General features: G+C 37.2%; 1 protein-coding gene across 3 annotated transcripts; it reads left to right on the top strand.

Annotated features, from left to right (window-relative positions):
- The first annotated feature begins 18,164 nt into the window (after nucleotides 1–18,164).
- Nucleotides 18,165–49,664, top strand: LYPLAL1 (lysophospholipase like 1). Of its 3 annotated transcripts, none has more exons than XM_081495205.1 (5): nucleotides 18,165–18,296; nucleotides 24,767–24,866; nucleotides 37,771–37,892; nucleotides 46,672–46,787; nucleotides 47,579–49,664. In XM_081495205.1, the coding sequence occupies exons 1-5, from the start codon at nucleotides 18,203–18,205 to the stop codon at nucleotides 47,795–47,797; spliced, it is 651 nt and encodes a 216-aa protein (XP_081351331.1). In that variant the 5' UTR covers nucleotides 18,165–18,202; the 3' UTR covers nucleotides 47,798–49,664. The 3 variants fall into 3 exon arrangements, with proteins under 3 accessions (XP_081351331.1, XP_081351330.1, XP_081351332.1); XM_081495204.1 differs by having other exon boundaries at nucleotides 37,723–37,892; XM_081495206.1 differs by lacking the exon at nucleotides 37,771–37,892 and having other exon boundaries at nucleotides 46,652–46,787.
- The last annotated feature ends 22,425 nt before the right edge of the window (nucleotides 49,665–72,089 follow it).

Below are 72,089 nucleotides of genomic sequence, written 5' to 3'. Positions count from 1 at the left end.
GGAAAACTCTCCTATGTACACACGCCCCCCTCTCTGCATCTCCATGCCACCCTCCTTTCCAGTTTCCTGATATCCCTCCACTGTTGGGTTATTTTCTGGTGTCCTGGCCCAGGAACTTGAGGCCCACTTGAACTCTTTCTTCCATATGTTCCCTGCCTCTAGTTCAGTTCAGTTCAATCGCTCAGTCGTGTCCAACTCTTTGTGACCCCATGAATCGCAGCACGCCAGGCCTCCCTGTCCATCACCAACTCCCAGAGTCCACCTAAACCCATGTCCATCGAGTCAGTGATGCCATCCATCCATCTCATCCTCTGTTGTCCCCTTCTCCTCCTGCTCCCAATCCTTCCCAGCATCAGGGTCTTTTCCAATGAGTCAACTCTTCGCATCAAGTGGCCAAAGTACTGGAGCTTCAGCTTCAACATCAGTCCAATGAACACCCAGGGCTGATCTCCTTTAGCATGGACTAGTTGGATCTCCTTGCAGTCCAAGGGACTCTCAAGAGTCTTGTCACCAAATCCTTTCACTTCTTGACTGAAGCCACCTCCTTTCATGTCATGGTTCCAGCTTCTGTTACCTGAGCCTGCTCAAGGACTCCCCTCTGAGATCCCTTCCACAGTCTCCATCCAGGCAAATGTGCCTAAAACATTACTCACTTCACGGCATTTCTTTGCTTAATATTTTGTTATGGTTCCCAATTGTCCACTAGATCAAAGTGCTAATCCCATAATGGGTTTTTCAAACTCTTCTATAATGTAATTCAATGTATCTCACAATCTGGCTTGTTCTTGTAAACTCCAGGACAGCAGTGTTCCCATCACTGCCTTTCTAGCTAGGGGAAGCATGATGACCCTTTCAGCCTGCCCCCAGTTCTTCTTGGATTTTGAGCATAGAATGTCCTCCCTCTTCCCCACCATTGTGTCAAAAAAACAAAAAACAAAACAAAAAACTCTACTCATTCTTAAAGATCCTGCTCAGTCTTACTTACTCAGGGAGTCTTCTCACACTACTTTACTCCACAAAATAATACTCCACCTCTGGAATAATTAACTCTCAAAGTCCTTAATTATATGTAACTGCCTGTCCTTCCATCTTTCTCGGTCCCTCATTCTCATGAAATTGGCTCAGAGACTTTGTTGGAATCTGTGGGCTTTATCTTCTCGTTATCTTCCCAGTCTACCTGTCCTTTTTCAGCTTGATGCTGTCCCTACTTACCTTAGACAGTATGACAGTCTCATCAGTTCAATCGATAGTTCCATCTCCCCTTGACCCTCTGCCTTGCCAACCCCAACACAAGATTAATAAATTGTTCCATTTCTTTGGTTTCTTTTCAGTAGCTATGGGTACAAATTTGATGACAACGTATATCAGCTCCTTTAAATTTTCTATATGCATTTACGACTACTTAGTAATTCTTCCAGAGAAGGCAATGGCACCCCCACTCCAGTACTCTTGCCTGGAGAATCCCGTGGACAGAGGAGCCTGGCAGGTTTCAGTCCATGGGGTCGCTAAGAGTCGGACACGACTGAGCGACTTCACTTTCACTTTTCCCTTTCATGCACTGGAGAAGGAAATGGCAACCCACTCCAGTATTCTTGCCTGGAGAATCCCAGGAACGGTGGAGCCTGGTGGGCTGCTGTCTACGGGGTCGCACAGAGTCGGACACGACTGAAGCGACTTAGCAGCAGCAGCAGGAGCAGTAATTCTTCCCCATTCTTATGCAGCTGCCTTTTCCTTTCCTTTACAGATTCTTTTCATTCTTAGCAAATGGCCATTGTAAGGTACAGTCGCTCGGTTTCACGATCCCCACACTCCAATGTGCCTATGCTCCTTTCCAGTCTTACAGGGAAGAGCATTCCTACTCTGTGAGGCTCTTGTTCCCTTCCTCTTCCATCTTCTTTGAGTTCTTGTCCAAGCCATTGTTCCAGTTCTCCCTCTCCTGGCTTCTCTTGTCAACTTGTATAATATGCTCAAACCACCCCCATAGTTTCAAATACCCCTTTTTAAAGCTTTGTCTCCTTCTGGATTTGACAAGTAAACTTTTTAAAGACCACACTGGCTGTGCTCACTTTTCCAGTCCAGATTCCCAACCTGAGCAACCTGATGCCTGGCCTCACTGCTTCATGGAAAATGCTCTCCAAAATGTATAAGTGTGCATCGGAATATTATTCAACCACTAAAAGGAAGGAGAGCCTGCCATTTGTGACAACATGGATGGACCTTCAAGACGTGATACTAAGTGAAATAAGTCAGACAGAGAAGGACAGATAGTGTATTATCTCACTTATGTGTGGAATCTGAAAACAAACAAGCTCACAGACACAGAGATTAAACTTGTGGTTACCAGAGTTATGAGCAGTGAGGGAACTGAGTGAAGGTAGTCAAAAAGGTACCAACTTTGAGTTATAAATAAGCACTGGGGATGTACCATACAACAGGATGACTATAGTTAACGCTGCTGTGGAGTATATTGAAAAGTTGCTAAGAGAGTAAATCCTAAAAGTTCTTACCATAAGGGAGAAACATTGTGTATCTATATGAGATGATGTATGTTAACTAAACTTATTGTGATCATTATTTTACAATACATGTAAGTCAGGTCATTATGCTGTATACCCTAAACTTATATGGTGCTATATGTCAACTATATCTCAATAAAACTGAAAAAAAAAATGTTTCTGGTCACCTCCCTCCTACCTACTAAATCCAATGGCCTCATTTTCATTCTATAGCACTCACAGGTGTTTACCTAAATAACTGTCTCAAAATAATTGCCTTCTTTGCTTTCATGACATTCCTCTATATTTCCTTCTACCTTTATGACTCCTCCTGAGAATTTTTCACTGATTTCTCTTCCCTGGCCTAGTCTTTTAATATGGGCCTTTAAAAATGTTTTTTTCTAGTTTCTCTTCTCTCCTACTACCAATTTTCTCTAACAGTAATTTCTTCAGTTCCCATGGTTTTATCTGATTCCCCAATATTGATGACTCCCAAAGTTTACTTCCACCCTCAGTCTAAACTTTAGACACGTATTTCCAACAGTCACCAACTTCTGTTGACACTTCAAATAACCTGAGCAAAGGTGGACTCATTATCTTTACTCTCGCTCCTTCTTCTATATTCTTTGTGCTTGTTATTGCTGTGTTTAATTGATCAGTTGTGTCCAACTCTCTACAGCCCCGTGGACTGTATGTAGCCCACCAGGCTCCTCTGTCCATGGAATTTTCTAGGCAAGAGTACTGGAACAGGTTGCCATTTCCTTCTCCAGGGGATCTTCCCAACCCAGAGATCAAACCTGCGTTTCTTGTGTCTCCTGCATGGGCAGGTGGATTCTTTATCACTAGCGCCACCTGGGAATAACTTGACCAGAACACTGGCAGGCAGTCATTTTTAGATTATTTCCTATACCTCATCTCCAGTTTCAGTGGGTAACCCAGTCCTAACCCATTACGATTTCCCAATCTGCCTTCACCTCCATCGTGAAAATCACTACCTAAATTCAGGTAATCTTTGTCTCTCCCTAGTCCATTAAAAAGGACCTAATGAGTCTCTCCCTGTTGCCTCTTTCAATCTACCCAATTAGTGTCCTTTAAGTTATTTCTATGTTGCCAGAGCTAGTTTGTTACATACATGACCGTGTCACTCCTCTATTTAAAAAGAAGAATCAACTCTGATCTGAGATGTTCCTAAAAGCTAGCTTGTCCTTTGTGTCTTTCCAAGTTAAAATATGGTCTATGTATAAAGGCTGGTTGGGATGACCAATGTATAACTTTTGGCCATGTGGTTTTTACTTGAGAAATTGTTCTTATTTTCTTCTGTTGTTCAAAGTTCCAAGTGACATATGTAAAACCATTTCTTCTTCTTTCCAGATGCAGTTCCCTCTGCTCCAAAACAGGTTTCTCCATATAACTGGTTGCATCCTAGACCAATTTGCCTGCTGTTGCAGTTTCCTTGTACCTCAAGGAAGCCTTGTTAAATGATGGAATTTGGGTTTCAGTGAGTTCTCTTAAAGATGTCTCATTTATTTCTATAGAATAATCTTTTTACTTTGCATAAAAGTCAATGCCATTTTTATAAATGCTTGCTGAAACTGAAATGTCCAAGTGTGCTGGCTTTCCACCTGGAATAAAATTAGGATTAGGATTAAAAGTGCTCACTACATTGAAGAAGGCCCTGGATTTTTGAAATTATTTTAGAAGATTTCCTATTGTTATTTTATGCTAGACATGTGCAAACTAAGCTATGAAGCCAGTTAAAGTTCCTTCTGGTTTACTCTGACTGCACATAAACATTCTTATTTACTATCAGTGCCAGCTTGAGCATTATCCAAGTCTTAATGCATGGATCTCCCCACTCCAGCCACCACCAATCACAGCTGGGAGAATTTGATCACATTTCTCAAGCCTTGTATAGGATTTGTAAAGGCTCTTCTACTCTACCTCTCAGTGTAAAGTATTATTTCATAGAAGACTGAAAGCTTGATTTTGTGTGGATTTCTAAGCCTTTCACACAACATAAATATAAAAAGCTTTATCTGAGTTTACTTGTACTGTCTCACTCAAGATGGATCTTAAAAATGCTTTAAGAATCTCTCCCTTGTTTGTCACGTGTTAGGGTGTGTGTGAGAGCAGGAAAGAAAAAGCCAAGGATTAAGTTTGTTTATCTTAAAATTTTTAGCTTGTCGTCAATCATTTCATTTTAATGTGCTACATCATGCTACAGTAATTGTTTTAACTCATTTTCTGCTGACCATACCAAACCTTCTGTGAAATCAATTAAAAGTTGTTCCTTTTGAAATTTCTCTCCAAAAAACAAGGAAAATATAGATTTGAAGTGATTATAGGAATAATTACAGTAAAATCCAACTATTTAAGTAGAGTTTGAACTTATATTTTTCTCTACTGGCTCACAATTTCTAGCATATTCATCATGCAACGCTATATATATATTTTGCAGGATATAAAAATACCCAGATTAAATGGGTCAAATCAGTTCATTAACTAGTTAACTAACTTCCTGCTTCACTTTTTCTCTATTTACATAGCTGTTTATATTTGTTTACGGGAGCCAAACACGATATCCTGATAATCATTCTCATAAGCTATTTACTCCACATAATAGAAGTTTTGTGATACAAAATCACACAATTATAATGTTCTTTTAAAAAAAACACACACAACCCTTCCCCCATCTAAAAGAAAAGTTATAAATTTAGGCCAATATAAACTTGTCAGAGTGCTCCCTCTCAATTTCACACCAGGGCGTGGTGCTGCACAGCTGGGGAGCTGAGCTAATAAGTGTTGAAAAATGAAAAATGCTGCTTTATGGCATCACATAAACTGGCAAAAAGAATACTTTTACCTCCACCCCATTTTTGACAAACAAATGGCAAAATGTAGATGCTGTAAGAATGAAATTTTATGGTATTAGACCCCTGGGACAAACGGAACGGTCTTGTGGGATTTTCTTTTTATTGAATACTATAAGTAATAAGAAGTGGCATAACATTTATAAAATCTAATCACTTTTGTTCCTTTTTTGAACCCCAAAGGGGTCATTTCTAGGAAAGCTGTTGGAAACACTGAATAATGATCTATTTATCCAGTAGTGAAACAGGATTATCCCTTTTACAAGGAGATTGAGTTTTCCCTAACAATGTAAATGCTATAATACGAATGCACACACTGAGGTTTTTGAGGAACACCATGCACAACAAACACTTATCAAACACCTATAACGGCATTCAGAAAGGAAGGCTGAGTCCTCTTAGGTAATTTACATTCAATACTGAAACCAGGACACAACTGATCTTCTTGGGTTGGTTTGTTTCCTCTCTGATGACCATTCACTCATTCTCACTCAGCACTCAATCTGCAAACATCTAGTGCAGGCTTACCATGTCCAAGTGCATAAATGTACTAGAATGTCTTAAGTCACAAGAATGACACCATTAAAGCAAGATGACCCACATTTATCATGAGGAGAAATCCCTTTATGCAGGGGCTAGGAACCCACCTGACAGAGCTAGAACAAGGTAAGCAAGGAAAGAGCCAAGAGCATACACAGTCAGGGTACATCCCATCCCCAGAGAGAAACACTGGACTTCACCGAAGGGAGGTGACAGAGCAACTCAGGACCCTCTTCCAAGGCTTCTAGATATTGCTGGAGTCCAGTAGCTGGGAATTCCCAATTACATTTAAATAACTATGATTATCTATTTTATATATACCTTCCCTGATTTTCCATAGCTAGAAATATAATGTCTCTCCTCTAAACTTGTTAAAATTGTGTCTGAAACCTTCTTAAAGAAGTTACTAGTATTTACCTTGCATTATAGATATATACACCTCTTGTCTCCCTACAAAATGTGAACTCCTAAGGGTAGGACTAAAGTTTGATATATCCTTTACTCACCCTCGGTATTTAGCACAGTGCATTCTGAATATTCTATCATTTGGCTGAATAAGTATCTTCAGTGGAGTCAAGCATACATAATCTAATACAGCGTCAGATAATACTACAGTAGTAAATAAAGACAAAAATATAAATACTAATTGAGAAAACTAAAAAGCATGACTACTATTGGGAGAAGTACCATTCAGGCAGTCTAAATCATGTGCTAACTGATTAGTAGTCGGACAAATGAGGGAACTCTGACTACAGTTTTTAAAATGTGGAATTACATGAATAAGTCACTGAAAAGTGACTTTCCCCAAATTCCCCAAAGATTTTGAATATACTTTATAGGACACAAGCAAAGACTACAGTTACATGTGCAGTCATATTATCATTTTTATGTTTCATAATTTAATAAAATGCATCACTGGAGTATTTCCTCATAAACAAATGCAGATGATTTCCAGGAACGAACCCATTTCCCCATCACTGTTACTAATCTCAGTGTTACTTACTACAAGTTATTACTCAGTCTACAATTACATATACCGAAACGGTAAAAACAAGAAGGATTTTGGTTAATTGTAGTAGTTTCTAACTATTAAGTAGGTGGCATTGAAATATATTTTTTTCTCATCACCCTGCTTTATACTCCAAGCTATAGAGAGGAAACATAAGTTCTTTAAGCATATAGACTTGTTAATTATCTTTGTTTTAGTGCTCAGAATATAGCTGGCAACCTACCAGTGCTATTGACATTTTGTCTTCCCTGGTGGCTCAGCCGTAAAGAATCTGCCTGCAGTCCAGGAGATGCTAGTTCGATCCCTGGGTTGGGAAGATTCCCTGGAGAAGGAAGTGGTAACCCACCCAAGTATTCTTGCCTGGGAAATCTCATGGACAATGGAGCCTGGCAGGCTACAGTCCGTGGGGTCACAAGAGTAAGACAAAACTTAGCGACTAAACCACTACCACCTAACTTGGCTAAACTTTGGAAGAGAAGATTATATATACATACATACACACACACACATATATATATGAAGAGAGAGATGTGTGTGTGTATATATATATATATTTAAAAGACTGTGACTTCATTTTGAGAAGTGGTGAATACTAGATAATTTTAAATTAATGAGACACATGGATATGTGAGTAATCCCTGATTTTGTATCACTTAGTATGAGATTTTTTTTCTCTACTTGAGTTCAAATAACGGCCATCACAATACAACTTCACTGGACTAGGCACAAAATAACTAAAAGGCTTAAGTGAGCTTAAGTGAATCAAGAGCAAAACAGCCAGGCCTGACAAAAACCCTCTTAGGGATAAAATAAAGCACTTTTTTCAAACAATGTAGGAGGTAATCAAGACAGCTGAGCAGAGTAGCCTGGGCTGTAGCCATGTGGCATGTGGTGACATCTTTTGAGGACTGGATTTAGTCAACCACAGGTTAAGAAAGAAAATAATTATAAACAATGACAGCCTTGGAGAACAACAGCCATAGCCACAAATTAAAGTTCTCTCTTCAAAGGACTTCATTTAAGGTTCAGATCCCCAAATTATTGGCATGATTAGCATAACCCTTGAATATAAAGAGAAACCTTTTTTCTAACTTGTGACATGGACCACTACAGAAAAGGGGGAAAAAAAAACAACACTTGTTTCTTTACAGTACTTGTGTGCCTTTTCTTTCTTTCTTCTTTAGATCATGTGAATCTTTGAAATGAAATCCCCAGAGAGGCTTCTTGAATTGATCCTATTGAAAATGCCTTGGAGATCAGTGGGACGCAGTAAAGAAATGGCTGCCATTAGGCACAAAGAGTCTGGCTGAAGTTTTAATACCACACTCCCTGGTTTTCTTCTTTTCCTGACTCAGAAATGAACAAGCCTCTGAATGATGTGATGAGGGAAACTTGGTGCTTTGCACAATGCACAGCTTATAAGAAAAACTGCATGTACCTTGTGTTTATGACCAGGGCCATGGGTCGAAATGAAAAATCATGACTTGTGTGGACTGAAATAATCAAGGCATTTCATTTGCAGTATGTTTTTATGTTTTCTGGAAGTTTGTTTTAAGACAAGGAATATATTTATTGATAGTTCAATCTTTTCTCTGGTCTAACGAATGGCTTAAAGACAATGAAGAGATTTGAGTCTGTGTGTGTGTGTGTTGAAGGGAACATGGAATTTACTTTCTCTAGCCCCATTCTACCAAGTTTTCCCTGAATAAGAAACAAATTGGTGGTAGCTATTACCCCAAGTGGTTTCCAGATGTTAACCATGTGACTGAGCAGAAATGCTCTCTGACTAGAGAGGTAAGTGATGGGACTTGTTAGTATATGTGATGATTTTCATAACCATGAAGCACACTTTTTTGTCTATCAACTCCACCTGCACAATGTAAAAAACCTACATAAATTGGATACTTTTCGTGGAGAAGAGGAAGGTTTAAATCTATATAGCATATGTGAATCTCTCTTTTTTTAAAACAGGAAATAAACTAACAATTAAAGCTGGTTATTCCTTATCTTTTAAACTTTTTTAGATTTAAAATTTTATGTTTGTGCTCTATAGAAAGGGATAAACATTCTTACAGTCTATGTTATGATAAGCCTTTTTGATGTCTTACATAGTCTAGTTAAAATTTGCTGCTAAATTGTTTTCAGCTAATGTTGAACACTGATGTGCTTTATATTTTTTTGTTAAGAAAAATAAATAATTCACACTTTTGCAAGTGGAAGGTATGTACTTTTTCTGGCTTTCATGAAATTATATTATTATTAGAAGCAAGTGCCAGCTAACTTTATGGGTGGCATTTCTCACAGAGAAGGAAGACATGAATCAGTATTTTTATTAGAGTCAACCCACTTGTGTTCATAAACAAAATATTATTAATGTTTTTCCATTTAGGCTTCCACGCTAGTAAGAAGAATATACAAATTGTTAGAAGAAAGAAATAAACTACCTGGATAAACAGTTTTTCAAAGACCATCACTGTTGCAAATTGAAGCAAGAAGTTGTATTTTTTGCCAGTGAAAGTTCCAAAAGCTAGTGTTCAGTGTTTTTAAAAATGGAAATTATTAAGTAGATTGCTTATTTCTCTCTTGTGCTTTTCCTAGTGACACAGCTATAGTAAATGATATTTGTGAACGTCCTGTCTATTACACATTCTATAATAATTGCATAAATATAAACTAATGGGGAGAATGGGAGAAAAACTTAAACAACAGTTCTATCTCCACATGTGCGGATGCGTGTGCACATGCCCACACACACACACACACAAATACACAACTGAAGCCTGCCTTCAAATGAGAGAATTATTGCAAAGGTTTTAGCACAGTGGCAACATTAAATGGGAGCTCTTTATTTTTTTTACTTAAAAATTACAGCCGTTTACTAAGTCAGAAGTCTAGGCACAGCATGGCTCAGCTGGCTTTTTGCTCTATGATTCAAAAATCAAGGTTTTCTCAAGGTTCTGAGGATAAACCTGCTTTGAAGCTCATTCAGGCTGTGGGGCAGAGTTCAGTTCCATGTGGTTGTACGACTGATTTTCCCAGTTTCTTGTCAGCTATTTTCACACTCTGGAGGCTGCCTGCATTCTTTGGCTTATAGTCCCCTGCCTCTAGCTTGAAAGCCAGAAATGAGGAGTCAAGTCATTCTCAAGGTTTGCAGCACTCTTTCTGTATCATCCCTCCACCAGGTCTTTTGCCTTCCTCGTCTGCTTTCGAAGGCTCCTGTGATCACAGAGCAATCAGGCTAGACAAGATCTTTATTTTTATTGACATTTTATGGCCATTGTGGGGGAGTGGGAAGTGGGAGACAGGAAAGTAAATGGTCAAAGGTGCAAATGCAGGGTTTGTGGTGGCCGTGGGTACAAGAGGAGCAGGTAGGTGGGGCATTTGGGCTCCATAAGGATCAGACAAAGAAAGAGAAGATAGATTTGAGATTTGAAGAATGAATGAGCAAGTAAAGGAAGGGAGGGATATCCCTGGCTGAGAGATTAGAAGGGGAAAAGGGAAAGGGGCCCAGAGTGGGCACAGCACATCGGGAGAACTCTTGCTGTTCAACACGATGAAAAGAGTAGGACAGACTGCTTGTCTCCAGGATTATATAGGAAAATAAACAGAGGGTGTTTCTGAAGAGTGTTTTGAAAACTGCTTTTGTAAAAGCAAACTTTATATTAGATGTAAAAGCACCTTTAAAAGAAAGAACTATGAGGAATCTTTTTACTATCAAGGCACTGGGAATAGAAAGATGGAAGAAACCCAATGTGTCTTCCAAAAGGTCAAAGAAATAGACACTCATTGAAATACAAATTATACCATATTTAATTTGTCTGGTATATATATATACTTGGAGATGTATATTATGCTTTCTTAAAATGAAGCATTCCCATAAAAATGACCTCATTTCCTTGTTCTTGCCATGCTCAGATATGCAAGTATCATCTTCAAGAAAAGAGTTTTCTAAACAGGGTAACTTGATCTCTAGAGTTTACAGGATAGTCCTTTGGATTGCAGAAAGAAGATATTAAAACTTGTTTATATCTTATTTTTATCCCAAGCTTTCAGATTTCTACTTTTATTTATGTTGCATATACATATAATCAATTACTAAATAATACATTATAGAACATAAATAAATATAAGAGATATGCTAAAAACTTTTTAGTGATAGAGTATATATAATGAAAAAATTCTGGAGTCAACCTGTATAGAAGTTAATCATGTTTCTCCTACCAACTAAGCTGGATGATATGGTAGCTAGCGGCCAGGTGGACAGTGCTAAGGTTTAGCTGAGAATTTAAGCAGAGGCTTCTCATAAGCCCTGCTTGTTGGGAACAGGAAGGATATTAATCTCATTATTAAACACAGAAGAGCAGGGAGCACCTGAGGTCCACACTTTTCTAGGGAGTCATTTGGTGGATTCAGAAAGCCCTCAAAGTGCACTGTGGTGTGTGTGTCTCCCTTTCACTTGAGCTGGCCCATAACTTTAAGCTGAATCACAATCTCTCTTAAAGGAGACCATGACCATCCCCTACCCAATATCATCATCAATTTAATAGCCTTGTCACAGGACAACATCCTATCTTCACAGGCTGGCTGACCTGTTGGTTCCAATCACATATGCCACATTTTAAGCAACCACCCTTCCTGGATTATGGCTCATTCTTTTCCTTGTCCTTACGACCTAGTTCTTCTTTTCACTCAGGGTCATATCCTAGTTTTGTTTTATTCCCACTACACAATTTCTTGACAATGCATTTTGTGATTTTCAAAAAGTTCTGCTTTCCAAGTGAAGCTGGAAACTGGTCTTAATATTGTGATCCTGACTTTGGCCTTGTCTGGTTGTTTCCATGTCTTGGCCTGTCCACATTTCTGGCTCTTCCTGGCTACTGCCAACATGACCAATGTCAGGTATATTTCTACTGGGTTGTAGAGTTTCACTCTTCTTTCATACTTTTTCTTCAAAATACAACTCAATTAAAAGTATAATTCAATTCCAACAAGTAATATTTAGGATTCCATTCTAGGCATCTCAGGAGGATGAGTAAAATAGGTCTTGCAAGTAAAATAGGTCTTGCACCTAAGGAAATTACAGTTTAGTAGGTAATAGGGCTGACAGGAAAAGTATTTAAATTTCGGTTTTGTACCTCAAAGCAAAGGCACCTTCCACCACACAACACTGACAATTCGGTCTAAATTAGTTTGAAATTGTCTGTGGGTTTGTAGATTTTCAACACTGTTTAATAAAAATGTATCTTTTCACATATATTCTTATATTCTCTTAAGCTCTGTGAAGGTAAATGAAACAAAATGCATACAAATGAAAATATGTAATGAGTGCCAAATTAACTTTCTGAATAATCACTGCCTTAAACTCCTGTTTTGTCCCTTGCATCTATTTACCTAAATAATGACAGTAGCACATAACATAAAATTTACCATCTTAACATTTTTAAGTGTATAGTTCAGAAGTGCTAACTATAGTCACACTGCTGTGAAATAAATCTCCAGAGCTTTCTCATCTTTTAAATGTGAAACTCTATACACATTAAGGGTTCCCAGGTGGCGCTAGTTGTAAAGAACCTGCCCGCCAATGCAGGAGAGAGAAGAACTACAGGTTCCATCCCTGGGCTGGGAAGATCCCCTGGAGAAGGAAATGGCACCCCATTCCAGGAATCTTGCCTGGAGAATCCCATGGTGAGAGGAGCCTGGCTGGCTACTGTCCATGGGGTCGCAGAGTCGGACACTACTGAGGCAACTTAGCACAGCACATACACATTAAACAGCAATGTTTCTTTTCTCACTTGCCCTGGCCCCTGGTAACCATCACTCTAATTTCTATTTCTATGATTTGATCACTCTAGGTCCCTCATATGTGAAATCATAGACTATGTGTCCCCTTGTAACTGGCTTATTTCACTCACCATAATGTCCTCAAGGTTCTCTTATGTTATAGCATGTAACAGGATTTCTTTCCTTTTTAAGGCTGAATATTCCATTGTATTATATACCTTACTTTGTCTTCACTCATCTCTTGATGGACATTTGGGCTGCTTCCATCTCTTGACCATTTCGAATAGTACTACTATAAACACAGGAGTGCAAATATCTCTTCAAGACCCTGCTTTCAATTATTTTTAATATATTTACTTGTATCCATTTTTAATCTATACAAAGAAAATTTTTCCTTTAAAGACTTACATTTTGCCAGCATTTTATTAAAAAATTCTCTGAAACTATAATTAGACAAAGGAATGGTATTTGCCTTTAGAATATGAAATGGGAATTCAATGAAAAGAGGATTTTACAGTTTCTGTATATTCTAATAAAATATAGATATGACAATAGAAAATTCATTGTCATACCTTTACGTAAAATATTTTCCATTGATCAATGACAGAGATAAAGAGATAGATAAGTAGAAAGTAGTCCATTTCAGAATAAATTGCACTTACTTTATAAATTGCAAAGATGGATTCATAGGATCTGATTGTTTTTTTAAAAGATCCTTTAAACTCTCTTTTTCCTGTTTTTTAGAAACCATCAGGAAGAAAGTAGAGACTAAAGGTACTAAAATCAGCCATAAAAGGAAGAAGGAAAATTCTATTTGCTGATAATTCTGATACTATTAAACAAAAGTTTGTGCAGTATAATAAAGAGTTTTGAGCCATAATATTAAAAACATAATTAAATATATTTATAAAAGTGGCATGTATCATAAATTTAAATTCTTTCATGATCGTAGAATCATAGAACTTGAGAGCTTACCAAGCCCTACTCCTTGATTTCACAGTTGGAAAAACTGGTCCAAAGAGACTAACTGGCCTGTATAATGTTACATAGCTTGTTACTCCTGAAGTTGGAATATCACTTCAATATTCTGCTCATTGCATGCTACTATGATTACATCTATATTTCATCTGTTCTTAAATGAATGTGGCAGGACATAAACATTCAGACTGTATTAATAGGGAAACTGCTGTTTTTACTTTCCTTTTTTTTTTTAAATATACATGTATGGCACGCATCATGTTCCCCCCAGCCCATGGGACAGTCTGAAGACTGAGCCTTCCCTGCCCTCGAGGGAGTAGGATCTGGTTAGGCGTTGCTAATAACTCTTGCTCTTGAAATTGAAGAGCCATCAAGATCTGTCATGCAAGAGTAAAGAATGGATGGGAGAGTCCACAGACATTATGAAGATCAACAGAGGGATTCCCAAGACGAGAATAAGGACTTAGAGGAAGTTGACTAGGAGGTGTCTCCAGAAAGTAGCTTAGGAATATGGAAACTCGTCATGAAAAGTGCTCAAAAGGGAGATGATCCCTTTCCTAAAGAAGAGTCATATGACAATGCAGAGAACATTGTTCCAGTGTCCAGTCACATATACTGACCACCCAGCCTAGGTCTGAGGCAGAAACTTCCACTGTCCTCACCCAAGGCCTGTACACTGCTTTGATGTGAATCACTCTGACTGTTAATAATACAGCAGGAGTGCTAAGTGCCCATGCTCCAGGACTGTATTTAGCCCACATTTGAGTAAATCATGTATCATCCCCACCATGCTGCCTCAGCCTAGCAGACAATGCCCCAGGTGACCTCCTGGTCTGCAAAGACCCCATGTATGTATGTCATGCATATCTAGTAGGAATAGTGGAGTAAAGTAGGAGGACTCCTCACATCTGTATCCGGAAGCACTGAATTGAAAAAATTTAAGGTCCCTAGAATTGAGAAAATGACTATACTAAAGTTTATAATCTCATTTAGCCATTCATTTCTAAAAAGTTCAGTTTTATTGTTTAATAAGAATTCAGGACCTTTAAGTGTTTTCTAGTTTTTCTTTCATAAAACATGAGGAGAAAGTATAAAGGAATTTACTTTGCTAACTTACAAAATTTACAAAGTTACCTAATGCTGAGACATTCTGTCCACTATGTATCATTTATGTGTGTGTGTGTGTGTGTGTGTGTGTGTGTTTCTCTGTCCCTTGGAATAATGCAACAGATAAAAACCAACAAATGGAGAGGGTAAGATTTGATGCTCTAGAATGACGAAAGCAAATATAAAAACTGTCTTGTCTTCATGACTAAAGTGATTCCATTTAACTATGATCATCTGAAAGTACCAAATATACCACTCTAAATGGCTAATCTTTCAATCTTTTTTTTAAAAACTAATAAATGTGTCCTTAAGGATTTCTAAATATATAGCAGCAAACTAAATTCCAACACTACCATTTATATCTTTAGATCCAAATGGGGCTTAAAACACTGCAAAAAGGGAGGGTTGGTTATCGGTATTTTGTTTTTGCTTTTATTTACCTGTTCTTCTGAGTTTAAACAATGAAGTTACCAAAAAGGTATCAGTAAAAGGCATATAGATTAGCTGAGAGGAAATGAGTAACAACAACAACAAAAAGAAGAGATACACAAAGAGTAAAAGAGCGTATGAACACAAATCTCCCAAGGATAACTCTTCCCCCAAGTTCAAAAGGGCAAAAGATCCACCATAAAAAGAAGCAAACAACCATCCTGAAACTTAATCACATTTCAAAGTAATGGATGAAAAGACCATGAAAGTTACAAAACAAAGTTACATGAAAGGAACAAAACATTTTTTTTCAATAGTTGCCTACCAGATGGCATTTCTAAATACAGTAATCTAAAACCTTCTGTTTGTTCTATAAATAAAGATGAAAGGAATAGCAACAATAGCTAAGCGTTGCAATCACTGGAAACAAAGGGGTATTTTGATTAGGTTTGGAAAAATATGGCTTATTCCAATAATGATCCTAAATCTGGGAAGGCTCAAGTTTTAGGTGAAACTCAGAATCCCAGCATTCAGGTACCTGCTTAAACTAATGCTCCTTCAAGGTGAACTGGTGCTTATTCAAGGTGTAGGAGCAAATCAGGAATTAAAACCAGGAGACTTGGGGATATCTGAAGAAACACAGGAACTCCTAATTGATAAGACTCTGAAGAGCTACAGTTTAAACCCCAGAAGCACTTTTTTTTTCTAAAATAAAACAGTTGGAACATACACTAATTTCTGTGAACTTGTGTATAAAACGTATGTAACAGTTAAGGTCCTGAACTTTGGAGTCAGATAGAACGAATATATGAATCCAGGCTCTACAAATGACTAGCAGTATGACCTAGAGCCAAGTTCTTTAACCCTCTGAGCCTCAGTGGCCAAAACAGATAGTAATAGTATGCAGCTTTGTTACTGATCAGGTTTTATGGCCTCCTTAATCAATAGGAATTGATAAGAGGCTGGACAAAAAATTCAGACAAGGCTTTATTGGAGTCCCTGCTGCAGCAGAGGGGAGCAAGAACAAGCAACAGGCTTCCTTGCTCCCTTGCTCACCTGGGGTGGGGTGGGGGGTCGGTGGTGGTGAACTAGCTCTTTATATATGGAGAGGGTAGGGGTGTGTCCAGGGGTTGGGCTGGAGGGGTGGCTCAACTTGTTTGCCTACTGCTTTGATGGTGCTATGTGTAGTGGGCATGTGCAATCCCCTGCTTTAGCTCCTGGCTCTTTGTAAGTGGCAGTTGGTCTTTTTGTATCTTGTTGTCCATAATTTTCCCCAACTGCACAGGCACACAGTTATTTTTAGTCCCTTATAGTTTCTTTGTATTAATATTTTGCTGCTGGAGGAGACATCTGTCCAGGTGCAAACACTGCAGCAAAGGATCCCAGGCCCCAGGTTCCAGCTTGTCTCCGTTTTACAGGAATTTACTTATGACAGTGCTTCACACTTAGTAAGTCCCAATGAATTTCAGGAGTTTATTACTATTATTAGCAACAATAATCATCATAATTATGCTTCTGATTTTTCTTGTCATTTCAAAAGCATGGGGGTAGGGCACAGCAAAGTTTTTCAGGCAGTAAATGGAGTTCTAAGAGTAGAACTCAAAGCCTTACCTGGCATATGTCCAGTGGTCTCTCCTATAGCACCACCCTCTTCTCACCTGGCTCTTCAAAGTTATTCAGAATTCAAGTGGGGAAGGCAGTTCTAGAGACAGAAGCAATTTCTGAGAATTGGCTATCAGAGCTCTGTCCATCCCAGCCTGTCCTCCTTAATTACTTTGTTCTCAGTATTCTCTGCTGAAGATCTAGAGACTTGAGAAATGACTCAGCTTCTTTTTGATCTGCTTAACTAATGGCATTTAGGGCCATTCCCATGGACAGCATTGGTATAACACTGTGATAGCATAGAGCTTATCTTGGCATCTGATCCATGAAGATAAGCAGTTTAGTCAACTGGGAGTAGCAAAATTACCTTGAGCAAATAAAAGTGGAAACTGCTTAAATATGGTGCAGTCTACAATGAATGGAAGGCTAGTGTTTAAGGGCACTTAAAAGTTTTGCAGTTTCTTGTTGAATTTCACAGGAGGCAGGAGCCACCTGCTGGGGCTGCATAGGAGCCTGCTCAGTCATGTGTGACTGTGTGGGTCCTGGACTGTAGCCCGCCAGGATCCTCTGTCCGTGGGATTTCCCAGGCAAGAATACTGGAGTGGGTTGCCATTCCCTACTTCAGGGGATCTTCCCAACCCAAGGATTGAACCCACGTCTCTTGAGTCTCCTGCATCGCAGGCAGATTCCTTACCCCTGGCACCTCCTGGGAAGCCCCTTCTGGGGCTGTAGCCATCAGTATTAAAAGATCTCTACTGTTAGGCGTTGATATAGAAAGCTTTTAAGGTTTTTTTCTTTTCTTTTTTTTTTTGGTATTTTTAAAACTGTGATAAAATCTACACAGCAAAATATTTACCATTTTTAAGTTATAAGTTTCAGTGGTATGAAATACATTCACCATGTAGTATAACCATCACCACTATTTCTAGAAAATTTTCATCATTCCAAACAAAAACTCTGTACCCATTAAACAATATCTTCTCATTCACTGCTCCCCTGAGCCCTTGGAAACCACTCCTCTACTCTGTCTTGATGAATCTGCCTATTTTAGATACTCATACAGGGCTTCCCATGTGGCTCAGTGGTAAACCATAACACCTATATGTCTCCAAATGAAAAAGCAATCTTGAGTTTGGGGACCACAGTTGAAAATCCTACAGCAAATAAGTATATCCATTAGCCTTACCAAAGGGGCCACCTGTATGACACCAGTCTTAGCTAATCCAAACCCTCAGTGAAGCCTAACCTGCCTCAGACTTCACCCAGAGGCCGGGCTGCGCAACCCCGCTGCGCAAGCTCGTCTCCAGGCGCGCCCCCTGCGCGCCTACGTGCGCGGGCTCGCAGGACGGCGTAGGGGCGGGGCCCGCGCAGCTCGGGTCCAGGCCGCATTCATGGCTGCCACGTCGGGCTCAGCACGCCTGCGACGCTGCGTGGTTTCGCCGGCTGGGAGGCACAGCGCCTCGCTGATCTTCCTGCATGGCTCAGGTGGATTACAGTTTTCCGTCCAGGTTACTGCAGCATGGGAAACGCCCCCCTCTTCGGTTCCCCCAGTGTTGCCCTCGTGGAGGCACGGGTGACTTTGCCTCCTTGCTAACCCCCGCGGATGTGGACACAGGAGCTGGTAACCTGTCCACAGCCGTATCCCCTTGTCTTCCTTTTTCTTGTCTTGCGGCCACTGCCCCGCGGTGCTGGCTTCTGGCCTTTGTGCCCCGTTACTTGGCCAGCCCTCTGTTCACTCCATTGCAACCTTTGGCCACACATGTCCCTCCCTGCCACCCCCCCCCCCCCCGCCCCATCCCTTTCCCCAAGTTTAAACAGAGCAAGTTAGATACATTTTCTTCTAGAGACATACATTATCTAGTACTTTTCAGAGTTAGCTATTACTGATTTGAGATTTAGCCGCAGTGGATTATGACTCCTTTCTGTGAGGCACTATGCCAGGGTTGAAGTGCCTTCCCTCCCCTCCATTTCTCCTTCCCCTTCCTTCCTTCTCCTCTTAACCCCCCTTGTCATTCAGCCCCCCAAATAAAGCGGAGCCCCAGGGGCAGGTTCTTCCACTGCCTGCCTTTCATAAAGGTACTCAATTCTGTATAGCGTTTCTTACACTCACCTGTAGTTACTCCTGTCTTCCTCGCTTCCCTTCTTTCTCTTTCTCAAGAGATTCAAACTCTTCTTTGAATTTTTGCATCCCTAGTGCGGCCTGGGGTAAGTTCTTGGGAAATGTTTTTTAAAGAAATGAAACGCAACCTGTGTCCTCAGGGGGCCCACCAAAAGGTAAAAACAATTCATTTATTAGACTCAGCAGTGAAGAGCCCAAGATGGCATGATTTACTGCCAAATGAATTTTAAGGGGAAAAAAAATTGGTTAGGCGTTATCAAAGCTTTTGGAAGAGGAAGAGCTTGTTAGGTTTGACAGAGGAAGTGGTCTTTGAGCCAAGACTTGTGTATACTTAAAGAGGTCAGTGATTGGATGGTGGAGGGGATTGCAAAGGTACAGGGTGGAAACCTGGAAATATACTCTCATTTTAAAAATGAGTCTTGGTAGATTGAATAGTTTGTCCAAGTGTACTTGGCTATTACTATCAGTGGTAGTAGAATTGGAATTTGAACACAGATCTCTGACTCCAAAATCAGTGCTCTGGAGAGGTAAAGGGAAAAAATTGTAATCTAGTGTATATCATTTTGGAAATAGAGAAGAAAAGGGCCAAAGATATTTAAAGGGAAATACTTGGCTGATGAAATATACTTAGAAGTTGAGAGGCCTAAGATGACAGCAATGCTTATAACTCAGAGACTAATACTATTTGGGGCTGCAATGGTGTTTATAAACACCCAGAAATTCCTCAATGCTACAGTCCTTTTAATAAATAAATTATTCCACAATATCTTTAGGAAATACTCAGACTTTTCTTCATTTTCACCTGGACCACTGTGCTTAAAGTTAACTATCCTTACTCCTTTCAGTTTCACATTACTGACATTTTTAAATTTGTGACTGTATGTATCTGAAACCCAGACTTGTACCTGCAATTTTCTTTTTTCCCTTTGTACTTTCAGCAAAGAGTTTATCCAAAGAATCCTGCCACTTAGACAAGTGTAATGCAATTCCTGTGTATTTTGTGCTCCAACGTACTGGCAATATGATTTTACATTAGACAATGATATGTGTGGTTGTGTTATAGTATATGCTTGACTTCTGATTGATACAAATGTGGCAAACCAGTTTTGACAATTTCTGTACTCTTATAATCAGGTGCTGGCTTTTTAAGGATTGGCCTTTGTGAATGGATGGATCCATGCTCTTTTGTAGCATTTAGTTTTGCTTTTCAAGGTAGAAAAATGTTTAGAGGCAGATTTTGTTTTTTCTTAAATCTTGAAAACCTAAGGTTCTCTTATAGGATAGGACAACCATAGAACATCACGTGTGAATGTGTTATATATAGCCAACTTAATTTGAGCATTTCTAGTTACTACAATACCAATACCTTCTTTCAAGATGATGAAAGCATGATAGCTTCATTAGCTTTATTCACTTCTCAGATTAATTCATGCTGTTATATGCTTTATCTAATTTAATGTCTGTATTTCGCACTGAGCTCTAAGATTCACACAGGCCCAAACCCTGTATGACTTGCTTTCTCCCTGTATAGTAAATCTTAGTGAATTGACTGAGTTGGCTCTTACTGAAGTCACCAGTAACCTCTGTGTTGCTAAATATAATGGGCATTTTTCAAGTCATCCTTTTATTTGAACTGTCAGCAGCATTCAGCTTTCTTCTTGAAACCCTCCTGGTTCTTTCTGCTGCTGTTTGTGGCTTATTTTGCACATTCATTCTCCTCTCCCTGGCCATTGATGTTGACTTCCTCAAAATTCAGTCCTAGCTCCTCTTCTGTTATTCCCTCTGCATTTTTCTCCCCAGGCTAAATTCCATGCAAGCCCACAGATTCTATTTTTATCTCCATTCATGTGAAACAAATATGCGTCTTCATTTTAGATCTCCTTTGAGCGCTAGACCTGTTTATCCAATTGCCTAATAGTCATGCATGCATGAATTCATTCACTGAAGAAATACCTATTATGTGGTCACTGTGCAAAGCACTGTTCCTGACTCTAGGCATACAACAATGAACAAAACGACAGAAACCCTTGCTCTCAAGGGCCTTTCATTCTACTGGAGGAAGTATTAATAGTAAACAATAGTACGTTCTTGGGAAAGAAAGAAACCAAGATTAGGAGAATGAGATGTATGAAGGGATTACAGTTTTAAATAAGGTGATCAGAGTAGATTTCACTGTATAGATGATATTTTAGCTGCTAGACTTGAGTGAATCATGTGAATATTGGGTTAGACTGTACAGACAAGGGTAAGACCAGGAACATTCAAGGAATGGCAGTAAGCCTAGGATGCCTAGAGTGATAGGAGCAAGAAAAGTCACCTGAGGAGGATTCTGACAGCAGGTAGAGTGGGGCAGTGGTCAGCAGACTTATGTAAAGAGTCAGGTAGTAGCCATTCTAGGTTTTGTGGGTTGCATAAATTCTCCTTTACATGTTTTTCTCTTCTGTTTTCTCCTTTTCCTTTCTTTCTTTCTTTTTTTTTTTTAAATTCTTTAAAAAGCCTTTCTTAGCTCTCAGCCCTCAGGGACCTGGATTTTGTCCCCCAGCTGGCTGTAGTTTGCTCAGCCCTTGGTACCTCATACTCGGCGTCTACAGACCTGCTTCCTGTGTTTCCTCTCTGGCCAAACACTTGTGCTGTCCCCCTTGAAACCTGTCACGATTGACCCCTCGTAACCAATCTGTTTCCAGTTTCTGTTAATTTCATCGACTTCCCTGGTGGCTCAGTGGTAAAATCCACCTGCCAATGGAGGAGATGTTAATTTCATCTCCTCATTACGTCTAGTATCTATTTCTGTTTACTCCATAGTCTAAGCAACTGTCATCTGAACAGCAGCCATGTGACTGATCCTTCAGGTCTGTCTTCACACAGCATCCAGAATAAGGATTCCAGAACAATCGTTAGAAGTGTGCCCCCTTTCTGCAAAAAATTACCTTCTTGGCTTCTCCATGTTCTCACTGCTCTTCCTTTCATTTTCTGCCTTTCAGTTCCTCGATGCCATACTGCTCCTTCCTGTACAGGGTTTCAGCATCTGCCTTTTGCTGTCTGAGCTGCTTTTCCTTCTGCACTTGACTTTTCACCATCCCATAGATCTCAGTTCAAACCATTCCACAACTATCTACTGGATGCCTCAGTGTGTGTCAGTCCTGTTCTAGGCATCAGATGAACAAGTAACTCACTGGTTAAACACAAAATTAACCTTTCCTTGTGGAGCTTATATTCTAGTGAAGTTATCTCTGAATCTTGTTGGGGGTAATTTTGAATATAAGAAATCCTTGAAGCACCAAGTGTCTTTCTTTTGCAGTGGTTACATTTGCAACCACTTTCTTTCACATTTACGTATGTGGTTATTTGACTGATGTCTGTTTCTCACAATAAACTATACACTCCGTGAGTGCAGGAATTCTTTCTCACCATCATCTTTCTGTCACTGCCTCTCTAGGAGTAAGCACAGTGTCTCACATATTAATAGGTATTCAGTAGATACTTTTTAAATTGCTATCTTAATGAATTAATTCATTACAAACTAAGAGTTGTTAACTTGAAATTTTTCTCTTTAAACTACGTGAAGTGAACCTATAGTTTAATTTTTTAATGGAAATACATGTATATTAGTTCTTGCATGAGGCTTGGTTATTTTTCAGCCATGGGATGTGTGATCATTATTTTAGATTATGTAAACATATTGTCAAAATTAAATTTTCATTTTTTCAAGTTCAAAAATAAAAGTATGCTAAATATATCTTTTGAAGAAATTTATTGTTTTAACCAAGAAAATTGTTTTAGATTGTTCCAATTGCAAAAGTTGATAAGCACTTTAGGAATTTACTATTTTTAAGAATAAAACAAGAAATGACAGTGTTTGAAATCAGATATGGAATTTTTTTAGAAAAATCAATTATTTATTTATTCCTATTCTGTAAACAGATTGGGAAACTTAAAAAATCAAGGTTAAAGAGGGCTTTAAAGTGATCAGTGGGTGGAGTCAGAAGTAAAGTAATCAGAATTATTTCTAACTCGGTTCAGTTCAGTCGCTCAGTCATGTCTGACTCTTTGCGATCCCATGAATCTCAGCACACCAGGCCTCCCTGTCCATCAACAACTCCCGGAGTTTACCCAAACTCATATCCATCAAGTCGGTGATGTCATCCAGCCATTTCATCCTCTGTCGTCCCCTTCTCCTCCTGCCCCCAATCCTTCTCAGCATCAGGGTCTTTTCAAATGAGTCAGCTCTTCACATCAGGTGGCCAAAGTATTGGAGTTTCAGCTTCAACATCAGTCCTTCCAATGAACACCCACAACTGATCTCCTTCAGGATGCACTGGTTGGATCTCCTTGCAGTCCAAGGGACTCTCAAGAGTCTTCTCCAACACCACAGTTCAAAAGCATCAATTCTTCAGCACTCAGCTTTCTTCACCGTCCAACTCCATATGACTACTGGAAAAACCATAACCTTGACTAGATGGACCTTTGTTGACAAAGTAATCTCTCTGCTTTTTAATATGCTATCTAGGTTGGTCATAACTTTCTTTCAAGGAGTAAGTGTCTTTTAATTTCATGGCTGCAGTCACCATCTTCAGTGATTTTGGAGCCCCAAAAAATAAAGTCTGACACTGTTTCCCCATCTATTTCCCATGAAGTGATGGGACCAGATGCCATGATCTTAGTTTTCTGAATATTGAGCTTTAAGCCAACTTCTTCACTCTCCTCTCTCACTTTCATCAAGAGGCTTTTTAGTTCTTCTTCGCTTTCTGCCATAAGGGTGGTGTCATCTGCATATTTGAGGTTATTGATATTTTTCCCGGCAATCTTGATTCCAGCTTGTGATTCCTCCAGCCCAGCGTTTCTCATGATATACTCTGCATAGAAGTTAAATAAGCAGGGTGACAATATACAGCCTTGACGTACACCTTTTCCTATTTGGAACCAGTTTGTTGTTCCATGTCCAGTTCTAACTGTTGCTTCCTTACCTGCATACAGGTTTCTCAAGAGACAGGTCAGATGGCCTGTTATTCCCATCTCTTTCAGAATTTTCCACAGTTTATTGTGATCCACACAGTCAAAGGCTTTGGTGTAGTCAATAAAGCAGAAATAGATGTTTTTCTGGAACTCTCTTGCTTTTTCGATGATCCAATGGATGTTGGCAATTTAACATCTGGTTCCTCTGCCTTTTCTAAAACCAGCTTGAACATCTGGAAGTTCACTGTTCATGTATTGCTGAAGCCTGGCTTGGAGAATTTTGAGCATTACTTTACTAGTGTGTGAGATGAGTGCAATTGTGCAGTAGTTTGAGCCTTCTTTGGCATTGCCTTTCTTTGGGATTGGGATGAAAACTGACCTTTTCCAGTCTTGTGGCCACTGCTGAGTTTTCCAAATTTGCTGGCATATTGAGTGCAGCACTTTCACAGCATCATCTTTTAGGATTTGAAATAGCTCAACTGGAATTCCATCACCTCCATTAGCTTTGTTTGTAGTGATGCCTTCTAAGGCCCACTTGACTTCACATTCCAGGATGTCTGGCTTTAGGTAAGTGATCACACCATCGTGATTATCTGGGTCGTGAAGATCTTTTTTGTTCTTCTGTGTATTCTTGCCACCTCTTCTTAATATCTTCTGCTTCTGTTAGGTCCATACCATTTCTGTCCTTTATTGACTGTTGATGTTTAATCAGTTAGTCCACATTGATAATTGGTTTCTGTACAGTTTATTTATGAAGAGTTTTTTATTTTTTGTTCCAGCCTATGTGACCTGAAAGTTATAGACTACTTTTAAATACACTGTTCTGTCAAAACACTGTGGTGCCAAAATGTTTTAACTTAATCTAGATTTTGTGATTCATCAGGTGATTCTGGACAAGGATTGAGAACGTGGATCAAGCAAGTTTTAAACCAAGATTTAACATTCCAGCATATAAAAATTATCTATCCAACAGCTCCTCCCAGGTATGCAGTGATTTAAATCATTACTCAGTATAACTCTGTGGCATAAAAAAAATATATATATATTTATATATATATATATATGTATACACACACAGCAGCTGGATGGTTTTTCAGCTTAATTCTGTATTTAAGATATTTTAAATTGAGGTCCTTTTTTTCCAGAACAATTTTTGAATTCATTGTTTATCTGAAATTAAAATGTAACTGGTGTCCTATATTTTATCTACAATTCCACCTACTTGTTACCCCCAGAGTTTGACTCAGTTAGTTTGGGATGTGGCCACAACAGAAAGATTTTTTTATATTTTAAAAGCTTCATTTTAGTACGAGTTCTAGCACACAGCCAAAAGTGAGATCTGATAGTCTAGCCATCATGAAAGCCTGATCCAGAACATTTGTGAAAATGTAATACATCCAGTCAATTCAGTGTAGATATATAGAGCAGGTACTGGGAGAAACTGAAAATTGGGGGGGATGGGAAGGCAGTGATATTGAGATAGGAAACCTAAAAGAAGATTGTACATTCAGTGATTTGATTATGCAGTGTTTTATATGAGGCATTTTTAATTTAGCACACTGGCAGGATGTTCATGAGGTAGCATCAGTTAGAAGGACTTTACAGAATTTGATATAATTAAGGATAGTGTACTAGGAATGTTTAGCTATGGATATTTATATCAATACTGATATTTTCACTATGTAATGACCTAACTGCTGACATGAGTTTTTTAAAAGTACATTTTGTTGCAGTAAATGACATAAGAACTGTAGTTCCTAGAGTTTGCAGTTAGTCATTCTAGGACCTGACCAGTAATAGGATTAATCTAGAGTGAGCATGAAGTCAGTGACTTGCTTTCTATAAAGCATCTTGGACCACTTTTCACCAGCAAGTCCCAAATTGAGGAAGCCTGCAGTGCCACTAAAGTTTGTAGTTTTTAGTTTGGATTCCAAAACTTAGAAGCCTGTTTGACTGCATGTTATTAGAAGAATCTGATGTTTATAGTGTACTCTGCTGTTTCAAGGTCTCTGACTGATACTCCAAACATCTACTCTGTTTAGGCAAGGAGTTTGGGCACAGATTTGTTGACCTTGCTTTTGTAGCATAATATGGCTTCATTTGGTAGCACAAAGTAGCTGCTGCTTTACATCTATTGTAGCACTTTTCTTGTGCTGCCCATAGACAGTCTTGTGTCATCTCTTTTGTTTACTATCTTTTAAATAGCATCAGGAGGCAGTGGTAGATACATAACTTTCTTAACTCTCTTTTTTAATGTAATTTGTACTTGATAAAAGTTAATTTTAACAAACTTTAAAACTGCAGCAAGTTTTCATGCTTTGACATTTTCCTTCACACTTTCTGACATTGTCCAAGTCTTATAGTATTTATTCTCTCTCCTGTTTTTCCTTCCATCACCTGCAAACCGGTAAGTTTTCTCTACTGTAGTATTTTGTTGACTAGGTTATTCCTACCCGAGTATTCTGAAAATATGATCTGGCTTTTTAAATCTTTCCCTTGATGTCATGTAATTGGTATGCAGGGTTAAATGACCTGTTCACCACAGTTTTGTCCTAGAATGGATCTAGTCTCCCATCTTTGAAATGATGCTTCCTGTTATGTAACTTCACCCAAGCTAGATATTTATGGAAATGAGTAAGAATGAAATGTTGAAGCAGGGTTAGCTGTGTTGGCTCTGGTTTGGAATGCCAAACATATTTCCACAGAGGTTAGAGCAGTTTACACTGTTACCAGCAATGCTTGACAGTTCCATTCATTTCACATCCACATAAACAATTTCCACTGTCAGTCTTTTTAACTTTAGCCAATCTAGTAGCTGTGTAGTAGTATCTTCTGCTTTTCATTTGTAGTTCCCTAATGCTAGTGATACTGAGTATTATTTCTTATATTTATTGAGCATTTGTATATGCTCAAAAGAAACATCCACTCATATTGTTTGCCCATGTTTTTATTTGTCTTTAACTTATTGATTTATTAAAGCTTTATTTTTTTAAAACACAGATTCAAACATCTTGTCCCTATCTGGTTATCTGGTTTGCATTTTCACTCTCTTAATGATATCTTATGACCAGAAGTCCTAGTATGTTTTTTTACAAGTAAAATTCACAGTGAAATGCAAATGCCTTAAGCATATAGGTCAATCAGTTTTTATGAATATATACTCTTGTTTAATTGTTTCAATTACGAGAACGTTTCCATCGCCCCAGAAAGTTTTCTTGTGCCTCTTTCCAATCCATTCCTACCACACATAGGTTACCATTGTTCTGATTTCTATCACTGTAGCATAGTTTTGCCAGTTGTTGAATTTCAACTAAATGGGATAATTTAACCTTCTGTGTCTGTCTTCTTTCACTCAACATAGTGTTTATGTGCCTATCAGTAGTTCATTTAAAAATTTTTGAGTAGATGTTATGTGTGAATATACCACACATTTATTTATGCATTATACTGTTGATAGACATTTGGATTATTTCCAGTTTTTAAAAACAGTGATTATCATTGCTAAAGCTCTTTCGTGTAAGTCTTTTTGTGAACATATTTTAATCAATTCTTATCTAGACTGTTCTGTTTCATTGGTCTGTTTATCTAGTTTTATGCCAATACAAAACTGTTTTGATTAATACAGCTTTATAGCAAATGTTGAAATCAAGTGGTATAAGTTCATTTTCAGCATTCTTTCATTCTAGGTTCTTTGCATTTGTATGTAAATTTTAGAATCTGCTTACCAGTTTTACAGAATACCTGTTTGGATTTTGATTATGATTGCATGCAACCCATAGCAGGTTTATTTACAGGAAATTTACATGGTATGTCACCATTTTAGATCTTTGTTCATTTCTTTCATATAGAATTTTCAGTAGAGAAGTCTTTTGCTAAATTTAGTCACAAATATTTCATGTTTTTTCATTGTATTATAAATGGAATTTTTAAAAAGTTTAGATTTCTAATTTGATTGTTACAAGTACATAGAAACACCTTTTAAATTTTCTTTTATTAAAGTATAGTTGATTTACAGTGCTGTAACAGTCTCTGCTGTACAGCGTGGTGACTCAGTTATATACATAAATACATTCTTTTTTTTATAATTTTCCATTATGGTTTATCACATGATATTGAATATATTTCCCTGTACTCTACATAAGAAACACATTTTTGGATCTTACTCTTATATCTTGCTGTCTTCCTAAATTCACCTTTTTCTAGTAGTTATTTAGTAGATTCTTTATACTTTTTGTGTAAATGATCATATTGTCTGTAAATAAATGTAGTGTTCCTTTTTTCTTCCCAATCTTCCTTTTACTTTATTGTCTTGCCTTATTGTGCTTATTTAAACTTCTGATAAAGTGTTTAATAGAATCAAAGAATGCCTTCTTGTATAATCTTAGAGGGGAAGAATTCAGTATTTCACCACTAAGTATTATGTTGTTACAGGTTTTTTTCTGTGCACCTTTTTAAGAAAATTTATTTCTTTGCCTAATTAGCTGAGTTTTTTTTTTTATGAATTGGTTAAATCGTTTTTCTGTATTTTTTGAGATAATCATGGGTTTTTATCTTTCATTTTGTTACATTAGTGGACATTCAAATGTTAAACCACCCTTCCTCATTGCTGACTTAAACCCCACTTGGTCATAATGTGTTATTTGTTTTATGTGTAGCTGAATTTGATTTGCTAGGATTTTGTTGAGAAATTTTAATCTGCATTCATGAGAGATATTGATCTGTAGTTTTCTCTTATAAAGTTTTGTTATGTAGATTATACTGTCACTTATTTTATTTTATTTATTTTTTGGCCACGCCATTGCACTTGTGGGATCTTAGTTTCCCAACCAGAGATTGAACCCAGACCCTCCACAGTGAAAGCACTGAGTCCTCACCACTGGACACCCAGGGAATTCCCTAAGTCTCTTTAATGTGTTAGAAAATGTTACCTTCCTGTTTAGAGTTTGTATTATTTTTTCCTTCAGTGTTCAGTAAAATTCACTAGTGAAATTATTTGGACCTGAAGTTTTCTTCTGTGAAGGTTTTGATAATAAATTCAATTTCTTTCATATAATGGGAATATTCAGATTTTCTGTTTCTTTTTGTATCAGTTTTGATCATTTGTGTTTCTCATAGAATTTATATCTTTTATCTAATTTACCAAATTTATTGATATAAAGTTGTTCATGATATTCTTTTTTAATGCCTTTAGAATTTGTGCTGATATCTTTTCATTAGCAATATTAATAATTTATATCTTTTTTCTTTATCTTGTCGAAGCGTTAATTTTCTTAATCTTTTCATAGAAACAGTTTTGGCTTTGTTATTTTGTGCTCTTTTTCTGTTATTTATGTTTGCTTTTACATTTGTTATTTCCTTCCTTCTATTTATATTAAAGGTCTGAATTTCCCACTAATTTTATCTTTTGTATTTTTAATATATTGAAATCTTTTCTAAGCTCTCATGAAAATGAAAGTGTTAGTTGCTCAATGGTGTCTGACTCTTTGCAACCCCATGGTCTGTAGCCCGTCAGGTTCCTCTGTTCATGGAACTCTCTAGGCAAGACTACTAGAGTGGGGTGCTGTTTCCTTCTTTGAAAGAATACTGGACTCAGTTGCCATGCCCACCTCCAGGGGATCTTAAAGCACCCCAAACAACAGTTTTAGTGTGGTCATCCATCCGTGGGTTAGAGATTCAGAAAGGGCACAGTGCTAATGTCTTAATTCTGTTCTGTGATAACTGGGGCCTCTGCTGGGAAAACTTGAAGTCTGAGCATGAGTAGAATCATCTGAAGATCTGCTCGTATCTGCCACTTACTACTAGATATTAGCTGGGATCTTCCTTTGGTCTTTTGGTCTTGTTACCATGACAACTGCATGAGTTTTTACTGTCTGATGTCTTGGACATCCTGGCAGCATGGAAGCTGATGTCCAAGAGCAGATACACTAAGGAGAACCAGAAGGAAGCTGTATTGCCTTTTAAGACCTAGTCTTAGAAGAAGTTACATAGTGCTATTTCCTCTGTAGTCAGAGGACCACTCAGAGTCAAGGAGAGAGACATTGACTCTACCTCTTGATGGGAGTATCTGAGTCACATTGTTAAGAAGAGCACGTGGGATGAAAGATACTTTTCTGGCCAGATATGGAAAACAAGAGTTCTGCAGGCTTCTTTAACTCATAAATTATTTAGAAATATCTTGTTAATGTCCAATATTTGGGGTCTTTCTAGATGTTTTACTGTTGATTCCTGATTTTGTTTCTGTTGCTGCTGGTATTCTGTGCAGTTTCATTCTTTTGATACTCGCTGGCGCTTGTATTATGGTTGTGCATGTGGTCTCTCTTGGTGACTCTTATTGTGTATAGAGTTCTATAGATGTCAGTAGTTCAAGGTGATTATACTAAATTATACTAAATTTTGTACTTTTATTTTAAATTTTTGTTTTCTTGTGATTCCAAGTCATTTATTAGTTACTGCAGAATGGGTGTTGTTATCTCCAACTGTGATTTTAGATTGTTCTGTTTCTCCCTTTAGTTCTGCCATTTTTTCTCTCATGGTTTTTAAGCTATATGAGGTGCATTCCCAGGCAGGTTTACTGTCTTCCTCATTAAAAGCTACTTTTATCTTACAAAATGCTCATTTTTCAATCTCTGATAATTCCTTGAACTGTACTTTGTTTAATAATCATATAGGATTTATCAGCTTTTTTATGTTTACTGTTTGCATAGCATATCTTATTTTTATCTTTTTAATTTTAGCATCTATACCATTATTTTTAAGATGTATTTCTTATATATAACATAATTTGGGCTTTGTTTTTTCCTTAACCAGTCTAGCCATTTCTGTCTTTTAAGTGATTTATGTAGACAATTTGCATTTATTGTAACTTTTGCTATGTTTGAGTTTAAATTTATTGCTTTTTATTTCTCTTTTTCCCTTTTCCATCTTTTTTTGGATTTAAGAAAATTAATACTTTATTATCGCTTTTTTTTTTCTGGTATAGGATATATATCACACCTTTTACGTACTTAGAGTTGGTTTTTTACTACTTTACACAAAATGTAGAAGCTGTATAACCATATAGATTCCTTTATCTTCACCTCCTTAATGTTATACATGTTGCTTGTGTTTTATCAACATACATTGAAAACTCTATCAAACAAGGTTATAATTTTTGCTTCTAACAGTCATACATACTTTAAAGAACTTAAGAGAACAGTAGTGTATTTTGCTTATACAAGTTGTGGCCTATTACAGCAAATCAGTATGTTTTGATTAAACTGTGAATTGCCACTTTGGCTATAAGGTATTCCTTTTCTCAACCCTATTTAATAGATGTTTTTAATCAGCTGAGTTGGGGCATATTCAGTAAAAGTCAGCATTTAGCTGCTGTGTTGATTTAAATGGAAAATGTTGCTTCATTGTTTTATTATGTTAATTTAGACTATATTTAATTGAAGTACTCAATAAAGATTTTTATTTCTGTGACATATTTTAGCTGTGTTTGTAATTAGAGGCTCTGCTGGTTTGAGTTTACTAGTAGAATTTCCATTTTAAAAATAAAAATTTTTAATAAGCCATTAATAATTTATATGATGATATAGTTTCTTAGTGTTTTGAAACATTCTAAAGGTAGTAAGATTCAGTCAGTAGTGCCTCTGCTGTTTTTCCGTATGAAGTGCATGTTTATATTTTTCATTAAACATATATTCTGAAGCAGGGTTAGGCACTTTTGATTTTGGTTTAGTAGTAATGGGTTCCTCTTTACTGCATCACTTAGGATTCATACCTGAAGCATGATATTAGGAGGTCTGTCTCCTGATAACAGTGGATCTGTACTGCAAGTACATTTCACTGGCAAGGAACAGTCCTAAAAGAATGCTATTTTGAAGAAGTAGTTTACTTCTTTGTAAGTTTTTTAAGTATTAAGTATCTGTTAGTATGTTATTAAGCTTCCCTCATAGCTCAGTTGGTAAAGAATCTGCCTGCAATGTAGGAGACCTGGGTTTGATTCCTAGGTTGGGAAGATCCCCTGGAGAAGGAAATGGCAACCCACTCCAGTATTCTTGCCTGGAGAATCCCATGGACAGAGGAGCCTGGCAGGCTACAGTCCATGGGATTATAAGAGTTAGACAAGTGTTCTGAGTATGTTATTCCTTAGGAATATGTGCTTTTAAAAAATCAGCAAAAGAAAAATTTGACCTTTTTCTAGAAATCACAGAATGGATTTTTACAGGTATTAAAGTCAAAAGCTATTCAGAGCAAAGCTAAATAATTTTAGGCATCCTTATTATTTCTAGCTGACAGAAATTATTCCCAAATCACAAATGATTACTGACATGCATCATTGAACAAATACTTGTTCTTGGCACTGGGGTTAATCATTGTGGAAAAGGGCATTCCAGGGAGAGGAAAGGTCAGGTGCTAAGTCCTTGGATCAGCAGTGAGGTGGTTCTGAAGAAAAACAAGGGAAGTGTGACTAGAACCTAGGGAATCCTGGGGGAAGAGCAGTGAAATGAGGACAGAGAGGGAGCCTGGAACCTAGTGATGGCATCTGAGAGGTTGTGAATGACCTTTTGATTTTATGACTTTCAGGGAACAAAACTTGGTGACAAGCTGAATGGCAACTCCTTTTTTCTTTTCACAGACCTTGAACATTTATTCCAGCTTAATATTTTACCAGTGTGTAATGGTTTGATTGATCGATTGATTGAGAAGCCACACAGACGTTCTTTGCCAAATATACTTATTTATGGTAATAATGTCTGAGCTGTCTTATGCCAGCTAATGAAGTGATTTATTTGAGGAAGAAGGCGAATGAGTATAACATATGTGCCAGTTTGTTTAGCTGCTTTAAAAAACAATCTTACTTTCATGCTTTACTGAAAGGCTCTTCTACCATCTTAGGAGAATTATGCATTCTTGATTGTTTTCTTAGCAAAAAGATTAAATTATTCTTTGTCTCATCACATTTTCCCTATTATCTTCCTTTGGACAGAATTAGTTTTGTTAGAGAACTGAGAACAAAAAGCTGCTAAATTGGTAAAACTTACATTCTATGGAGCATCTATCTCTAATTAAGTTAGGCACTGTCAAAGACAAAAAGTTAAGTAAGTGTCATTTTTTTCTATTGATGGCTGAGTTCCCAGAATGATTCATATTTTAGCCTATGATATCATCCTTATTTAAGTGCTTAGACAGACAAGTAAACACTTAAGAGAAATAGAATAAAATGAAAAGGGAAGTAGAAATAAGTCACAAGAGTACCAGTCTAATTCAGGCTTTAGCCTGAGTGTTGTATATTGTTTTCATTCAGAAGATCGCTATGATTTTAGTGGCAATTTCATTGGTTTGGGATTTAATTTTGTCTAACAGTGGCATTAATGCTATATGGAAAGCACCTGCTTTCATTTTCTGAGTACTGTTAAGAAAGTTAATCCTGAGAGGGGGTTCTGGGAGGAGGGGTGGATGGAATACTTTCTCCCCTTCTGATTCCAACTTATTTCCCTGTCTTGAGCCAAGCAGCTTCTGAAGTCAGAAGGCCTACAGGAATGAGGGAGAATTTAGACTCTGCAGGAGTCCCCATACAGAGCTGAGGCAGGATTTTATCTCACCCACTGAGAGCCTAGAGGATGATGCAGGAGAAGCCTTAGGTAAGGCCCAGAATGTGGCAGATCCTGGGAAGAGTGCAGTCTGCAAAAATCTTCATTCCTCCCCGAGTCATGTCATAAAATGTTAATTCCCAGGCAATAATGCAATATTAGTTAAAATCCCACAGAGGACTTTTAATGGGGATTATTTGAAATTATTTTAAAATTTACTAAATATTGGATTACTATTTTTTAGAGAGATAAAGAAGATTAGATACCTAAGAATAGGCAGGACAAGTCTGAGAGACACGTGGTGGTGATGGTAGGGATAGGGGGACCACCTGACTCAACCTCAGAACTTACTCTAAAACCGTTGTGAGGTAGTCAGTGTGATCCTAACACAGGAGTAGATCAATAAATCAGTGGAACAAAATAGAGCCTTTCTCAACCAGAGTTCTTCCACTGAGTCACAAAACAGAGAAAATGACGTGTCATTTTCTTGATTTTTGCCAAGGATAGAACTAGTACCATTCTAGATGCTTTGGAGAGAAGTCCATTCATTATATGGAGTAAATTTATTAGGCATTACGGTTTAGTTCTCTTATAGAACCTATGGCGAGAGATTACTAGATTCTTCAGAACTATAATATGGCAGAGGTAGAATTCTCATAAAGGTGAACTTCACCTTTATGAGAAAAGGTTTTATTTTTGTAGCAGTGCAAGCAAGCACAATTGGCACATAGGGGAGAAAATGAATTTCAACCCTTAGGTCACATCATGCAGGAAACAAATTCCAGAAAAATTCAAAACTTAGATGTAAAAGTGAAAACAAAAATCTTAGAAGATAATCTTGGATTCTACATGTAATAATGTATGAATTGCGAATACCTTAAACAAATCAGAATACCCAGAAATTTAGCTTTAATTTAAAAGGTGGGGGGGGACAGAGTACATCAACTGTAAAGTCTTTGATTTGGCTTAAAAAAAAGATACTTTATATACATATGTCAATATGCAGAAATCTATTTGGAAAAAATACTTGAAATACAAATGAACAATATTTAGGTGAATAATATACAGATACACTTTGAAACTAGTGAGAAAAAAATCAAAATTCCAATAGGAAAAAATAGCCAATGATATGAATAAGTAATTCCTTCATGTAGAGTTCTGAAAAGGCAGCAGTGATCTATAGTGGCTGCGTTGGAAGTGAACAGGGTTTGCTTGCAAGTGGGCAGGATGGAATTTTCTGAAGTAAAGAAAGTATTCTGTTTCACTATGGAAATACTTTGTCAAAAGTCTTTGAACTGTGTATTTAAAAGGTGTACATTTATATATGTAAATTATATCTCAGTAAAGTTGATTTTAAAGCTGTAGTTACTGCCTTTCAGTGGTAATATTTTAAAGTATGTTAACTATCATAATTAGGACTGTTGGGCAAAAAGATGTTCTCTGACTTTTCTTATAGAAAAGTGAATTTTTATAGCCTTCATGGAAGCAACTCTGAAACCTCTATTAAGATAAAATTATCAAATTATACCTCTCAGTCCAGGAGGCCTATTCCACAAACTCTGTTCCATAGAATAAAAGTCTTAAGTACATAAAAATATGTACGCAAATATGTTTAATGCAGAACTGTCCTTAGTGGCTAAAACTTGGTTACCAAATAAATACCCATTTGTAAGTGAATGGCCGATTAATATGGAGCATCTTAATTACAAGATACTATATAGCTATTTAAAAAGATGGGTAAGAACTACATCACATGAAAGGGTTTCCATGAGGTGTTTTTAAAGGAGAAAAGTGTAATGCACATATGAAAAACAAATAGGCTTATTTCATTTTTAAAAAGCATATAGTGCTGTTAAAAAACAAACATAATGTAAAGAAGCATCTTTTAATGTATGTGCAGGAAAAACACTGAAGGAAGGATATATTCGAGAAAGTTGACATAGCTGACCTAGTGTGAAGGGCAAGATATGTGAGGGGGTAGGAGAGGAGAAGAGGAATGGAGAGATAAGCAAAAAAAAAAAAAAATAGGACAGTCAACATCAAAACTTTACACACTCAGACAAAGTATCCCCTATTTGCAACATTTCACATATGTACATAAATTAGTCCCACAGCTCAGTGGGTGAAGAATCTACCTGCAGTGCGGGAGACACAGGAAGTGAGGATTTGATCCCTGGAAAGGAAATGGCAACCCACTCCTGTATCCTTGCCTGAAAAATCCCATAGACAGAAGAGCCTGGTGGGCTATAGTCCATGGGGCTGCAAAGAGTCGGACACCGCTTAAGCGACTGAGCACAGAACAGCATAAACTAGGAGAGAATGTTAGGGTTTTATGTACTGGATATAGATATTGGTAATATTCAAATTTTAGAAAATATGTTACAGAGTAACGTTTGTAACAGTTATGTTTTAGTAAGTGAAAGAATCTCTTCAGGTGAGTTCTTGTTAAATCTGAGTTGGAGCAACTTTCTTGTTTCTAGATTTCTTTCGCTTTCTCTGAGAAAGTTTCCAGAATATTTCTCTTGACTTTTAGGTTCCTCGAGTGGATAACCATTTATTTTGGAGAGTTAAGACTAAAACAGAGCAACAGTTGTATAGTTCTCCTGTTTCCGTCTACACCACATGTTGATAGTATTAATTGGATGTTTCCCACAGTCAGATCTGCATAGACTGCAGAGTTCTTTTGCTACCATGGATGACAGAATGAAAATTGAATAGCTCTAGCTCCTTGGGTTTGCAGGGATTCCACTTGGTTTTTCACTAAAGAATATGCAAGGAAGCACAATCAGATCTCAGCTGGTGTCTTTTAGCCCTCCATTTTTTTGTTCTGGCTATACATTTTATGCTTTTATTTCACTGACTCTGGAAGGTGAGAATATATAGGTAATTTGAGATGGGGCAAAGCAATAGAAGTGTTGATCTAGAAGAAACCCTGCATCTGTGGTCAGCATTGCTTTAGATTTCTTTCAGATTATAGTGTATACTTCTGTCACTGTTTGAATTTTCTGTAGCCTTCTTACTTAGAACATAAAACCCATTTTTCACTGTCTCATAAATAGAAAGCAAGATTTGCTAAGTGAAGAGCTGTATCTCTTGTTGAACTTACCCATTCCTCATCTTTGAGTAACCATTGGTTCTCCATGTGTGTCATATATATATATATATATATATATCTCCCCATAAACTTCTCTGTGTTTGCTACAGGAAACTGAAAGAGTGTTTCAGTTCTCTTCATTTACCTTTACCAACATAGGACTAATTACCAGACCCCTTAACCTCATTGTAATTGATTAAAACAGAGTATTTGGAATACCTTGGGATACACATGCATGTGCGTGCACACATACACACGCACATATACTTAAAAGAATTCAAAGCAAGATTCACTAATACTATAGCCATCCTACCTGATGTTTAAATGTAAAGCATCTTATAAGATCAATCTTGTTCAGTAAGACACCCAGCTCAGGGAACCTCATCACATAGAATGTTTTGTAAGTCCAACAAAGCACTCAATTTGAGACCCAAATTGAGTGTTGCAGACAGTCTTGGAATATCTGTATGAAGAGCACTTCCAATGAATATTTGTATGCCATTAAATTCTTTCATTTCAAGGTTTCTGAAAAGATTTAAAAATAAAATAGCTCCAACTCCTGATTTGAAAAAAAAAACAAAAGTGAAGACCCCTGGTCTAAAGATAATCTGCCTGATGTGATCAATAAACCTTTAAATTATTAACTCAGCCTTCAAACTTCTGTGCTACAAACTAACCATCATTTAAAAGCATTTTGGTGAGCCATATTTTCTGCCCTTGAGGCTTGAATTTTTGCATGGACAGCCATTATTTATTTAGCTGTGACTACTTAAATATTGATCCTTACACTAAAAAAAAATAAAGATTAAAGCATATCAAGGCAGAAGTTTAAAGAAATAGTAGACCTGATTAATTAATCATTTAAATTGAGTGGAAAAAATAACATGCACACACAATATACAAAATATAATTACCCTTTTTTCATTGGGACTTTCTGGAGAGTATGAAACTCAAAAGATGGAGAGACTATGATGAACTGGCATTAATAAATGTTAATAGAACCAATGTAAGTATAGGAGAGTTAAGACAAGCATGGGGATGTCTTTAATATGAATTCTTTTACTTTTAAAACATGAAAGAAATTGTAATTAATTCAAAGCACTAATATTTTAGAAATTAAAACGTGTTTTAATTTTTTTTTCTTTTTTCTATTTTGGTTTTAAACAGGCCATATACTCCTTTGAAAGGAGGAATTTCCAATGTATGGTTTGACAGACTGAAAATATCAAATGACTGCCCAGAGCACCTTGAATCAATTGATATAATGTGTCAGGTGCTTACAGATTTGATTGACGATGAAGTAAAAACTGGCATCAAGAAGAACAGAATATTAGTAGGTAAGATTTTTAGATGTTGGCAATTTAAATGTTTTGATTCACTTGTTTAATTCTATACTTTGAATTTTACTTGGAACATTATTTGGAAGCACTTTATATAATCATATGAGACCCATGCATAGTTTCCCAGGTAGTGCAGTGGTTAAGAATCTACCTGCCCATGCAGGAAATGCAAGAGATGTGGGTTTCATTCCTGGGTTGGGAAGGTCCCCTGAAGGAGGAAAGGGCAACCCACTCCAGTATTCTTGCCTGGGAAATTCCATGGACAGAGGAGCCTGGCAGGCTTCTGTGGGCTTGTAAGAGTCGGACATGACTTAGTGACTAAACCACCACCATCGTGTTGTAAATGAGTTTAGAATGCACTTTGAAATCCTGTATAGACAGGATTTGAGCGAACTGATAGACTGCCTTTGTGTTTATTGAAATACTAAGCTATTCATTGAGTTAAGAAGCAATGTGATATAATGGAATCCATTCTTTTCTGTCTTGGCTTCAGTATTCCCTTTTGTTAGTTAAAAGCAACTGGCCCTCCAGCCCAGTAATATCACCTTGCTGGGCCTTTGTTTCCTGATCAGTTAAACACTGATGTGTGTTTAACTCTTATTTCTGTGTTTCTGTGTTTAACACCATATCACAGAGATAAATATAGACCATTATAGGAGTACTGCGAAGAACCTAGTAAAGGGACACCAAGTCAGTCTAGGGCATCATGAAACAGTTACAAGGTAGAAATCAAGATACATGAGTGTATAACAGATTCTGTCGTTTGATCATTTAGCAAACGTTTTCTAAGTACTGTGTGTCAGGCAATAAGTCGAGTGCTTAAAGAGACACAGGTAAACACAACAGGGTCTGTGCGCCCCAATTGCTTACAACCTAGAAGAGCCCATGAGGTACTTGTAATAACTGTACTGCCAACTAGCCTCGACGAGTGCCCTAAAGCTATATAACTGGCCACTCTTCAAAGGGAATGATCATGTATATTTATTTTTATTTCTCAGCACCCATTGCTATGCCTGGCACAGAACTGAACATTTATAATCAGTGGCATGATCTGATCAGTAAACTGATGATTTAAGTAATTGGAATTTAGAAGAAGAAGTCATAAGTATTTGGAGCTATTAGGGAACAATTTAAGAAAAAAGTGTCAAACACATCTGAGATTTTAAGATGTGCTAATAAATAAAATTTTAACTCTTGTAGTATGGATATCTAGATATAGAGAGTGACATAAATGGTAAATAGAAGTAGAAAAAGTAGTGCTTGTTGTTGTCTGACTGGACATTAGGTAATTTTAGCAGAAAGTTTGTTGTGTGACGGGAAAATGCATATTGATCTCATAGCTCTACTAACAGCTGGAAGAGCGTGATGGCATAGTGACAAAAAGGGCTCAAATCTGAAGTCCACCATTGCCTAGCTGGTTCATCACTTAACCTGCACTGATTTTCTGCTGCCTTATCTGTAAAGTGGGAATAATGATACAGTATCTATTTTACTGGGAGACAGAGTGAGTGAGTGAAGTTGCTCAGTGGTGTCCAACTCTTTGCGACCCTACGAACTGTAGCCTGCCAGACTCCTCTGTCCATGGGATTTTCCAGGCAAGAATACTGGAGTGGGTTGCCATTTCCTTCTCCAGGAGATCTTCCCAGCCCAGGAATTGAACACAGGTCTCCCGCATTGCAGGCAGACTCCTTACCATCTGAGCCACCAGGGAAATCCCTTACTGGGAGATGATGTCTGTCAAATACTTGGCTCATTTTACAATCTCAATAAATTCTTTCTGATTCCCCTTTTATCCTTTATTCTATAGGTAATTGAGGAGCGATGATTTAAGTATGTCTTTGAGTCCTATAGTTAACTAGAACTGTGCTTTAGGAAAATTAATCCACAGAAAAGGGGTAAGGGAGGAGATAAAAAGTTGGGTATGAAAGAACCAGTTCCTGAATTTATGTTTATAGGATAATAAGATCCTGAAGTAATGCAATGACAGTGAGAATAAGTAGAAAAAACACAGTACTCTTAATGTGCATGTGTTAAAGGATGTATCACATTGAATTGTAATTATTGATACTTATCTGCTTGTCTCTTCCCCCATCCCTACTCCTTGCCCTTCCCCATATCTGTTATTTCATCTTATTCATTTTTGAAAAGAAGCTATTTATGGATTGTTATAGGGTCAGAGAGTTGATATGAATTTTGAATCTAGGTTTACTTCATTTTGAAGCCCATGATTCTTCCATTTAACTGAACATATGTATGAATATTTGTAAAACTCTTAATGCATGCTGTCAAATTCCTTTCATGAAAACACTGTGCCTGTTGATACTTCTCCCACCTTTATTAGAATATCCGTCTTATTATACCTTGCTGAATGATACTGTCTTGAAAAATCTTTGCTAAAAATAAGTAAAAAGTGGCAATTAATTTACATTTAATTAATTTTCCTTTTAATTCTGTTTGTTGTTGACATGAGAAAGCTATTTTTAGTTATCTGTTTTTTCCAAATAACTTCTCAAATTAAGAAGTTATTCCTTCTGGAAGTTGAGTAAATATTCAAATATATTTTCTATTGACTTTTCCATAATGGTTTTTAAATTTGTAATTCTTTGGTTCATCTAGAACTTATTTTAGTTTCTTTCTGCTATATCATGAAAAGTTTTAATTATTTTCTGACATACCAAGAAAACCTTGTTAAAAGATCTTAATTTATAAAGCAGTCAGTAATGTGATCAATATTTTATCATAGCTCCATTGAAATTTTAACAAATTTCATTTTAGAAGAGTTATAAAGTACTAAATTATAAAATTTGAAATTTATTGCAAAATATATATGTAATCGGAAATTTATATGCACTTATATGAATATAAAATAATTGAGAAAGAGAAAACTTTTTTTTGGGATTTGTGAGGTGAGCCCATCAACTCCTATAAAGCCTCTTTCATAGCTTGAGATAAGAGAGAGACAGAAGTGTAGATTCAAGGTCGTTTGTCTTTATTACCTATACTGTTAGTTATTTAACCATTCAATGAAAATAAATCTTTGAAGCATTTCTATAGAGTTGAACATGTGTGTCAAAATATATCTGATTCTTGACCTTCTTTTATTAAAACAAAACACCTGAAGTTATACCGCCTCCTTTTCACATGCTGGATTCTTCACAGGGGTTGGCTATTGATGCTTAGAGGAAATGGCATTCTAGTCCTATCAGATTTACTCTTGTGGTTATTATTATTTTTCTTTTTGTCTTATTGATCTGACTGAACTTCTCAATTCATATGAAAATGTGGTACCTGAGGCAATATCGTGATGTGTTTGAATGTTTATGAATGCATTTCCCAAGTTATAGACATCATAACTGCAAACACACTAACGCAGCTGACAGCAGTTCAGCATGCTTAAGAACTCGGGCTGTGCACTCAGACTGCAAGTTTCTAATCCTAGATCCAATGCCTATTTCTGTGGGTATGTGAGTCTCCTTAACCTCTGGGCTTGGGTGATAGTAATAGTACTTATAGAGTTGTGACAATTCAATTAATCAATTCAAGTGAAGTACTTAGAAACATGCCTGGCGTGTGATGATGCTGCTGCTGTTGAAGACTCTACACCACCTGCCCTGTTGTCTCTCCACACATCAGGAAGACTGTACTGGACCACTGCTGCCCTTGGGAGACTCTCAGGGAGCTCAGTGTCCCTTCCCTACCAGCTGTTTTCTTTCTCTGATGGTATACCTGCTGATTTTCATTGCTCATAGATTGTTTAAGATTTAAATGCTGTTATAACATTTTAGTCAAGGAAGTATTCAATGAGAAGTCAAACAAAAGTGCATTTGAGGTGCTGAGTCATTCTTATTAAAAGAACAATGCATTTGAGACACAGGAAACACATATACAAACAACACAGTGAGGTTAGGTTATTTTTTTTTTTAATGAATTACAAGAGAAAAAACTTGAAAATTAAAGGATTAAAAAGGAAAAGATAGAGATAGTAAGTACAAAATTATTATCCTTATTTTGTTTAGTATGTAATAAAATTTCAGATTTCATATCATACACTGTGTCCTCATGGAAACCTTGTCTCTGAGATTATGGTTTTAACCAGTATAGTTTTGTAAACAAAACTATTCTCTGTATTTGAATAAGTGCCTGCCCATTCTTTTTCTCTGTTTTTTTTTGTTTTTTGATTAGTGATATTTTATTATATTAAACTTAGTTTAAAAACAGTGTTTTTATGGTATATGATATACTCCTTTTTCTGGTAGTTTACACAGCTTAGTCAGATCAAAAATGATGCTTCTCATACTAAATTTAATTTCCAAATCATTCATAAAACTTTTAAGTGCTGGAGTACCAAAAAAACAATAATAATACTATCAAAAGCTTTACATTATAATGAGGGAGATAACAAAAGTAAAGTGTTTTAATACAGTCCAAGTATTACTGTAGAAGTCTTTACAAGGTATATAGTGTGAACAGTGAGGAATGAACACATAAATTTTGGGGGGAGCTGAGAACTGCTTCTTAGATAATTTCCAACTGAGTTTTAAGGAATGAATGAGAATATGGCTGGTAAACAAGAAGGGAAACACATTCATGAAGGAAAACAAGGGACACATTAAAATGTCTCAGGAACTGCTAGTTTGGTATGCACTTCAACTGCTAGGATTATTGAATTACATACAGAGAATGACTCAGTCAGATGAGCGTTTTAAAAGGAATACACTGACAGCACTGTGGAGGCTGAAGGCCAGGGGAAGCAGCAGTGGACCCAGTAGAATGAGAGACCAGCACATACAGTGTTTCAAGACTTTGGAAACACAAGGCTGTAAGGTTACACTTGAGGACCCTGCACTCAACTGCAGGTTTTAGCTGTGAAAAGAAATTCTTTGTTTGCTTATTTCCATCAATGGGAATATATTTCTTTCGTAGTGGAAAGAATAAACTTTGGTTTGCTAGGAGGATCTGGGCCAAATCTTTAGATGTGTTCCTTGGAGACACTCATGAGTCCTCACCCTGTACATTAAGAATATCAGATAAAAGAAAGTGTATTTTTATATATTTATACCACACACAAATTCTTCAGAGTGTGTGGTAAAAATTAGGGGAAGCACAAACAATAATTAGTGACTTTTAAATTGCTTTCTGAATTTGGCCTCATGGCTATTATTAAAACCTGGATTTCAGATCCTACATTCTGAGAAATTATTAAAAGCGTAGTTTAACACTAAAAAGTATTTAAATTATACGCATTTTCATAGAGTATCTTTCTTGACCCTTCTAGTAGGTAAAATAGAAAATGATTACTCACCCTTCAGATAAAAAAAAAGTAAAATTCAAAGAGATTACTGGCTAAAATGGAGTTGGGACTAGAACCCAGATCTATTGACTTAGTCAGAAACTTTGTACCATAATGAGATTCCTTTTTTAGCCACTAGGTGGTGATAATTTGTTGTTAAGAAAAAATTGACATAATTTAGGTTTAATTTTGATCTAGAATGTATAGAATCTGACAAATGATAATGACCAGATTATAAGAATTTTGATAATATGAACATATTAGCAGAATTGAAGCATGGATAATCATGTACTTCTGGAATTACACCTAAATATTTTACATGGATGCTCTAAATACCCATCATGAGGAAAGTGGTTAAGGGAATAATGGTAAGTTAACACAATTGAATGTTATGTAACTGTTATAATGCTGTATATACACATTTAGAAGGCACTTGGTATATTTAGTATGTGCTCAATGAATAAAAAAAAATAATTATAGAATTTCATAATTCTGTTTAAAGACATTCAAATCAGTATTACAAGAAAGTACATATTGTATATATAGAGTGAGTTTAACTGCTAAAATAAATTGTTAAAACATGTCAGAGTTATATATAAGTAGTGAGATTTTGGGTAACCCATTTTCTTTATATTTGTATGATGGAAATACTTTACTCAGTGGGTATATATTAGCATATTAATTTAAAAAAAGATTTAAAATTAAAATGAAGGGATGGTTGCAGTTACCAAGATGAAACCTAGCTCCACAATTTCTAGGCTCGCTTTCCTGACATTATATATATTTCTTCTGAATATCTTAGAGGTAAAACTGGAAAGTCATAGCATCTTTCTACCTTGTTTCAACATATATACGTCTTAAATACCTTGCATTTCTTCAACAACAATTATCAGAACTTTTAAGACTTGGGATTGTTATTCTAATAGCTTTCCATAGAAGATGATAAATATTTTATTTATCCTATAAACTTTGTACAAGAGAAAATATACAAATATGGTTGGCATAATTTATATGTTCCCAAATTTTTGAAACTTTATCACAGTTCAGTCTGAAGAATAGTTATATATAAATCAAATGGAAAAACTGTTGAAATTTGAGTGTAGGGTGGATTTTATTGCATTTTAAAAACCCTATTCAAGTGATGATAAACTTGAATTGTAAGTTCCCCACCCCTTTTCCCCCAACTTTGTTTTCAGATAGATTAGCTTGGTTTTCCCAGTGTAGTTTTTATACATTGTTACTGTTTTATTTCATTTCAAGAGTTCATAAAAGCTAGGTTTATTATTTTTTTAACATGTTTTATTCAGCCTGTTAATCTTAAATGTATGTTGAAATGTTAACTCTTGACATTTTAATACTTTGCCAGCAACTATAAATATAATTGTAAGTATTACCTACAATGAGTTTACTATTTGGTATTTACTCATTGAACAGTATATTTTATATTGGATTTTAGACACTTAGATGGAAATTGAATTCAAATAACTAGTCCTTTGTGTTAAATTTTCTTCTATTAGAAGAAAAAAATGCATAAAGTCCCTTTTCACACTGGTGTCCACAGTGTTAAAGGTGACTGTATTGTCAGAGATCACTGGTGAGGAATTGCAGACTACCTCACAAGATTATAAATGGATAAGGGACTTAGATTGAATCTTAAAATAATAAATTTTCAGTGAGTACATTTTTCTTCATTATAAATTACGAGAATTGAACTTGAGGTTAAATGTCTTCTGGATTCCTTTGTTCATAAGGACATTTCATATGTGGGAAAGTGTTTTCTTTTTAGTTTTTGTTGTTGTTGATGTTAGATTGGACCCATCAAGGAACCCTGAAATCACAGAAAGTGATTAGATTACCCTAGTCAATAAAAATGAAGTGATGGGCTGGGTGCATTTAATGTGTAAAATTTTCTCAGTAGTGTGCTTTTATAATAATATTTAAATATATTTTTGCTTACCAACCTATTTTTGTTCACATTTTGTCTTTGTATGATTTTTTTTAAATCTTTACCACATTAGAATTAAATATCACATTTAATTATATTAGCTATCTTATTAATGAAACATTAATTTCATTTTTGCTCAATTTATGAAGTTTCAAGTTTTTTTTCCAATCATTGGTATGCAGCTTAGGTTATCTAGAACTTCATTGTCCTCTAGCATAGCCCCTAGCCACATGTGAGTATTTAAACTCAAAATTTAACTAGGTAAAATTAAATTAACATTTAGTTCCTCAGTCACACTAGTCACATTCAATATTTTGCTTAGGTACATTTGGCAAAAGTATTATTTACACTCTTGAATTTCTCCAAAAATAAAAACTGTGTTCCTGCAGGCTTGCTGTCTATAATATGCAGATTTCTTTTAAATCATGAGATGTCTTTTAATTCTCAGTCAAGCTGGAGAAGGCAATGGCACCCCACTCCAGTACTCTTGTGTGGAAAATCCCATGGATGGAGGAGCCTGGTAGGCTGCAGTCCATGGGGTCACTAAGAGTCGGACATGACTGAATGACTTCACTTTCACTTTTCACTTTCATGCATTGGAGAAGGAAATGGCAACCCACTCCAGTGTTCTTGCCTGAAGAATCTCAGGGATGGTGGAGCCTGGTGGGCTGCCATCTATGGGGTCGCACAGAGTCAGACACGACTGAAGCGACTTAGCAGCAGCAGCAGCGGCAGCAGCAAGCTGGGGAATATCACACCACATCTCTAAGTTGGGCCACCCTCTCTGCTGTGTCATGTCATGTCCCCATCTCCACATTTTGTGATGTGTCTCTTTTCCTCTCAAACAGAAGGATCCATGTGTTTTAATTTGCATATCTCCAGTGACTAGTGTCACTCCAGTGACAGTGATTGGCTCATAAAAGACAATAAAATTTTGTTAAGTGAATAAATTTTTTCCAAGCTTTTTTAAAAGTACATATAAGTATATATGTTTTAATTGTACCATCACAAGTTAGTTTCCAAAATAATACGACAATACAAAGATGTTTTAACTAGCTCACCAAATTTTTGATCATCCTTCCTAATTCAAAGATCACTAAGCATCTGATATATGTAAAACTCTAGCTTACAGTTTGGCAACTAAGACAAAAAGGTGCCTGTTGTTAATTGTAGTGTGAGTACTCCTATAAGTATAAACAAAATATAAGTAGACAATAAACGTTTAAGTAACTAACACTTGTGTTATGACTCATATATTTTGAATTATGATAAATATTTTTACCTGGTGACCAAGGTTTATTTCTTTGTACAATTCTAGTTCCTTTTATAACAAATTATTTTACTAGGGATGATGTAGATGGAATAGTGTTATTTACTCATGGCAGGTCTTTTTCCGTAAAATCTAAAGTAGACTAAATTTTTCTTTTGCATTGTATCTCTTTTAGGTCTCCAGATATTTATGGAGGATTGGCATAGCTATATTTTGTTCCAAATTACTATTATTCTGATTTTACTGATAAGTGGATTTTTGCTTCTTTTAGGAGGATTTTCTATGGGAGGGTGCATGGCAATGCATTTAGCATATAGAAATCATCAAGATGTGGCAGGAGTATTTGCTCTTTCTAGTTTTCTGAATAAAACATCTGCTGTTTACCAGGTAAGTTTCAGATTTTAAAAGCAAAACAAGGAAAAAAATGAGACATTCACACATTGAAACTAAAATGACGTTGATAATTACACAATAACCGTTGCTTCAGAGAACATTTCTGGGAATTCATGGACAAATTAGCTATATTGATGAATTCCAGCTGGTCATTCTTGTTTAGGAAATGCCTTGTACAAAGAATATTGTAAATCAAAATCTCAAAGGGGAAAGGATAAAAAATACGTATATAATATATATGCATCCTGTATACATATTAAAAACGTAGATGATTATAGCTAGGTTTGCTAATTATGACTTAATCAAACCAAAGAATAAGTTACATGGCTTACACCTATTTTGCAGCATTATTCCTAATTTATGAATGGAATATAATAGTGATATAGCCTCATTACCAGGAGTAGAACCAGCAGGTACAGAAACGAGAACAAGAATGTCATTTTTCCCTTGTGTTCCTCCCTCTCTCCACTCTGTGTGCAAATGGTTGTCTTCCCAAGACACAAGGTTTCTTCCGGAAACGCTTTGACTGTTTTTGAAACAGCCCTCTACGGAGTAAAGGGAGGTCCCACACAACTGCAGCTTCTGTAGTGCCATCAACCAGCTAAGCTCCTGAGCTTAGTCCATCAATACATACCTCAGACATCACCGCCATTGCCGCTTTTTCCCCTTTAAATATTGAAGCTTTGGTTAAATTGAAATTTTTCTGCCCTCCCTGACTTCCAAGAATATATACTGTTCTTAAATGAATTTCTTAAACTTCTCCGTATTTATGTCCTCTTCTCTAGGCTCTTCAGAAAAGTGACGCTGTTCTTCCTGAATTATTTCAGTGTCATGGTACTGCAGATGAGCTTGTTCTTCATTCTTGGGGTGAAGAGACAAATTCACTGTTAAAATCTCTAGGAGTAAGCACAAAGTTTCATAGTTTCCCAGGTGTTTACCATGAGTTAAGCAAAGCTGAACTAGAGAAACTCAAGTCATGGATTCTTACAAAGCTACCAGACTAAATCAAGATTGATGTGTTAAAATAGAAGTAATGTCTTTATGAAAAGTGTTTTTTGCTATTTAATTCTGATTTGATGAATAATTATTAAAATCTTAAGAAATATCAACAGTTAACTGGCTTACTTGTTTTTGACATCCTGAGCACCATGGAGAGTAGTGTGATCTTATTAATGGTAAACATTAATTTAGGCAAACATCTGTGTATTATTTGTCAAATTCATTGTAAATATTTGGAGGCCTTGTAATTAGTTGAATATTGAAATTTTACAAAGTAATTAAACTAGCTTAACAGCAATGAGAAATCATGAAAAGATTTTAGCATGATATTATTTTCATTATCATTTTCTTTAAATTGCCTTTTTAAAAATATGTTTATGTACGTATTCACATTTATTTTATTTTTGAAAGAATAACATTAGTGTGTGTATGCTGAGTTGATCAGTTGTGTCCAACTCTTTGTCATGCTTATGGGATTCTCCAGGCAAGAATACTGGAGCGAGTTGCCATTTCTTCCTCCAGGGGATCTTCTCGACCCAGGGATCGAACCCACAGCTCCTGCAGCTCCTGCATTGGCAGGCAGATTTTTTTACCACTGAGCCAACAGGGAAGCCCAAATAACATTGTACCCGATGTTTACAAAGTGGTTTCCCATTATCTCACCTGATCCTCACTAGAGCTTGATGAAATAGACAGAGTCAGTTGTTACTGGAATTGGATAATAGCGATAGAAGGAATACAGACTTTACCAAAGCCTCAAGAGCAAAGACTAAAATCCAGGCTGTCTGGTCCCAGCGGAGCTCCCATACTATGAACCCAGACTGCTGCTCTGCTCCAATCCTAGGGTTCCAGTTGCTCTCCGGATCCTAGTCAATACTCAGTATGGCCAGTCTTTTTTTTAAATTTTGTCCATTCTAATGGGTATATAATATAACACTTTGTGGTTTTAATTTGCTTTTTCTTAAAGCAATTTTTATATGCTCATTTGCAATCTATATAAATTCTTTGACGGTATCTTTGTTCAAATCTCTTGTGTGTGTTTTATTAGGCTGTTTTTCTTATTGCATTATAAGAGCTGTTTATATATGCTGGATAAAAATCCTTTGTTAGATAGATGTTTTACCAATATTTTCTTAATCTGTGGCTTGCCTTATTTTCTTTACAGTGTAATTCAAAGAGCTGAAGTTTTTAATTTGATGAAGTCCAGTTTATTCATTTTTTTTAAATTTATACTCTGTGCTTTTGAAGTCATATTTAAGCAATCTTAAGAAAGCCAAGGTCACTAAAATTTTCTCATATTTTCTTCAACTAAAACACTCCTTTAGTGCTATACATCTTCCAAGTTTTATATTAGAAGCATCCCACAATTTTTATATTTTGTTTTCACTTTCATTCAGGTCAAATCTTTCTAAATTCCCTTTTGATTTCTTCTTTAACCTCTGAGTTATTTAAAATTGTGTTATTTTGTTTCAATATAATGGGAATTTTCTAAAGATCTTTGCTGTTGATTTCTGTGTGGTTAAGAAAATATTCTTTATATGAATTGAAACCTTTTAAATTTATTGTGACTTTTTTTATAGCCCAGAATGTGGTCTCTTGTGGTAAATGTTTTGTGTGCCCCTGAAAACAGTACATGGTGCTCATGTTAGGTGGCATGTTCTATACATATCAGTCAGGTCAAGTTGGTTGATATTTTTGTTCAAATATACTGTATCCTTACCTATTTTCTGCCTCTTTATTTTATAAATTATTGAGAGAAGAGGATTGAAAGTTCCAACTGTAACTGTGAATTTGTTTCAGTTGACAATTCCTTGAGGTTTTGCTTTATGTATTTTGAGACTCTGTTATTAAATGCATAAGCATGTAAGACGATTATGTTCCTCTGATGAATTGGCCTCTTTTTCTTTATGAAATGATAATCTTTATCCCTGATAGATTTTTTTGGGGGGAGGGGATCTGAAATATTCGTTGTGTGATATTGTTATAGCCCCTCTAGCTTCCTTTAGACTCTAGCTGATACTGGATTATGAGGTTGTACACACTGACTAGTGGGAACTCAGACTTTTCCCAGCCCTCTCTGAGCCTCAGTGATTGTTCCTTTTAGGTGGCTCTTACTTTTCTTACACATATCTGAGGGTGAACACTCTGCTAAAGATTTGAGAGGGCCTTCTGCAGATCCCTGGCACTCTTGCAACTCTCTAATACTCTGTCCTGTAACTCTAAGCTTCCCACTCTTCTGGACTCCCTCAGCTCCCTCTGAGTATCCTCTCCATGCTGTGGCCTAAAAAACTCTTCACACAATAAGCTGGGCAATTAAACCTTCCTGAAAGATGACCATCCTGTAGTACCAGTGCCCAGTATCTGAAAATACAAATGTGGCCCAGCTTCTTAGTTGTTTCAGGTCAAAAACTAAACCTGGTCCCTCTTACTCCATCTTGGCTAGCTTAGTTATAAGCAGAAGTCCCTTATTCTCCTTTTATTTGAAGCTATAAACTGTAAATTTAAAGAGGGAAAGACTGAGGAAGAAACGGAAGGAGAGAGGAAGAGAGCCTGAGACTGAAAAGTCCAAAATTCCCTCAGAGAAGACTCTGCAGTGTTTTAATTGTCTTAAGCTTTTAATGAACTTCAACTTCTTGAAATTTTAAATGGCCTGTCTTGAATATACCTGGTATCACTCATGTTCTCATGTTGAAAGCCCTTATGGCTGCAATTTGCCCTAAGAGTAACATATTTACGTGTCATAGATAAGGGTGTCAGGCTTCTACATGTTGAGTATATACTACCAAATACAGTGTAAAAGAAAGGAATCTAGATTTTTTTGGTGAATGTTTGTCCTAGAACTTAATTATGTGCACGTGTGCTAAGTCGCTTCAGTTGTGTTCGACTCTTTGCACCCCTATGGACTGTAGCCCACCGGGTTCCTCTGTCCAAGGGATTCTCCAGGCAAGAATACTGGAGTGGGTTGCTGTGCGCTCCTCCAGAGGATCTTCCCGACTCAGGGATTGAACCCATGTATCTTGACGTCTGCTGCTTGGCAGGTGGGTTCTTTACCTCTAGTACCACCTGGGAAGCCCTTAATAATTATGTATTCTGGAGTAAATCTCAGCCTCTGCCACAGTATACTCCTTTGTAAAAGTGTTTGAAGATCAAGTTTTATAGCGCATGTAAAAACCTTTAAAGTTACAGAAATTGAAGGTATTGCTAGACGTGTTTTACCAGAGGTAGAGGGATGTGTGCGTGTAATTTTTTATAAATCTGTCTTCACAGTTTGATCTACACATAGAAGATATATCTAAATATTTTATATAGATAATCTTCCATCCAGTTCTAGGATACGATACCTAGGCTGATAGGATATCATTAGGCTGATAGGATATTCAGCCTTAGTTATCTTTTACTGTTTTACCTCATTCCAAATCATGCCAGTCTGGGGCTCCCTTGCATAGAGCAGTATCTTCAGGGGAGTCCCTCCAATATCCAGTGCTCACTCACCTTGAGATAACTGTTATCCATATGGTGGTCTCTTAAAGGCAAGAGGTCTCTTAAAACCACTCAGCCATTTTCTTCCTGTTCTGTTGCTTCACCCACATAAAGTTTTCCTAAGGCAAGAGAGTTGAAATAGTCTTGATCCTTTCTTACCTGGGAGAGGAAGAATGGCAACAAGAGGAAAGCATAAATCAGTGTCACAGTAAATTATATGTGTTTATCTGCTGCAGAGATTGGAATTTTACAAAAGAGGAGAGAGAAAGCTAGTATGTAAGTGAAGGAAGACATTCACTTTTTACTCGATAGTTCTAATGTTTGAATTTTTATAATGGGCTTTATTGGTTTTGTAATCCTTAAAGTGAAGTGAAATGTTTATTAATGGCATTTTTCCTCAACTAAAGACTGAACAGGAAAGCTTGCCATCAGTGGTTAGAAAATTAAATGTTTTCTTTATAGGAAGTTAATTACTTCAGTTAAAATATGGCAAAATGTACTGAGAACAAAATATGAAGCCTGAAGCGTACTAGCAATTTGGCTGTTGACAATTTATGGTACTTTGATACGTAAAATAAAATATCCAGATATCACTCAGCCAGAATATGCTTAAACCATAAGTCTTTATCCTATAAAAGGGATTTCTTGATACACATTCGGTCAGTTCAGTCGTTCAGTCGTGTCTGACTCTTTGCGACCCCATGAACTGCAGCACGCCAGGCCTCCCTGTCTAACACCAACTCCCGAGTTTACCCAAACCCATGTCCATTGAGTCGGTGGTGCCATCCAACCATCTCATCCTCTGTTGTCCCCTTCTCCTCCTGCCCTCAATCCTTCCCAGAGCAGAATTACCAAAGCCATCCAAACATTTCAAGAAAACTCAGTTTATATAATACACAAAGACAGCTGCTTCACAAAGCTTTGTATATAATTTTAACACGAGAAAAGCTAGAACTATATTTACAGAGAACAAATGTACTGTTATGTATATTTTGATTCTACTTTATAATTTACCCTTTAGAAAGAGTTTCTGTGGGTACACACGGGTATAGTCTTCTGAAGGGAAGTGTAGCCTCAGCATATTCCTACACTGAGAATAAGATGCACACCTCCACATGTGTTATCTGTGTCATAATTGTTAAATTCTGCCATTTAGCTGCAACCAGATCAGCTCAGTGAGTTTCATATAGCACTGAATTAAGACTACTGTGAACAGGATTCCAAATACCAGAATGAAGTCAGCCTGCAGCACTGCTCTTAACTGTGGATCCCAGGGCCATGGTCCAATCCAGCCAGACAAATCATGTGACCTAGCAAGGATGTGCCTTAGGAGGCCAGCTGTCGTTATGTTTCTGCATTAACCTTCCTACTCGGACCAAAGCATTCACCCAGGAGCCATTGCACAGACTCTACCTTGGCCTGTTAGGCCACAATCTCGGACAGTGTATCCTCCACAGCAACCACAGCCATGAATTTAAGTGGACCTGAACACTTCCAGGAATGAAATAGTATCATTGATCATTTTAGCTCAAGATAGGCACAAATTAAATAGCAATTTTTCAAAGTGGATGGTTCCCATTGTAAGATCACATCCCTTAGGCTGTATGTAAATAACAAATTGGTTATCATCTTTCTAGTAAGTTCACCCAAATAATCAAGGTTGCTTCATCTTGGAGCGATTTCCAATCATCCTAGACCTGCATGAGCTATTTGTGGTATTTCCTAACACAGTTGAAAGCCTATTATGGCAGGTAAAACTCACTCTTTTCCGGCAATACAAGTTAATACCTACATTACAGTTGTCATGCCCTTCAAATGGGACCTCCATCAGCCAAGGGCACAGATAACTGTCTCCAGCATGACCTTCTGGCCAGCTGAGAAGCCTGAGTTCTCAGTTCAGTTTAACAATTGAGTTTAGTCCTTGTTTTTGCAGAAAATGCCCTGAGGGAAGTCACCCTGGCCTGTGCTCTTTATCCACACCACCAGGTGTGTGGCATTTGTCCATACCACAGAATGAAAAAGGGACAGTTATGAGAAGGGGTGTAGGAGAGAGAACTCGAAGGGTGGGGTATGCTGACAGATGTTTTTTGTTAGGGAAGAGTTTCTTGGGGAGCTGGGGGCCATCCTTTGCTGTTTCCACAGACTTAGTAAGGTTAAGAAGTTGTTGTTCAGTCGCTGAGTCATGTCCAGCTCTTTATGACCCCATGGACTGCAGCATGCCAGGCCCCTCTATCCTTCACGGTCTCCCAGAGTTTGCTCAGATTCATGATCATTGAGTCGGTGATGCTATCTAACCATCTAATCCTCTGCTGCCACTTTCTCCTTTTGCCTTCAGTCTTACCCAGTATCAGGGTCTTTTTCAATGAATTGGCTCTTTGCATCAGGTGCCCAAAGTATTGGAGTTTCAACATCAGTCCTTCCAGTGAATATTCAGGGTTGATTTCCTTTAGGATTGACTGGTAAAGAAGACTGGTAAGCAAATCTTGAATCTTCTGTGAGGTTCAAGAAGGTGGCAGGAGGTAGAGAGGTGGCAGGCCCAGCAGTCAGTTAAATTTAAGATGCTTGTAACAGTTTGGGAAACCTCACCAGGGTGTTTTTAAGCTTGAGGAAAGATCCAGGGGTAGTCCTGAAAGACAACAATCAATGTCCCTCTCATCCCCATAAGTTCCCGGAGTTAAACATGCTCTCTCCTGTTGCTTTCTCTTCATTGATTCATAATATATGTCCTATTCCAGCAGCTGTAACTTCATCTTTTCTCTAGTTGACCATTACTTGCACCCAGACCTTTCATCCAGGCAGGTTGGGTATAAGTGGGACAAAGGTATTTTTATAAAACCTACAGAGACCCGTCATGCCCCCCCACTTTGGGTCCCCACTACAGAGGGACTCAGCAAACACTATGCTCAGCCAATTATTTTACTTATCTAAGATCATGTCATTGAAATCGTATTTGTAAACCAGAGTAATGTGAATTCCCTGTCTGCTTTTACATGCAGCGTGCAGAAGGTTTACCAACCAGACTTGCCTGATTGCCAATAGGGAAAAGAGGAAGCATCACATTCAGTGGTCAAGAAGAACTTCAAAATCTCAAAGGAGCTTTATATAATCTCCCAACACTTTTGTTCTGACCCTTTATTCTTTACTCAGGAAACAGCTGAGAGGAGATGGTCCCTTTTTGAGGACAGCTGTGTTCCTTGACCAGACTGCCTTACCAAGGTGTGTGGACCAGAAGAAAGTAAGGGAGGCAGAGCCAGACATCTTTTGAGTCAATTTTTGACAAGAAAGAATCCCTGAATTCTCAACAATACCAAATCCCAGTGAACTGCAGGGAATGTTCAAAGCCTGCCGAATACCTGACTACCAGCCCATTGTTGAGCTGTTTTGCAACAAAAAGCACACCATTGCCAGACTGAAAGTCGTCCAGAAATATAAGCCAAAAATATAACAGATTAGTTTCATGACCCACTGAAACGGCAACACATAGGCTAAACAAGTATTAATAAGCAGTGAGGCACCACCGATAACCCCAAGAAGAGGTCAAAGGTCAGCTGTAATCAATGTATCAGGACCAAGTATGAGCGATGCCCCTGCCATGTGGTTTCCTTTGCTGTCAGACAACTAGGTCAACTTTAGTCAGGACTCAAAAGTTTGGCATGCAAGGGTAGCCTGTGGATCAAAAACATAAGTTCTTTTACTTTGTGTCCAACATAATGGTTGATGTGTCACCTGTCTAGTCTAATGACGGTTCAAGTAAGCAACTCTGACAGTCTGGCAGTACAGGCTCAACCAGCAGCTTGATTCCAGTCAGTTTCAGCAGCAAATGGGTCCCCCTACATGCATGCATGACTCAGACGGTTCAATCAGCAGGCACTATTTGTTTCCTAGGCTAGCAGTGCCAAAGGGGGTTGTCTTGAATCTTCCAGTCTGTGGTTTTTCCAAGTGACAGTCCAAATAATCAGGCCATGGCCACAACCCAAGAATCAGTAAAAATATAATGAGATTTATCAAGTGTCATATTTGCCAGAGCTATAATAATGACCTTGAGTTTCTTGAGCAGAATGACCCTGTCCACTTTGAATTCTGAATAAGCTGGCCCTGCGCCTGACCGTTTGCAGCTGCCCAGTGGACATCACCAGATGTCAGCTTAGCCAAACCATCAGTGAAGCAGGCCCAGACATTATGGGGAACCTCTGTGAATCAAGGGCGCCGTTGAGCCAGCAACTTTGCTACAGGTGTGGAGTGGAATAGCTGCCATTTTTTCATGTAGAGCCAAGATGCTTCTGGGGCCAGGCTGGCTGCATGTTTGAAGGTACCATTTCCATTACTGGATCCTTTTCACTTTGTTAGTCACTGAGTCTGTCGATCTATCCCAAAATGGAAATACCAGGACAGAGAATCACAGTTCCTCCAGGGGTCAGGCATTCAGTTTCAGTAAGAGCTTAATAGTAAGCTGACAGTTGCTTTCAGAAGATATAAAACTGGTAGTTGTGTCGAGGAGGCAATGAGTCTAAACAAACCCTAAGGGGCACCTCCAAGCGGAGGCCACTTCCCCTTGCCAGAAGCTCCAGTTAGCAGCAGCATCAGTCACAGAGACTTGTAGCTCAAAGGGATCATTGAAGATGTAGGGCCCCAGAAGTATCAGCACATCCCTACATGCAGCTCTTCCCAAACAGGAAAAATCCCTTTTGGATCTTATCAGCATTTACAATATAAGCATGTAAAACAAAAATACCAGTTACACATTCAGCAGTGGAAGCCAGAACAATAATATATTGAATCAACACAGAGGACTCCACTCCATGGGTCCTATTAACTTCCCTTTGTTACTATGAACTCTGTCCAAACCCCAGCAGTTGAATTTGGCCATAAACTCACTAATGGACCCAGTTGGATGGTAACGTAGATCCACACTCTAGTATCCACTAGAGCCACAAAAGTTTGAATCACTTCTCTTCCCGACATTCCCTAACCTATTTGATTGACTGTGACTTCTTATCCCTTAACACAGTAATGTTACCTAGCCCTAACCATCTTGCTCCTTAAACCAGCTGAGGTCAGTGAAAGGAGACAGGAGGGTCACAGGGGCGTGGTGAGGGAGAGTGACTCCACACAGTAGCAGTAAAGAAGTCACATTTCAGTTTTGGGAGGCATGCAACAATTTATTTAGATTGTTGGAGTCAGTTTCTCCGTCTTTAGGGGATCAACCTCATCAGCATTGTCAACCAAGTGTAGGACAATGAAAGCCTAAATAGCAGTCAATGACCTATTTGTGGTTTCCATGGGAAATTGTCTCAGAGAAATTCTCAGAGGGCCAAAGCTCCCTGAAAGCAGGCAGGGCCCACTGCAGAAAAGTAAAACAAAGCTCCAAGGCCTTTTACTCCTTTCTTCAAATAGATCTAAGTTTGGCATAAGAGACTGCAAGAGGGTCTGAGCCATAAGCCAGCCCAGCTGTTCTGTTCCTCCCTAGGGAGCATCTGTGCAGGATCCTCCCCATCTACCAGATGAACCAGAGAACATTCTAAAGACTTGCCTGAAATCTCCTCAAAGGAATTGTGAATTTCACTCCTTTCATATTCAAGGCAGGTACTTGTCTCTGTAACTGTTGTCAGAAAGAGAAAAGATCCTTCTGCTCGTACAGAATGAATATTAGTATCAGTTATTCTAAAGGGGTTTGGCCCACGACTGAGATTGACCAAGGTCCTTCCACTGGAGAATTAGTGATGAACAGGGTACCAATTGGATAGTTGTCTGGATCCCATTCGTTAGCCCACAACGGCCTCCCTACTTGTTACTGAATACAAGTTTGTATGCCCGATGCACAGTGAGGCCAAACAAAATGAAAAGTCAGAGTCTGGAGCAGAGAAAGGTTTATTGCAGAGCCATGCAAGGAGACAGGTGGCTCGTGGCCAAAGAACTTCAAACTCCTTGAAGGGTTTCAGCAAAACACTTTTAAAGGCAATGGGAAGGAGGAGTGTGGTTAGTTGTGGCAAACTTCTTGGTGTAGGAATCCTCTGTTCTTGCAGCTGCCCATGTAGGTCAGGTCAATATGTTCCTATAAATCTCCAACAAGACAACTGTTATTCTCTGTTCTGCAACTTTTTATCTCTATATAAACAGAGGTCAGAGCCCTGAGAATAGACTATCCTCTATAGTTCAGGGTATAGGCAACAGTGGTGCAGAGCGAGCATGACTCGGCACAGGAAGAAGACTAGATCTAATATGGAGTCAAATTTGTTCCTCTCTGTTATATAATTTCTCCTTGTTAAGGGCAACTAAACTGGAAGACCATTTGACCATACAATTTGTTCAATGTGTTTGCTGCCATTTCCCTTGGATTTCCCTCAAATTCTCCTCACCTGCAAAGCTTCATTCTTTCCTTTCTAGAAAATGAGTGTGAAATTTAATTTGAAATACTGGGTGGATATTTTACTAAAATGTAAAATATTATTTTAAAATACACTTTCTTTGTGCTATCCTTTGTGCTTATATACATTACCTTTGTGATATTATTTCGACCTTTTAGTCTTGGATTGGTTGCAAAAGCCATATGTGATTTTTATATTGGGAATAGAATTAATGGGTCTATGATGAATAGTGGACATCCTGTTTTGAAGAAATCATATTTGGGCAAAATGCCCATAAGAGACATGTTTTTGCCAGTAGTTTAGTTCAGAGCCTCTGGGATCTTTCTTTCCTTTTTTTTTTTTTAAAGAAGTGATGAGAAAGTTTGATGCTTTTTTTATTCTATTTTGAATTCACTTTAGAGCTGATTTCAAACCAGCTTGTTATTTCAGTTTTTGTTATTATAAAAAATTCATACTTATTTGTTTGTTTTATTTTGGTATTTCACTACCTACTCTTAAGGCCATAGTATTATTTTAACTAAAAATTCACTCTGTTTTCATTTTCTGTTTCTTCCTACCTCAATTTTTTCTAGTCAGTTGATGGTTTGTCCAATAGAAATTATAGAAACATTTGACATATTAGTTACTTGACATATTAATTTTGGCCACTTCTGATATGCTTTCTTTTGCCAATGAAATTATTTAAAAATTGGGTGGGGGTGTTTCTGAGCAACGGAAGTCTTTCCCTTGGGCATTAAGTATTAAGCCATTTTCTCTATCATATAGCAAGAGAGAAGTTTTAAAACCTAAGTTCACGGCATGCAATTGGCAGAAGCAGATAAATGGTTCTCTTTAAAAATTTCACTTCAACAGCAATAAATCTCTAGTTAAATTTCAAACCAGAATTTTTAAATGACAAAAAAATAAATACTGATTTCAAATAGTAACTAAAATTCTTTTTTTAAAAAAAACATTTCTTAATTATCCTGTGAAACGTCAAGTGTGTTTTAAGGCAGCCAGTTAACATTGCCTTAGTTCTGCCATACAATCAACAAGTTTTTACTGCTGGAGGGAATTCAGAGATGATGCTTTTACACATACTGAGATCCAGAGACAGTCAGTGATGTACGCATAGTCCTGAATAAGCAGGACCAAAACTTTCATTATGCCACATTATATCCAGAAGATATATCTAAATATTCACATAAATTTCAAACATTTTAGGTTCAGAGCCATTTCCTTTCCTTTGTAGACATTTTCTATTCAGGATCCTTTTGGCCCCATTTCTACCAATTTGCTAAATGAATGTAGTGGTCTCTGCCTCAGTGTAATAGCAGACCCAGCCTCATTTTTAAGTACTGGCACAGATTTAAGACTTTGTAATGACTTCTATCTTTACATCAGAACCATTTTTATCAGAGTTCTAATTTCTGAACCCCATAACCTACTCCAGTCTTTATCTTACTTGATATCTTTATAGAACGTGACACTTTGATTAACCCCTGATTCTGCTGACTCAAGTCTTCCAGCCTGAAGACTGTATTCTCTCTCTGGGTGATCTTCTACTTTTATGGCTTTGAAAAGCTGGCTCATAGCTACACCTCTGGTCCCAAGCTCTCATTGTCACTCTACATCTGTGTTTTACACTTCCTGCTGGAGTTTCCCACCTGGTTGTCAGACAGCCAAGATACATCTTGTATTTTCAAAACATTGCAAAATTTCCACACTTTCCAAATATGATTTGAATTAAAAAAAAAGCTCTCTGCAAGTTTCTGTTCCCTCACCTGTAAATGGATTTGTTAGGAGATTGTATGTAAAGAGCCCAGCATAGCAAGTGGCGAATTATTACTTTGTTGTCCACTCCAGAACCTACTTCTGTTGTGATCTGCTTTCCATGACCTTCCTTCTGCATAATAATATCTTTATGTCATACCCTACTCTTCCCCCTCTCTCATCTTTTCATCATGTTGGTTAACGAAGCCTTCTGATAGCATATCAATGAAAGATGTTTCCGTTTTGGCCTCTAAACCAACCTCATCATCTCTGCCTTAGTTCTGGTCTCATTGTATATTTGGATCAGTCTGCCTCTGGTCTCTTTTGTCTGTTCATTCTCCAGCATGCCATCAGAGTTAATGGCCACCTCTTCTACCTAACAACCCCACTGTTTGGGCAGGCTTCCCACTGTCTTTAGAGAAAAATTAAAGTTTTTTTAGCTAAGCAGTAAATCCCTTTACAACATAGTCCCTAGCTACTATTTCAGTGTTATCTCCTGCCCTTCCTTTCTCCCAATTCACAGTGCACATGAATACACGCAGACACACACACACACACGATATTTCTGCCACACCAAAATTCCCTAAACACATCAAACATTTCCACATCTTCCAGTTCAGTTCAGTTTAGTTGCTCAGTCTGTTCGACTCTTTGTGACCCCATGGACTGCAGCATGCCAGGCCTCCCTGTCCGTCACCATCTCCCAGAGTTTACTCAAACTCATGTCCATCGAGTCGGTGATGCCATCCAACCATCTCATCCTCTGTCGTCCCCTTCTCCTCCTGCCCCTAATCCTACCCAGCATTAGGGTCTTTTCCAATGAGTCAGCTCTTCGCATGAGGTGGCCAAAGTATTGGAGTTTCAGCTTCAACATCAGTCCTTCCAGTGAACACCCAGGACTGATCTCCTTTAGGATGGACTGGTTGGATCTCCTTGCAGTCCAAGGGACTCTCAAGAGTCTTCTCCACCACAGTTCAACTTTACCTTTACCTATTACCTTTAGTGTATTTACCTTTAGCACAACTTTACCTTTAGCATATTCTTACCTCCACTTGGAATACTCTCTCCTCCTCCTTCAACTGACAAACTCTTAACACTTAAGACACAGATTTTGAGTAACCCAATCCTTGCCCAATTGTCTTTGACAGAAGAAGGTATTGTGTTCTCCATGTTTCTGTATTTATTTGTCATATGTTGGTCCCACCCACTGTGACTTTGAACTCAAGGGCAAGGGCTATGTATTTTTTTCCTCTTCAGTACTTCCCTGGTGGCTCAGACAGTAAAGAATCTGCCTACAATACAGTAGACCCGGGTTCAATCCCTAGGTCAGGAAGAGCCCCTGGAAAAGGAAATGGCAACCCATTCCAGTATTTTTGCCTGGGAAATCCCATGGACAGAGGATCCTGGCGCGCTGCACTCCAGGGGGTCACAAAGAGTTGGACACAACTGAGTGACTTTCACACCTAGTAAAGAGACTGGCAGTAGAAAAAGAACAGACAACAGAAATGCAATGAATGGCTGATAACATAATTACCATTCCCTGCTGGCTTCTTTTAACTGTTAGATTTCTTTGGATGTCCTTTTCCATTTATTTATAAGAATTTAGTGGGAATTCCCTGGCAGTCCTGTGGTTAGGTCTTCCTACTCTCACTGCTGAGAACCTAGGTTTGATTTCTCATCCAGAACTAAGACCCCACAAGGTGCACAACATGGCCAAAAAAACTAAGAATTCAGGTATATGGTCCCTTTCTTTAACATTAGTTTCCCATGAGGTTAGATTTAATTTTTAGGAAGACAACATTTTACAGTCAAAATGTTGGTAAATAGACTGCTTGCATTCTACTCTCCACCCAACCCCAGCAGACATGGATCATCAGCCAAGGCATTTTCCCCTGAGGAGCCAGGCAGTTTCTTCAGCCTTCTGGACACAGCACTCCGAGTAGCCACTATATCCTGAATCATGTTGGCAGCTGATATGGACCCTATTGGGGATAATAAGTAGTTAAAAAATACAGGGTGAACTGAATACAGGTTGAACTGAAATCCTGGTCCAGCTTCATTGCTAACAACTCCGAAATGCATGTGATGTATTTTGTGTGGTGTCTTGCATGACATAGATATTCAACAGGTATCCTTCTTTTAGTGACTATTCATTACCAAACTATTTCCCCCTCATTTTCTCTATTCAAACATCAAGTAGGCAATTTCCAAACTACTTTGGATGGTTGATATAAGAAAGAAAAACATAAGGAATTGAGTTAACTAGGAGAAAAAGTTAAGTAATAAATAGGGAAGAGTTTTGTTCAGTTAAAATTTTGTATACAATGAAGTAGTTAACTTGGAAAACTAATTTAGTGTCTTCTGATTGAGTTATAACAATTAGGAAAGTAGGACAGATCAGTGTATATTTTAAAACAATTTTAAATTTATATAAAAAATAATTGCAAGTACCATACAAAGAACTTTTTTCCTGAACTATTTGAGAGTAAGCTGCCAACAAGATGCCCCTTCATTTCCAGTACTTTGGTGTATATTTTCTATAGACAAGAACATTCTGCAGATCCATAATAATCAAGAAGTTCATATAACCATAATAATTGAGAAGTTCAAAATAATACATTACTTCTATTTAATTCTCATTAGATTAGGTACCCATTCAAGTTTCATCAAGTGTTCAATTATATCCTTTATAGTAAAAAAAAAAAATCCACATCAGATAACTCATTACATTTAGTCACTATGTTTGTTTAATTACCTTTGTCCTGGAGCAGTTCCTACAGCTTCCTTGACTTCTGTCACTTTGATACTCTTGTTGAAGCTTTTGGTTGGTCTTGATCTTCAGCCCTGTTCCTGGCTGGTTTAGTCGCTAAGTCTGACTCTTGCAACCCCATGGACTGTAGCTCGCCAGTCTCTTCTGTCCATGGGATTTCCCAGGACAGAGCGGGTTGCCATAGGCCAGCTATTCTTGTAAATTGAGTTATTCTGATGTTTCCTCACAATTACATTTGGGCTAATTCCTCTTATGCAGAAATATGCAATTGACAATGTTTACTCCTCATTGTATCTTATCAAATGGCTCATGGTTTCAATATAGCCCATATTTAGATATGTTTATTTTGATCATTTTATCACTATGGTGACTTAAGGATTATTCGCTATAAGGTTACTTCTCTCCATTTTGCAATTAATAAGTATTTTGTGGAAGAGGTAATATGAAACCATGGCAATGTATTATTCTCCATCAAAGTTTTAATTTGTTTATTTGCTTATATCAGAATCAACTCATGGCTTCATTGGGTTGTAATATGATGCTGTCATTTCCTTTGGATACTGAAAATTTTCCCAGAATTGGCCAGTGAGTGCCTTTCTGAGTTGGCATCAATGTTCTTTTCACAGCTTCCTTTCCTTCTTTGAACATTGTGTTATTTTACAGCTCACAAAAGATGTATCAGGCACATCTTGTATTTTTCTTGCCCAAGCCACCAAATCAATTATTTCTCCAAAGACTCCTGGTTCTGATTTAGTGTAACATAAAATTCAGAAACCAAGATCTGGACACTGAGTAGACTCATTCTTCAGGATATTTATTTCCAGGCCCTAGTGGAAAGAACTGGGGATGAATTTATATCTATACATACACACATTAATGACTGTATTTAGGTATGTGTATATATACTTATATATATTCTATATTATCTATATATACATATAAGTATAATACAATATATTAATACATATATTTGCATGTATTTACATTGTATAAATACATATATTACATATATGCATGTATGGGATGAGTTCATACATATACCTCTAATTCCAATAAAAGTGATTATTATACTCCTGAGTTGTTTTAGAGCCAAATTTTACTATCTCCCAATTGGGAATTTTACAGAAATTTTGCAAGCTGATAGCTTGACATTGGTCATGGTCAGAGTCTTTACACCATGGAAATTGTCAAACACTCCTTTCTATGTGTCTGATTTATACATCTGCAACTGAAACACCCATCTTGCTTCTGAACACCAGACCAAAATTTCCTTGCCAGATATCTATCTCCTCATTGACTTCATCTCGTGAGCATCAACTCCAGGGTTAGAAGTCTAATCATCCTTACCCCCCAATTCTGCTTCTACTCCTGATGTTCACTTTATAGCTAAGAGGACAAATTTGTCCCAGCCCCATAAACAAGGAACAATAGAATCATTTTTATTCACTTCTTCACCTAAACCTTCTTAAATCTAGTCCTCAAGTTCTGGTGAGTCCATCTCTGAAACATTTCTTATATGTCCCTCTTTTTTAGCCCCTGTCATCATAAGCACAGCCTTATTTTTGGTCTTTGCTTTTTTCTTGCATGGTCAACTGAATTCATAAATGTATTACCTTGAATGAGAGATAATGTATGATAATGGAATACCTTCTGAATTTTTCTGAAATGTGTTAAAGTTTAGAATTATCAGTACAGAGTGACTTTGGCTGCAGAAATCCTGATCAACTGTGACTTAACCAGTTAAAACAGTTATAAATCTCACAAAGAAAAGTTGGAAAAGTGCTCGCTGGTTTGGTATAGCTGTCCAATGCTGTCATTAAGGATCTAGCCTTCTCTATCTGTTCACTCTGTCATTCCTAGCATGTTAGCCTTTTTCTTGACACTTGTCACTCTATGGTCACAAAATGGCTGCCAGAGAACAAGACAGTTCATCCTCACACCACAGCAATATATGCAAGAAGAAAGAGAAGGCACAGCACAAGAAAGACTTCATCACTTGTCTTTTTACAATCAACATAATCTCTTCTGGAAATAGCCCAACTGTCTCCTCCTTCCATAGGAGTTTTCAGAACTTTGCTACATGGCCCCAGCTCCCTTAGAAATAAAGGCATACTTAGTCAAAGTTCTCTGACTTTGTTAACAATGTATATACTTTTAATTTGAAGTTTACAGCAACTCTTTCTGTTGGGTAAATATGTAGAGAAAACCACATCTGTTCTTTCTAAACTTGTTGACACCCTTATGCAGGGGTCCAATTCCACCAAGATGACAGACTATGTATTTATTAGTTCAAAGAGCATTCATTGGATATTATTGCAAATGCTAGGATATGGTGGTTAACATTACAGACAAAAATTCCTGCCCTGAAGGAGCTTGCATTCTAGTGACCAATCTGTGCTTCATTAGAGGAAATCTAAACCCAGATGACAGTAGATCAGAAGATTTCTCAGAATTTCCTTTACTTACTTCCTATCACTCAGCTTTACTCTTTCAAAACCAGGAGTCAGCTCTGACCTAAATTTGTATATTTGACTCTGACCTAAGTTATATTTTTCCAGGCTAATATTTCTTAATTTGTGAAGTGAATTTGGGCTTCTTCCTACTTTGAAGTACTAACGTTTGCAATGCTATTTTTGCATCTTTTACTTCCTTTTGGTCATTTAGGGTGTTGAGAATTGTGTAGTCTTGTACTTTGAACAGCCACCCTTACTTAAATTTAGTATGTCCCACTGGGGGTAAAACTTATACTTTAAATGGAAACTTTTGCTGTATGATACGGCTTTGGAAAATCGCCACAGGAATGTTTTTTGATTGTATAGGACTTGGCAATGAAAATAATTGGTTAAAGAAGGACATTAAAAAATAATCCTTGGATTTTGACACCTTGGAGAAGAAAAAGAGGGAATGTTATTATATCACTCTTTCTCTGTGATATGCTTTTCTTAAAAAAGAACAGTGTATATTTAACTAAATAATAACTTACTACTTGATGTCTATTTTAAGAGGACATTTTATCAGTTTAGATGCTTTGGAACAGCATGTAATAGAAAACACTGACTCTGTCTTAGTCCATTTGGGCTGTTATACCAAAACACCACAGGCTGGGTGGCTTATAAAGAACAGAAGTTTCTCATGGTTCTAAAGCCTAGAAGTCCAAGATCAAGGGGCAGCCTGGTTGCCTTTTGGTGGAAGTTCTCTTCTGGGTTTTGATGACTTCCCACTATGTCCTCACATGACAGAAAGGTCAAGGGAGCTCTCTAGGGCCTTTTATAAGGTCATCATTCCCATTCATGAAGGTTCCTCCCTCATGACCTAATCACCCCCAAAGGCCTGGCCTCCTAATAGCATCACATAGGGCATTAGGATTTCCAAATATGAGTTTTTTTGTGGCTGGGGATGGGGTTAGTGCAAACATTTAGCCTGATGTATATAGACTTTTTTTAAAAGATGTTTTAAAATTTTCTTTCAGTGGCTGTGTTGAGTCTTAGTTGCAGCAGATGGGATCTTCGCTGCGTCATGCGAAGTCTTTTATTAAGGTGCAAGAACTCTTAAGTTGCGGTGCTCTGACTTAGTTGCCCTGCGGCATGTGGGATCTTAGTTCCCCATCCAGGGATTGAACACAAGTCCCCTGCATTGCAAGGTGGATTCTTAACCACTGAACCACCAGGGAAGCCCCCATACAGGCTTATAAACAGAGTAAATAATACTCAGTTATCTCACATAATAAGAAGTCCAGAGGTTGTACTGGCTCCTCCACTACACAGCTAAGTTGTTAGGGACTCAGTCTCATTCCAACCCATGGCCCTACCACCCTAAAAGGGCTGACTGTGCTCTCAGGCCAACTCCACTCTGACTGAGTGGCGGCCTCAGAAGGGCCAGGCATTCCATTCAGACGCAACATCATCAAGTGGAAGAAGCCATCTTTTTTTCTTGAGTGAGAAACCTTCCTAAAAGGTCTCCCCTCCCCCCATGCCGGAAGGCTCTCTTTCATGTGTTACTGACTAGATTTGGGTCACATGCCCATTTCTAGACCAGTTGCTGGCAAGAGAAGAGAAGTGGGGTTGTCAGGATTTGCTTAAATCAAGGTCCGTTTCATAGAGCTGGGGATAGTAGCACTTTCTCATGATACACTGAGTGGAAAGCAGATATCTGAACTCAACTGGATTCTGCTAGGAAAGAAGCTTGAAGGAGAGGAAATGGATGCTGAAGAAACAACCACTAAACAACTGCCAAGTAGGTTCTTAAGGGCTTCCCTGGTGGCTCAGCAGTAAAGAATCCGCCTGCATTGAAGCAGCCACAGGAAACGCGGGTTCCGTCCCTGGATCAGGAAGATCCCCTGAAGGAGGGCATGGCAATCTACTCCAGTATTCTTGCCTGGAGAATCTCATGGACAGAGAAGCCTGGCGGCCTACGGTCCATGGGGCCGCAAAGAGTTGAACTTGACTGAACATGCACCCACAAGTAGATTTTTGCCATTTGCCCGGTTTGGCAATGTCAATTCGTTGGTCAAAAGAAAATTAGTTTAGCTAGGATTTTATTGTCCTGACTAGATGTTTTCAATAGTGTCTAAAAGCAACATACAAGTGAAATATGTATGAAGTTAATCTCATATCATTAAAAATCTTAGGTGCGATTGTAATTAAAGTTTAGCAGACAACCTCTAATCCCCAAATGTAATACTCTGTCTCCATCTGTGTCTCCTTTCACGTTATTCTATTACATCCGTTGGTTTTTAATGCCTGAAGTGTTATCTAAATGTTCAGCTGACATCCACATTTGTTCAGTTTAAATCCCCCCTAATTGGTGCAAAGAAGCTTTCTAGGGTGCTGGTGGGAAGTTGTTTTCACTCAGGCAGCTCTAGAGGAAAAGCTTAATTCTGTGGGCAAACTCTGCCAAGGCAAGTCTCAGTCCAATCTTCGAGGCAGGGTCACAGAATCCCACTTGACCACCCACCCAAACAGATGTTGTTCTGATTCAGAAGTCACTTTAGAGGACCTTTAAAAAAAATTTTCTTGTCAAAATTTACTTATATAAATCCATGAAAATAGCTTATAAAACTACTAACAATGACAGCTAACTTGTAGAAAGGCGATTTAAAAGAAATATAATTCTACTTTTAAATTAGCCCCTCTTGCCAGTATATTGAAATGCTTGGAATTTTGAGTAAATCATCTTTAAGTTCCCTTAACAATTTTCTACAGATGGAAGGCCACGTGGGTGAATATCTTGCATGCATGGGGATGAGATCCAGATGATGAGAATGTAGAAAGGGTTGTTTAAAACATTTTAGGGGAGAACACTGAAAACATCAAACAGTGTGATTATAAGCAATGGAAATAACTGTCCTAATGCTGTCTGAAACAATGCAAGAATATGAAGATAACAAAACCTGTGGTTTCTTCATTCAGTCTTTCCCTGAACTAGAAATATTTGTGTTTTCTTTCAAGAAGAGGTTAACCTTGAATATATAAGTATATTCAGACAAACATGTATGTTAATACACATAAAATTTTATGCAATGTGTTACATATATTACATGCATCATATATATGTAGGTATATATATATATATGCTTGTATGTATTCATATGTATGTAGGTTTTTTTAGAGGACGTATGGCACTGGTAATTGATGGAAAATGTTCGTTATCAAAATTTATTTTCTTATTTTCTTAACACCACCACCAAAGTGAGAAAATGTAAAATTAAAAAGGATCTTCATTTTTAAAACAGATGGGAAAAACACTCTCTGGGGAAGTACAGCCAGACTGATGTTTTGTCTGCATCAACTTCTCTGCAGACTATCTGGCATTCCTTGACAAGCTTGGCATACTTCCCTTACTTGTTGAACATCAATATCTATGGGCAACTGCATATATATTCTCATAAGGGTAAAGGCTATGTCAAACAATCACCAATAAATATGTGTATGTAATTATTTCTATGTCCTGTATACCAGCTGCCTTATTTTCACTAAATACTAAGCTGTCTCAGAAATACAAATTCTTTTGATACCCCATGCATAGAGAATACTTAGTATAGACTTTTCATGGCACTGTAGAATTTGTCCATATACGTAATTGAAATTCTATATGTTTCTACCACAGTTATTTTCATAAAATTGGCTGTCAACTTTCAGGAGACAAATTTTCTCCTGAAATTCTAAATCTTCATTTCTTCTGTGATGATACCTTTTTATTCAGAAATGAAGCTTTCCCTTTTAGACATATCACCTAAAATCTGTGTGAGGTTTTTAAGGAAATATTTATTGCATTGATTTGGAATAGAGTGGTATTTTTTACTTCAGATGAGTTAGCTGTTCACTAACTTAATAGGAATGCCCAAGCTCAGATAGCCTGATTACAGTTCATTTACACATACACACACACACTTAAAAAAAAAAGTATAGCATGAAGTTGAACTTTTATCTTATGTTATATACAAAAATTAACTCAAAATGGATCAAAGAGCTGAACTATAAAATTCTTAGAAGGAAACATGGAGGAAAGCTTCATGACGTTTCAAGTGGCAGTGATTTCTTGAATATGACACCAAAGGCAGAGGAAAAAAGTATATTTAGAAAACTGGACTGTATCAAAATTAAAACCTTTTGTACACTAAAGGACACAATCAATGGAGTGAAAATGCAATGTATAGAATGGGAGAAAATATTTGCAAATTATATATCTGATAAGGGGTTAATATTCAAATTATGAACAAAGAACAACAACTCAACAACAATAATAAAAAGGTTTAATAATGGATAAAGGACTTACTTAAGTAGACATTTCCAGGGAAGATATAGAAATGGCCAATAAGCATATGAAAGATGCTCAACGTTGCTAGTCATTAGGAAAATGCAAATCAAAACCATAATGAGAGATCACCTCACACTCATTAGAATGGCTACTATCACACGCCCAAACACAAAGGAAGGCAAGTGTTTGCAAAGATGTGAAGAAACTGGGACCTTTGTGTACTCGTGGTGTAAATGTAAAATGGTGCAGCTGCTATGGAAAACAGTATGACAGTTCCTCAGAAAATTAAAAATAGAATTACTTTATGATCCAGCAATTTCCCTTCTGGGTATATAGCCAAAAGAACTGAAAGCAGAGTCTCAAAGAGGTATTTGTGTATTCATGTTCATAACAGCATTATTCACAATAGCCAAAAAGGGGAAGCAATCAATTGTCCACTGATGGATGAATAAAATATGGTATGTAAATGTACAATGGAATATTATTCAGCATTGGAAAGGAAGGAAATTCTAACATATGCTATAACATGAATGAACCTTAAAGACATGATACTAAAGAAACATCAGTCACAAAGCAGTAAATACTGTAGGGTTCCTCTTAAGTGAAGAATCTAGGGCAGTCAAACTCCTAGAAACAGAAAACAGGATGGTGGTTTAACCAAGAATGAGAGAGAGGGGGTTGAGGAGTTGTTGTTTAAAGAATATATATTTTCACTTTTGCAAGATGAAGAAGTTTTGGAGATAGGTTTCACAACAATGTGAATATAGTTAACTCTGCTGAACTATAAAAATAGTTAAGATGGTAGCCATTATGTTATTTTACCATCATCTAAAAAAAAAAACAATAACAAAATGCAATCAGATATAATGATGCAAAATGCTTTTCAAGCCAGTGATAACCTCTGCCTATAATCACTGCCGTATAGAAGGGGGACAGGCTGTGCTAGGCATTTTGAAGAAGAGATATGACATATTTGTGGGGGAAGACTGTCACACCTAAGGTCAGTCAAACTAGACTTTGACCATGTTAAGTATTGTTATGTTGGGCCAAGGTCAGTAAGTGTTCTGGTCCTGAGTTCTCTTATATGTATATGACAAATATAAAGAGCTTTATGTGATTTTTTGAAGATCAGTTGATATATGTGTGTTTATTCCAGTCTGGAACAAAGAAAATACTAATATATCACTGTTTTACTATCATTATCACTGTTCTTCAAATAGAAATGCTTTTGCTTCAAGTCAAAATTGTTTTGAACTTTGGAAAATAGCTAACATGCCAGAGCTTATATTTAATAGATAGAATTTTAAGCCTAAGTTATTAAACTGATAAATTACTAACAAGTCTCAAATGGTATAAAGTATTAGATAACTTCCTTAAATAAGAGTTTCTTTCCCTATAATCAAATCAACAAGACTTGTAGAATTCAAAGTGTAAAGAGTTTCACATTTAGTTATGCACAAAGAATTAACTAAAGATAATTGAAAATGTTATAAGTTTAAAACTAAAGCATATTTTAAATTATAAAAATGATAATGATAATCTACACATTGAACAAGAAAAAAAAGTTGCTTCCATGTTAGCAAATGTTCATAACTCCATGGCTTTCTTTCCTACCTACTGCTATAAAACAACTGGGAACAGCAGTCATCTTCTTCCTGTAGAATTCTCACTAATTTTTGAAATATCTTTTATTTGGTTCTTTTATAAAACATAGTATTTGATTACTGCTGATGTGGTATTTTTATTACTTAGAAATATTTATTGGGTCTACACTGTGGAGTCCCTAAGACAAGTTATATCCGCAAACAGATAATAGGTAATGTACATGCATCCTCTAGGTTGGAAGTAGGATAAGGGTTATACCTTTCCTTTAAATGTCAAAGATTACTCATTTCTTTATCCTTCTAACTGATGAAAATAAGAATGTGAAAAAGATCAAAATCACTCAAAATTATTTAAAAGCAATACTTTTTAAAAATATTACTTTTTCCACCCTGGCTTTCTATGTAGTTCTTATACCATATAAGATCTCTCCTCTGTGTACATCATAATTCACTTTGACCAAGATGCCTTGAGCAAAAAAAAAAAAAAAAAAGATTAATTTAATTAGCATGTTATTTGGCTTTGACTGCAGAACATATGGTTTTAGATGGCTGACAAGATGACAAGACACTTTACAGAGGTTGAAACAGCCACACCTTTAAATCACAGAGTAACTGGTGTAGTTGCTCACGGCCACATATGTAAGCAAAAATGTAAACATCTGAAACATAAAGGTGACATTCTTGAAACATAAAACTTCTTTCACAGAGAACATATACTTTCTAAAGTTAATACTGAGGCATCTTTGATTACTACCAGACCATGCTGCAGGAGAAAGTGAGGTTGTCAAGCCAAGCCTTTGTTTACAGAGCGTAATCTAATTACCTAAGGATCAGGGTGGGAAAATAGGCCAGAAACTGACTTGACATCAATGCTCTTTTAGTATTTCAGACAATCTATTTTACATTCAGCCTTGAAGTGTGTGACTTGACCAAAAATGTTTTTGCAGAGTAGCACGGAAATTAAGCTTGCCCCTTCAACGAAGTATGTATACACATACAGAGTGTATTCAAAAATAAAATTGCTTACTTCCTACATGGTTTTCTAAGACATATTCATTATGTATGTGAGCCTCTGAATTCTAGCATAGTCTTGGCATCAGGAATATTTCTCAAACCCAGTATGAAGATTATGTACACCATTCTTGTTTTATATAAATTGTATACAAATTGCCATCATTTCATAAAGTTCTTTTCTACCTTGGGCACATTGTGTAGGGAGTCAAGAGAATAGGCTGACATGGTGAAGTTCCATTTTCAGGGAAAAGACCAGGGACATGGCTTTAAGATTTGGCATTTGTTCAGAGTTCCAACAATATTGTTTTCATTATAGTGAGCTTAAATAAGTATTAGCGGTCTTTCTATCAAAGAAATTAGTCCTCATGTGAATGGCCTATAAATAAAATTGTTATACAGTGGAATAATAGGAGCATGTAATAAAGTGTGATTTCCAGCCAAACAAACATATGGACATTAAAAATTAAAAAAAAGGAAAATGTGCACAATATGAGTCCCATGTGGGATGATTGAAGTCATCCACGAACATGTCTGGATTCCATCCATTTAGGAGCAT

This window comes from Giraffa tippelskirchi, chromosome 5 (assembly GCF_054371585.1).
Source record: "Giraffa tippelskirchi isolate mGirTip1 chromosome 5, T2T-mGirTip1v1.2.pri, whole genome shotgun sequence".
In the NCBI taxonomy this organism is placed as follows: Eukaryota; Metazoa; Chordata; class Mammalia; order Artiodactyla; family Giraffidae; genus Giraffa; species Giraffa tippelskirchi.
Note: the sequence above shows the minus strand (reverse complement) of the source record. Positions and strands in the feature narration are given on the sequence as shown.

Excerpts from the sequence above, each read along its gene's own strand:
- LYPLAL1 (XM_081495204.1), top strand. The coding sequence starts at position 18,203 with ATGGCTGCCACGTCGGGCTCAGCACGCCTGCGACGCTGCGTGGTTTCG. Across the intron at positions 24,867-37,722 it reads TATCCAACAGCTCCTCCCAG|GCCATATACTCCTTTGAAAG; the intron begins GTATGCAGTGAT and ends GGTTTTAAACAG. Across the intron at positions 37,893-46,671 it reads GAAGAACAGAATATTAGTAG|GAGGATTTTCTATGGGAGGG; the intron begins GTAAGATTTTTA and ends TGCTTCTTTTAG.